Source organism: Xyrauchen texanus, chromosome 30, assembly GCF_025860055.1.
Source record: "Xyrauchen texanus isolate HMW12.3.18 chromosome 30, RBS_HiC_50CHRs, whole genome shotgun sequence".
NCBI classification, from domain to species: Eukaryota; Metazoa; Chordata; class Actinopteri; order Cypriniformes; family Catostomidae; genus Xyrauchen; species Xyrauchen texanus.
Window position 1 is genome coordinate 219,722 of NC_068305.1, and position 72,089 is coordinate 291,810.

Sequence of the window (72,089 nt, forward strand, 5' to 3'; positions counted from 1 at the left end):
TGGGCAACACCTAATACCTTTGCAAGGATCTATAACCTCAGGGTTGAGCCAGTTTCGTCCCGTGTGTTATCAGATGACACAAACAGGTAAGTTTGGGACAGCTGGCTGGGTGTACCGCTTGCGTATAGTGCCTTTATCCTACCTTGAGGTGAAGACGTGCGCTTTCCTCCCAGTTGCGCTCGCAAAAAAGTGAGAACCCTGGATTTTCTTCCTCTTTAGCCCAGCGGCCGACAAGTCTTTGGAGAGGCTCGCTGACACCCCAGTATGTGCGTCACTTAGGCCCCCGTACTATGGGCCGGGTGTGGTCTCCACGGTGTCCTACACTTTGGAGGGACACCCCCCAATGTGGACCTTATGTGGCCCCCAGCTGAACAATTTGCTCCTTTTTCTTGGGGAGAATAATACAGAGACGGCTATGGCTGGGTCAGCAAGTCCTTAAACTTCTGAGCACTCCCCGGGGTGTAGGGGACTGCTTCATGCATACCAGTGTGTTGGGGGGAGTTACGTGACGACTTGCTGCCCTGGCTACGAGGCACACAGAGGTCTGCCCATCTCACACCGCCAGTCTGCATAACCCGGTTCAGCTCTTGTGGCCTTTTCCATTGGATCCTATCTGTCACTCATCGACACAACGTCGAGTGAGTGACAGATAGGGAACGTCTCGGTTACTGATGTAACCTCCATTCCCTGATGGAGGGAACGAGACGTTGTGTCACTCTTGCCACAAGACTGAACCTACTGCTGAAATAGCTGGGTCTTTGGCTCGGCTCCTCAGTGCAAAACCTGAATGTGATTTGCTGCGTCACTCCTTTTATACCTGTATGTCCGGGGGAGTGGCATGCAAATCCCACAAGCCAATTCCCATTGGCCTTTTCTCAAAAGATCAGAGATGTCTGGGCTCCCAAGTGTGACCCCTAGTGTCAACTCATTAACACAACGTCTCGTTCCCTCCATCAGGCAACGGAGGTTACATCAGTAACCGAGAAGATATAATGTATACAATTGTTATATATTTTTTAAAGAAGAAAAAATCCAAATGTTGCACAAGTTTTGAAAAACTATTTTGGTAAATAACACTAAAGCAATAGTCAACTGTAATAAATACAGCTTTTTAATGAAGTATTTACACCATGTAGACTCTGACATTTGATTATATAATTTACACTAGTAGTATAAAACTGTAGGCTTTCAAAAACACACAATTAGAAAAACAATATCTGTGTAGCGCAGTGTGTGTGATGTAATTTCGTCATCAGCAGCGGACAATTCGCGGTCATTTAGCAGCTTTTCGTGCTCACCTCATGTGATATTTTTAATTTTAAGACATCTTAGGTGTCATTTTTATGACTACCTAATGTCACAGCAGCTAGCATTAATCAGAGTGCAGAGAGATGAAACTGGTTTAGCAGCATATAGCACTAAATAAGTGGTATAATGATGCTGAGTTAAAATAAATATGCCTATTTGCTTTCTTGCAAGTTAGATGACAAGATGGATACCACTCTAATGTTTGTGTGTTATGTACAAAGCTGGAGCCAGAACAGGAGTCTGTTATCTTAGGTCAACATAAATTCTGTAAGCAGGGGGAAAGAATACACATGCAATCTAATACAATCCAGTACATAAGCCATGCAATAAATCTGACATTTATTGTATGAAATTCTGTCAGAGAGGTATTGAATACAATGTAGGGTTATTTTTGAGGTTGATGTTTGTGGCACTGCTTTATCAGTTTGCATTATATTGAAAAGCATTGCTAATATTTCACACTCTGTATAGACACAATAATAGCACCATTACATCTGTAATATTTTGTAATTGTAAAAAATATTGTTGTTTTAAATATTTTGTCTTGGGACAAATAAATTGCAAAAGAGTCAAGAATATCAAAGAAGTAATGGTTTCCATTAATAGCGTGTATATTATTTCTTTACTTCACATTGTGTTTGAATCTCTGTTGTGTCCTAACTAAATGCTGTTATCCTCTCTTTCTCCTCTTAGCAATGTCCTCTACTTCAAACTGCGAGTGGTGTTTAAGGATGATGCCATTGAAAGGATGGTGCTCCCAGAGCGGCCAGCTTCTCTCAGCCATCTTAAATCTTTAGTGATGCAACATTTCAGTATTGATTGCAAAATTGAACTCCAGTTTCAAGATTCCCTTTCAGACATTATGAGTAGTCTGACCTGTATATATAACCTTTCAAATAAAGGCACAATCAAGGTTTTGATGGTACAGCAGACCATTCCCACTTCTCAGCCAACAGGGAATCATCAAATGAAAATGTTTGCTTGCCCACCTTTTCTCATGCCATTGACTTAATTCTAAAAAAGTAAATGAAGAGTATTTAAAGAATGAAAGCCAGATGGTTTTAATTAGAGAGCAAAGACAGGAAATTCTTGATCTAGTTGCAAGAGCACTGTATAACAGAAATGTCTGTCCAAGTGAGAGTGACTTTGAGGAAGCTGCAGAGGCCTTGATAAAACAATTCCAATGCATTGCAGAACGTGGGACACAAAAAGGATGGGGTGGATGGAAGATTGGTCTCAAATTCAAATGGGGAAAATACAGAATTACAGAGCAGAAGCGAGGATGTGCAGAAGTTGCTGAGAAGAACTGTAAAGGTATCAGTGACCTTGAGTCATCTCTTAAGCAGCCATGCATGGTTGCTGTCAGTTCTCCACAGTTTACTCAATGTGAGAGTGAACAAGATCTTGAACAGCTGAGAGTCAGGATGGCCATGGAGATGAAGAAAGTGCACAACGATCTTGCTGCAATTAACCACTGCATGGGAAAACTTTTGCATTAAGAAGGCATGAAATTGTGAACAGCAGCCCTGCTTTAACAACTATAGAGAGCAGATGGCAGCCCTGTTTATTCAAGCCCAGGTAAGTGTTATGTTTGAAGTGCAGTGACACCCTAAAATTTAACAATCTGCCCAGTAAATGTATTATGTCTATATCATGGTTGATCACATATCTGTGTCTTTGAGCCTTCTGCTGAAAGGGTGCTCTATGATTCTGAATAAATGGATGATGCTGTATCACAAAAGCTGTTATGTTAACAACTTCATTTTCAGTTGTGTGAAAGTCTCTTATTTCTCTTCCTGACATTTAGATATGTGCTGAATTTCAAAGGATAACTAACCAGAACCTCTTACAGTCATTCTATGGTGCACTTGACCAACACGCAGTGCAGTTGGTCAATCTGTCCCGTGAGAAGCAACTAGGCATGTTTGGACATTGGTTGCGCAATATTGTGAAGATATGATTATGATGCCAATTTGGTATGTATTTTGTATATAACATTGATATTTGACTGTACAAGTGAAGAATCAATTTGTGGTCAGTTAGTTGTAATACTTATGGTTCACAAACTTTTCACAACAGTGTGGTTGTTTTCTTTACACTTTCAGCAAACAAATGGTGTCAGCATGATAAGAACAATTGCCATCCATTGTCTCCTAGCTCTGCTTGGTGAAGTGCTCAAAGTCTGCCAGGTAAGTGTAAAAAGCTCTTAGTTCGGGGCAACGGAGGAGTCAGGAGACAGCGAAGCAGGTTCAAGGTCAGTCTTTAATTTATCCAACACATGGTCAGTCGAAATAAAAAATAAGGGATAAACAAAGGGAAGCACGATCGGCTTGAAGGTCACTTTCTCTGTCTCTGGCATCACTATAACAAGAGACAGGTGTTAGGGTTAATTATGAACCAGGTGAAAACAGGTGCGATGTCACACAGGTCACATAAACTACAACACATAGACATACAATCACCTATATATCTCATAGAGACTGTGTCTGTTCCCTGAACTACCAAACACAATACCTTCACTAAATCATTTAGAAAAAAATTTGATTAAGGTCAAACTTGAACAAAACAAACAAATTAAGAACACACATCATATAAAAATTATACAGCTACTAAACATTAGATCTCTTTCTACCAAAGCACTAATTGTCAATGAAATGATTACAAACCATAGTTTTAATGCGCTCTGTTTGACTGAAACCTGCTTAAACCGGATGAATATATTAGTTTAAATGAATCTACTCCCCCAGGTTATTGTTATAAACATGAGCCTTGTCTGAAGGGTCGAGGAGGAGGTGTTGCTACAATTTACAGTGAAGTTTTTGGTGTTACTCAGAGGACAGGATATAAATGTAAGTCTTTTGAACTAATAATGCTTAATGTGACACCGTCAGATATAAATAAAAAATCTCTGTCATCTATTACCCTTGCCACAGTGTATAGATCACCCGGGCCTTATTCAGATTTCCTTAGTGAATTTGCTAATTTTTTATCAGATCTTGTAGTTACTGTAGATAGAGCTTTAATTGTTGGTGACTTCAACATTCACATAGATAATGAAAATGATACAATGGGATTAGCATTTATTGATATTCTCAACTCTCTTGGAGTTAAAATTAAAATTCTGTTAACTATGTACAAAGCTTTGAAAGGTCTAGCTCCACAGTACTTAAGTGATCTTCTACCATGCTATATTCCAACACGTTCATTAAGATCGCAAAATTCTGGCCTGTTAATAGTTCCTAGAATATCAAAATCCACAAAAGGAGGTAGATCCTTTTCATATTTGGCTCCTTATCTATGGAATAGTCTCCCTAACATTGTTCTAGATGCAGACACACTCTCTCAGTTTAAGTCTAGACTAAAGACTCATCTATTTAGCCAGGCATACACCTAATTTATCCTCCAACCCACAATTAGGCTGCTTTAGTTGGGTCTGCCGGAACCAGAAACCAGAAACTTTGAGCATGATCTCTAACTCTGCAATAAATTGAATGGCATCTATGCTTATATTATTTTATTTGTTTCCATGTCTCAACCTCGGGACTCCTATCCTGAGGTCACCAGAACCGGCTGGATCCAGCACCATTCCTGCTTCACGTTGGACTCCACTGCTACATGTCGCTGAATGATGATGACTAAATGCAGCCGGTGCCAGCCAAACATCACTTCAGTCTATTATGATGGACTTCAGAGGATGAACTGATGCCAACTCCAACCTGCATCACCTCGGTCTATTGATGGACTACGATCATGAAATGGAATCCATAGACTAACTATTGCCAACAAAAGCCTTCTTCAGCTAATTAACAAGGACAATTGCATCTATGTGAACTTCTGCAATTAATTAATAATGGACTTTGTGGATGGAATTACTCTGTGCCTTGAGCGAGACCCTGTCGGGGAGGGCTGAATTGTTTTTTTATACCTCTTTTCCCCAAGGTCTCCAAGATAAGCAGATCCTCCTCCTCTACATTCCTTAGATACAGGGACTAGGCTACTAGCATTAAAATTTCTTCAACAATTCCCCGCTTTTTATTATTCAGATTACTCAATCACAATAATAAACAATAAGACAAATTTTAAGTCACACTTACACTATTCATCTCTGATTTTCGCATAAATGATCACTCTCTTAAACATTTGTGAAATAACATTTGGAAAAAGTAAAAAGCTTAGGCTGTTTTTTTTGTGTGTTTTTTTTTTTGTGGGGATAGTCCCATAAGTATTAGCAAGCAAGTAAAGACTTTATCTGAAGCCGGGCTAAATGAGTAAACACTGTTACTGCACTTCTGACATGGAAATCAGACCCTCAGTCACCTCAGTATAACCAAGAAATTGTGCATAGATTAAGTAGGAAAAACACATCAATTTTACATTTTGGTTATGTCAGCAGGCTATAAAAATTCAAAGAATAAAAGTAGAATAAAATCCCTCATTTCAAACCCTCTCCTTGTACGTCATCTCGTAACACGGATGACCGCTGCTTATAACCCTCTTTACATATCAAAACATTCTCAGAAAGAAAAGACATACCTCATTTTAACACATTTCACAGTAGCTCTCGCTATTTGTATCATCATATTTGTGTTCATCATCCTCTGGATAGACTGTCATTTTTTTTTCAATTGAACAGACATCCCTGCTTTAACCAGTCTCTGTACTGAGCTGGAAACACACGTTATGATGCATGGTAAACATAACAATATCAACAATCCTTTCACCGCAATTGGTAACACAGTTTGAATCAGCCAATACCCCCATCCTCCCCAGAGATTCATATACAAAGTAAACCATGTACTCTCAACATGTTCTGGCTCCTGTACAGCTTTTCTCATGTGTTCAATTACATTCATGATGTTGTCGCTGTAATCTGGAATATTGAAACAACAAGACATTCCCAACATTTTGCAAACTCCCCCTTTCTCTGCAGTTAACATATCAAGAACCAACCTGTTTTGAATGACCGCATCTCTTAACTGTTCCATTTCATCATTTATCATTGTCAAAGCATTTTCTGTGCTATTAGCTATTGCTAATACTGTCCATGCTAGCCCATTTATCTTATTAATTGTTACCGTTGTACCCACCCCTAAGAACAATGACCACCCCACATTTGCTCCAGGCGTCGTCCACGGATCAGATAATGTGTCCCCTGCATAGTGCTTTGGTAAAACCCCAGGCAAAATTTCAACATTTCTTTTTTGTCTTCCCACCCCAGGTGCCTTGTTTGGAAAATACACAGATGTACCCACATTCATCAAAGCTGGATAACAACACCCTGACCATTTCTTTGGCATCCGATGAAATGCCTTGTTGCCACACACCCACACACCCAAGTTTCATGTGGCTTGCTGAATGGGCATGTGAAGTTGACTTCTTTGTCGTTGATGACGGCTGTACAGTTGTCCGCTGTTCTGTCCTTCACGTTGATTCTGACCCTGCAGTCAGACCATCCTGCTTTAAACCGTCTCGCATTGTTCTTGAATTCTTTTCAGTTCGTACCTTTTCACGATGATTACTGCTTGTGACCACACGATGGGGTTCACTCTGCACACAGGCCGTGTTATTCTCTGTGGTTGGTCTTGCTCTTCCACTGATAGTGGTACTTGTTGTTCAAACTTGACCTCTGTGTTTATTGACATTCACTCGGAACAATCTCCTCCTGTTGCTGATTCTCCTGCGATGTGGGCGGAACTTTCCTGCAATGGTTGGCATGAACCCACGTTGCTCTCTCTGCGACCTTCACAGCCGTGTGAGTCGTCAGTAGCACTTGGAATGGTCCCAGCCACCTTTTTGCCTTCCAGCTCTTTCTCCTCAGGTCATGAATCACAACGAAATCGCCAGGCCTGAATTTATGCAGGAAGGTTTCAGCAACCTTCCCCTGAGCGGCTTTCACCTGAACACAAACATTGGACAACAGAGAAGACATTTCTTTGCAATAATTCAACATGTCATTCTCACACAGATCTGTTGATGGCAGCCTTTGTTTCCCCCCCCTCTATTCCCATGAATGGTGGTCTACCAAAGAGTATTTCAAATGGACTTAAATTTATTTTGACTCTTTTTCTCATTCTGGTGTACATCAACACAATTGGGAGTGCTTTAACCCATGTGAGCCCAGTTTCCTCACAGCACTTAGCCAATTTGTTCTTGATCGTTTGATTCTCCCTCTCAATAGCACCTCCATTGGCGGCGTGGTAACTGCAGTGTGTTCTCATGTCAATTCCCAAAAACTAACCCACCTGGTTTATTGCTTTATTGACAAAGTGTGTCCCATTGTCCGAGCTGATTTTTTTTGGAATTCCCCATCTTGGAACAATCTCGGTTAAAAGAGCTTTTGCTACGGCTGCCGAGTCTTGTTTCGAGGTTGGGAAGGCCTCAACCCATATGGACCAAATGTCAACCATCACCAGGCAGTATTTCTGTTTCCCACAAAGGGTTAACTCGATGAAATCCATCATCAGATACTCAAAAGGCCCCCCTGATGGTGGTTGAGATACTATAGGTGTTTTTATCGCTCTTGCCACGTTATGTGTGTTACAAATGACACATCTTTTGCAAAAACTTTCAGCAAATATCGTGAAACCCTTTGTAAACCACAATTCTTTCTTTTGCACAACCATCCCCGCTTTTGATACATGGTCTAACCCGTGTATCAACTTTCCATAATGAGGAAAGAAGTGTTTGAGTAAATAAGGCATGCCATCACAGCTCATCCACCCATTCTCCTTAAAACTACAGCCAGCCGCCTTCCACTTGTTTTTCTCCTCGCCTGTGGAAAAAGTTTGCATGCTCTGTAAAAAAGAAGAAATGTCGAGGTTATTGTCAGATATCAAAGCACAAGTAGTCTCTCTTGTCTCCATCGCTGCCTCGGCCTTCGCTGCCGCGTCTGCTCGTGCATTTCCTGTTGAGACTGAACTGTTATCGTTAGTGTACACTGCACATTTGCAAATCGCAACCTTGTCTGCTAAAAGAATGGCCTCCAAAAGCTCAGACACAAGAGATGCGTTTAATATTGGATGACCATCTGACATAAGAAATGTTAAAAAAAGCACCAAAATCGTGTGTTACCCCAAAGGCATAACGCGAATCTGTGTAAATTGTCACACATTTGTCTGCCACAAGTTTACATGCTTCTGTTAAAGCAACCAGCTCAGCTGCCTGAGCTGAATAAGTTTGCCAGATGTCACAACCTCAAATTCAGTGGTTATCGCGTAACCAACCTTATTCTTTCCTGTTTGTGGATCTTTGGAAGCCAACCCATCCACAAAGGCGATATTGTCTCAATTGCCTAATGGCGTGTCTAATAGATCTGGACGCGGTGTGCACACCTGTTCAAGCGCTGACAGACAACAGTGATGTTCCTCGCCATCCTGCTCTGTGGGGAGGAGGGTGGCAGGATTCAAAGTTGTGCATCTTTTAACAGTTATGTTTGGCATGTCCAATAAAATTGTGTGGTACCTCAGCCATCGGGCTGTAGATAAATGTGACGTTCTCTGTTCTTGCAAAATCATGGAGACTGCGTGTGGAACCATCAAAGTTAAATCAGAATACCCCACAAATTCCCTGGATGCCAGTACTGCCAGTTCATCAGCTGCCACAGACCTCAAACTGTGGTAGACCTGCTGCTACTGCATCAAGTTTGGTTGAAAAATATGCCACAGGTTGCAGTCTGTCTCCATGAGTCTGCAAAAGAACAGAAATCATAAACCCATTTTTCTCATCAACCATCTGAACAAACGGTTTGTTTACATCTGGCAGACCCAAAGTGGGAGCCAGGGCCATTTGTACTTTCATGTTAGCAAATGCCTCCTCGGCTTCGCTTGTCCAAACAAGCTTGTCACATGACCTCAGCCCTTTCCCTGTCATCAGGGCTCGTAAAGGCTGTTCAAGAATGGCATAATTAGGAATAAATGTACAACAATAAGCACACATTCCTAAAAATGACAATAATTGTTTTTTCGTAATTGGTTTTGGCACATCTTTTATGGCCTGTACATGTTTGTCACAGATGGATTTACTGTTTGGTCTGATAACATGTCCCAAAAACCTTATTTCCTGTTTCACAAACTGCTATTTTTTTCACAAACTGTTTCATTTTCTACCCCGTTAAACCACCCCTCCTCATATTGTGGTTCCCGTTCAATTACGACATGTGACGTACAATGCAATTGGTCAGGTGTCATATTTTCTGTGTTAAATGACATTGTTCAATCTTTTGCCAATTTCAAGATCATTTTTGCCCAATCATTATTTTTCACACACCATTCATATGCCCACTGCGGTTCAAATTTAGAACAACATATTTGTGGTTCTTCCTCAATGCTAATTCCAAAGAAACCCCCGTAAGGGTCAAATTCAATTCACACATTAAATCTCTGGCCATTAGATGTACCGGACAAGCTGGTGAACACAGAAACACGTTTAAATGTTCTCCCCTTCTCCGTCTCACACTCCAAGGACACTGTGAATTTTTCAGAAATCAAATGGCCTGAGGCCGAAGTGCTCTCATGCACTGAATCTGTCAATTTTGGGACACCTGGCAAGTCACATGGTCGTATCGTGGAATGGCCAGCCCCAGAATCTACCAAAAAATTTACTAATGTCCCATCGACTAACATTTGATATCTCGGCATTTGTAAAAACCCTGAACTTTTGTACATCCTCAAACATTCATCCGAAACATTATCACATAAAGCTTCATCAGTCACACTCAAAGATTTGCAAGCATTGTCTTCATTGCAGAGAGCAGTATGTAAATCAGTGTATGTGTGCGTGTTGTATATGTGTGTGGTTAAACCATTTTCACTTCCCTTTTCTGTAGCCAGCAGCTGAGCACCCTCAGCTCGACCCCCTCTTCGCTGCTCTCCACTTTGCTTGCTTCAGACTGCCTTTTTTTTCCCCGGACAGTCTGTAGCCCAGTGTCCCTTTTGTTTGCACAGTTTGCATTTCGTGCATTCTCTGAACTCATGGTCGTCAATCTCACACAAGCTGCAATTCCACTTCCGCTGATTTCTGTAGACTCTATTCTTTTTGTTGGCCCATTTCTGCTGCGGTTTCGATGCGCTGACATTAGATTGTAGTCGCACAACTGCGAGCTGAAGATCTTTCTCCCTCTTTGCCGTGACTTTGTCTTTCTTTGTCAGCAGCTGTTGCTCTGCGTGCACAGCATGTGCCAGGGTGGAGGTCAGCCGCCCGCTCTTCCATTCAATGTAACTTGCTTTCACCGCTTGTGCGATCTCAGGTCTCAGAAAAAAGTTCATTCAGGTCTCTTTCACTGTCCGAGTCGGGAGAAGCTGCTTGTTGTGCTTGTCTTCTGGGCGGAGAGCAGTCGAGGTCGGGGTTCAGTTTCAGGGCTTTCAGCTCCGCCACGGGATAGTGATGATTATACGCCGGCGGTGCCGGCACAATCGCCGTTGCATGTGGGGAAACACAAACATACTTTTCATTAGTCGGTTCTGGTAGTGCTGACACACAAACAGATCTTTCACACATTTTATTTTAGTTTTTACCTACACTTTTCAATCCTACATGCTAATTCTTTCTGCATTTGCTTTCGTTCTCTTCTATCTGCTTCCTTAAGCCAACAGCACACTGTCTGTTCAAATTTTTTACACACATGTTGAACGCAGCCACAACAACCTTTTTGTGCCTCGCTGCCCTGTTCCACTGATTCTCGCACCACTCTCAGTGTAGTCATGCTCAGTGTTCCCTCCCTGGGGAAATCATGGTATTTGATCAGTTTCTCTATGTCCTGCACATTGTTTCTACTATAGTTTTTCTCATTTGACAGAAAACCAGTGTATCAAATTTGGCAAGCTTGCTTTGAGACTTTCCCCATACTGGCTGTTTCTGTTTCTCTGTGGATTTACCGATCGACGCACGTCTAATAATCTGTCGGACGTCTCCAACAGATCTGATTTCTTAACCCAAGATCAGATAAGGGTGCACTCCCTAGTGCTTTGTTAATTACAGTTTACTCAAAATCTTTCTCTGGAGTACGTTCCAGCACTCAGTATTTTAGCTAACCTAATTAAACAATTTTTGCGAGAACTCAGTCTGTGTTTAGAAAACCTCTTGACCTGTTCGTAGGTCTAAGTTTCTGCTCGAGAACCTCTTGAACTCGCACCACAGAAAACAGTCTCAGCCACTATGGTTCACTCACTCTTATACCAAAAGAAAATAATTTAGTCGTCTCTTATCAGAGATATTTGGGTTGCCACGGGTTAGTTTTCATTTGATTCCAGTGGAGTTTCTCCTGGCCATGATGCGGTCGGTCCCTCTCTCTTAAGCTTACGAGGTAGAGCTGGAACTTCTCAGTCCAGGTGGCCAAACACCGTCCGCTCTCAGGTCCAGAAGAAACTTCCAAGGAATCCCACTATTCTGACACCAAATTGTTGTGGCAAAAAAATTATTAACCAACCATTATCACTGCATAAGAGACACTCTGAATCAAACAGTCTTTTATAATTATTTATTCTTGCAAGAAGGACCCAGTCATTACAAAGGAATTACTCTGTGCCATGAGAGAGAGACCCTGTCGGGGAGGGCTGAATTGTTTTTTATACCTCTTTTCTCCAAGGTCTCCAAGAGAAGCAGATCCTCCCCCTATACATTCCTTAGATACAGGGACTAGTCTACTAGCATTAAAATTTCTACAACAACTTCAAAGACATTGGTCATTAATCTTACAGTTCAAACACAATCGATGTTTAAACACTGACCCTTAACACTTACTTAATTTAATAATTTTAAACCATGATTTTAACTATACATAAGTAATATTTACATTAGATTCATGATGTTATCCAGAGGAGAACTGGCCCCCACAGTGAGTTTTGTTTCTCCCAAGGTTATTTTTCTCCATTAATCTACATCTTGCGCACTGGGGTTATTAATACAATTATTATTTAATTATTTTTAAACACGATTAAGAATCGTATTTTATCTAAATTACACAATGATGATTCATTGACTTTATAGACATTACAGTTTTATCATGTTAATGCTGATCTTCTGTAAAGCTGCTTTGAAATGATGTGTGTTGTGAAAGGCACTATACAAATAAAATTGACTTGACTTGACAAGCCTTACCGCTCTCTTTTTCCCACAGACCGACACATGACCACGTCCCCAACATCCCCCCCTCTGGAGACAAAGTCAGCCACAACCATCTGCGCACCCGGTCTGTTGACCACCTTGTATTTAAAGGGCTGGAGAGCCAGATAACAACGGGTGAGCCGCGCGTTAGTATCATTCATGCAGTGGAGCCACTGCAGTGGGGCGTAATCGGAACAGAGGGTGAAGGCCCGCCCCAGCAGGTAGTAGCGGAGTGTCAGAACAGCCCACTTAATTAAGTAACAAGGAGCAAGACACTCCTTCTCGATGGTGCTATATTTTGTCTCCCTAAAGGAGTGTTCCGAATGAGGTCGGAGTCAGACAAGGGATGAGGATCCAAATGCGGGTTTATTGATAAAAAGGAAACAAACAGGCATGAACAAACAAAACTACCACGATGGGCAAAATGAAAACAAAACACGAAAACACAGGAACTGGAAACACGGGAACACAGGCATGGGAGCGAGCATAAACTACGCACAACAACATTCAACGAAAGACAAGGACTGAACCAAAAACCAGGATATAAATACACAAGGACAGGATGATTACAAATGATGCACAGGTGAGCACAATGAACAAAATGGCAGTGATGATGACAGGTGGATACTGGGAAGTGTAGTTCTTTTAAACCATAGACTAGTGACAGTGGAGCTAAACAAGGGACAAAAGTGAAAACTACGGAAAACAAAAGCGACAAAAATGGAAACCAAAGGGGCAACGGTAAAACCAGACAAGGTAACCCTAACATAGCCCCCCCTCTAAGGATCGGATCCCAGACGATCCTAAAAGAAAAAACACCAAAAGACAAAAAGGAACCCACAGAAAACAAAATGATGGCACCGGGGGCACAGAGGGCAGACAGGAAGTCCGGGGGGCAACGAGGGGCAGACAGGCAGTCCAGGGGGCAACGAGGGGCAGACAGGCAGTCCAGAGGTCAACGAGGGGCACAAGGGACACAGAGACAGACCAAGAAAGGCGAGAGGGCAGATAAGCAGTCTCTGGGGGTGTGTGCTGGGAACCAGGTTGGGTGGCCTGGGGAGCTTCCACCGGGTAGGGGCGGGTTTAGGTGGACTGGGAGATGGCCGTAGAGCAGGGGCCAGTTCGGAGGGCCTGAGAGGTGGCCACAGGACAGAGGCCGGTTTAGATGGCCCGGCAGCTGGCCACTTGGCAAGGACAGAGACCGGGTCAGGGAGCCTGGGAGGAGACCACTGGACAGGGACTGGGTCAGGGGGCCTGGGAAGAGGCCACAGTACTGGGACTGGGTCAGGAGGCCTGGGAGGCAGCCACAGGATGGGAACAGGGTCAGGAGGCCCAGGAAGAGGCCACAGGACGGGGACAGGTCTAGGAGGCCTGGGAGGCAGCCTCAGGACAGGGACAGGTCCCGGAGGCGGAGCTGAGAGGGGCTCTGGAGACGAAGCTGTGGGAGGTTCTGGAGGCCCAGGAGGCGGAGCCAAGGGAGGCGGACCCATGGAAAGCTCAGGAGGAGCAGGAGACGGAGCTGAGGAAGGCTCGGGGAGAAGAGCCGTTGGAGGCTCGGGAGGTGGAGCCGTAGGAGGCTCTGGAGGCGGAGCCATGGGTGGCTCGAGAGACTTGAGGGGTGGAGCCCTGGGAGGTTCGAGAGGCTTGAGGGGCGGAGCCCTGGGAGGCTCGAGAGGCTTGAGGGGTGGAGCCCTGGGAGGCTCGAGAGGCTTGAGGGGCGGAGCCCTGGGAGGCTCGAGAGGCTTGAGGGGCGGAGCCCTGGAAGGCCCGAGAGGCTTGAGGGGCGGAGCCCTGGAAGGCTCGAGAGGCTTGAGAGGCGGAGCCCTGGAAGGCTCGAGAGGCTTGAGGGGGGAGCCCTGGAAGGCCCGAGAGGCTTGAGGGGCGAAGCCCTGGAAGGCCCAAGAGGCTTGAGGGGCGGAGCCCTGGAAGGCTCGAGAGGCTTAAGGGGCGGAGCCCCGGCAGGCTCGAGAGACTTGAGAGGCGGAGCCCTAGAAGGCTCGAGAGGCTTGAGAGGTGGAGCTCTGGGAAGCTCGGAGGGCGGAGCTCTGGAAGCTCGGAAGGCAGAGCTCTGGAAAGCTCGGGAAACTCGGAAGGCGGAGCTCTGGAAAGCTCGGGAAACTCGGAAGGCGGAGCTCTGGAAAGCTCGGGAAACTCGGAAGGCGGAGCTCTGGAAAGCTCGGGAAACTCGGAAGGCGGAGCTCTGGAACGCTCGGAAAACTCAGAAGGCGGAGCTCTGGAAAGCTCGGGAGGAGGAGCCCTAGAAGACTCGAGAGACTTGAGAGACTTGGGAGGCGGAGCCCTGGAAGGCTCGAGAGGCTTGAGAGGCGGAGCCCTAGGAGGCTCGAGAGACTTGAGAGGCAGAGCCCTGGAAGACTCGGGAGGAGGAGCCCTGGAAGGCATAGCTAAACAGATGTCTGGATTTGAATGTGACTACTGTAGAAGCACATCTGATCTCTTCTGGAAGCTGGTTCCAGCTGCGGCTGGCATAATAGCTAAAAGCAGACTCTCCTTGCTTAGAGTGAACCCTTGGTATTTCTAGCTGATGTGATCCTAATGATCTGAGTGATCTGTTGGGTTTATATTCAGTGAGCATATCTGCAATATATTGAGATCCTAGCCCATTGAGTGATTTATATACCAGTAATAATACTTTAAAATCAATCCTAAATGTAACTGGGAGCCAGTGTAAAGACCTGAGGACTGGTGTGATATGTTCATATTTTCTGGTTCTGCTCAGAATCCTGGCAGCAGCGTTCTGTATGAGCTGCAACTGTCTTATGGTCTTTTTGGGAAGGCCAGTGAGGAGTCCATTACAATAATCCACCCTGCTGGTGATGAAAGCATGCACACGTTTCTCTAGGTCTTGACTGGAAACAAAGCATCTAATTCTTGAAATATTTTTCAGATGATAGTATGCTGAATTAGTTATTGCTTTGACATGACTACTGAAACTAAAGTCTGACTCTAGAGACACACCAAGATTCCTGACTTGATTTTTAGTTGTTTGACCCCTAGCGTCAAGGTATGCATTCACCTTGAGAACTTCATCTTTGTTTCCAAACGCAATGACTTCAGTTTTGTCTTTGTTTAACTGAAGAAAGTTTTGGCACATCCAACTGTTTACTTCATCAATGCATTGGCACAGGGATTCAATGGGGCTGTAACCGTTAGGTGATAGGGCTAAGTAGATCTGTGTGTCGTCTGCATAGCTGTGGTAAGCAATGTGGTTCTTTCTCATTATTTGGCTCATTGGGAGCATATACAGGTTGAACAGGAGTGGCGCAAGAATTGTACCTTGAGGGACTCCACATGTCATGGACGTCCACTCAGACTTATGGTCTCCTATACTAACATAATAACCTCTCCCTTCTAAGTATGACTTGAACCATTTTAGGACCATCGCAGAAAGCCCCACCCAGTTTTCCAGCCTGTCAAGGAGTATGTTGTGATCAACAGTGTCAAATGCAGCACTGAGGTCGAGTAGTACCAGTACTGATAATTTGCCTGTATCAGTATTTAAGCGAATATCGTTTATTATGTTTAGGAGTGCTGTCTCTGTGCTGTGATGCGATCGGAAACCAGATTGAAAATTGTCAAAGTATCCATTTGAGTTCAAGAATTTGTTCAGCTGATTGAAGACAACTTTTTCAATGATCTTGCCTATGAAACGAAGATTTGAGATCGGTCTATAGTTGCTTAATATGGTCTTATCCAGATTGCTCTTTTTCAAGAGGGGCTTGACAACTGCAGTTTTCAGGGAGTTTGGAAAACTCCCAGAGAGAAGTGAAGATTTTATCACTTCTAGGAGATCTGCTTCTAAACAGTTGAACACACTTTTGAAAAAAGATGTGGGAAGTGCATCAAGGGCGCAGGTTGATGTTTTAAGGTGCTGTACGGTTTCTTCCAAAATTTTGCCATCAATTTCTTTGAAATCAGACATAGTAACTACTTTCTCAGGTTGTGGTTTGATTTGTCTGACCCCAGCACAACTCAAGGATGTGCTGATCACCTTTCTGATATTATTGATTTTTTCAGAAAAGAAAGAAGCAAACTCACTGCACTTGCTGTCTGAGAGCATTTCACTGGGAATCTGGCTTGGGGGGTTTGTCAGTCTCTCTACAGTCGCAAAAAGAGTGTGTGTGTTGTTTAAGTTGCTGTTTATAATATTCGAGAAGAAAGTCTGTGTAGCTTTGCCTAGTTCCATATTAAAAGCATGGATGCTGTCTTTGTAGATGTTATAATGGACTACAAGTTTTGTCTTCCACCACATGCGCTCTGCTTTTCTGCATTGTCTTTTCATATTTTGCACTGCTGTTGAGTTTCTCCAAGGTGCTTTTTGTCTGCCACTCTTCTTCCTGACTTTCACAGGAGCAATATCATCAATTACACTTTTATCTTTTGAGATAAAAGAATCAAGGAGAAAAAGCACTGGCTGTTCCTCCCCTCCAACCTCCTGCGAAAGCACTGCGCCCAGCCCCCTGTCAGATGCATCAGTCTGCAAAATAAAGGGGAGAGAGAAATCAGGTGCATGTAAAAGCGGCCCCCAACACAGTGCAGATTTTACCTTAAGGAAGGCCTGTTGGCACGACTCTGTCCACTGGACCGGATCGGGAGCCCCCTTTTTAGTAAGGTCAGTCAGCGGGCTGGTGACATCAGAATAACTAGGCACAAACCTTCGGTAGTAGGCAGCCAGCACCAAAAACTGCCTTACCCCCTTTTTGGTCTTGGGTCATTCAATCAGTCCGTTGGTTTGCGGGTGATAAACACTGGTGCGAATCGACTTAATGCCTAATAATTCATATAGTTCCAGTGTGTACGTGACATGAATCTTGATCAGTGAGGATTTCCTTTGAAATCCCCATTCGGAAGATAATTTTGAAGAGTGCCTCCGCAACACTGTGTAATGAGATGTTGCATAGAGGCACTGCTTCCGGATATCGCGTTGCATAGTCCACCAGAGCTAACACAAAGCGATGCCCGTGTGCAGTCTTCTCTAATGGCCTGACGAGATCCATTCCAATTCTGTCGAAGATGATCTCGATCAATGGCAGTGGGCACAATGCCACTTTTAGGGTGGCTGGTGGGTTCACCAACTGACATTACCAGCACGCCGCACACCACTTGCGAACGTCCCCGTGAATGCCCGGCCAAACAAAATGGGCCATTAGCCATTGGCTAACCAGTAGCCATTTCCGGCAGGCGTCATGGAGCTGCTGCGCAAAAGCAAACGGGCGGCCGTCCTTCCCGAAGCTCAACGAGCGGAATAGCTACCGACTCTGCTCCGAGGTCTGACCGACCCATTGCTGGATGGCCTTTTTGAGGTGATTGTGGTTTTAGGGAGGCCACCTCCATATCTCTGCAGTTTTCTCAAAAAGGTCGAGGAAGGCCTCCGGATCGTCGCTTGGCCCCATTTTCGTGAGGGCCACCGGTGGGACGGGCTCCGAGGAGGTCGCAGCGCCAGCCCCCTCCCTGACGATCAAGCTCTGCAGCGACTAAACATGGTGTTGTGCCTGCTGGGTGCTGGTGAGGGTGTTGAAGACTTCGGCCAGCGGTGAAGACTCCATAGCAGCATTCTCCTCCAAAGCCGGGTTCTCGGCTACACTGTAAAAAGCTCTTAATTCAGGGCAATGGAGGAGTCAGGAGACAGCGAAGCAGGTTCAAAGTCTTTAATTTCTCCAACATACAATCACAATCGACGGTCACCGTCGGAATCGAAAATAAGGGATAAACAAAGGGAAGCACTATCGGTCACCCTCTCTCTCTCTTTGGACACTCGGCGTGCCTTTTATGTCTCCCTCCGCATCACTATAACAAGAGACAGGTGTTAGGGTTAATTATGAACCAGGTGACAACCCTTACCGCTCTCTCTGTCCCACAGACTGACACATGACCACATCCCCACGCCACAGTAAACTTTGCCCAAAGACGAAACTTGTGGTGATACTCAGAATTATTTGGCGTTAAAGCATTGCAGTCTTAACTATAACTAGTAGCTATAAAGCTGCACCCAAGCTATTGACAGAACAATGGCAAAGACTTTACTGTCTTAATTATTCAGATTTTCCCTACCATTATAAGATTTAGGCGCCTGAATGGTGTTATGCAACGGCACTTTTAATATCCTTGTGTCGATATAAAGTAGTCTGTCTCTGGAAAATAACAGTAATTACTTTAACATCTAACTAGAAATGTGTAAATATATGCCCGGAAAGTGACTGTTTGTACCAGAAGAAGTGACTAGTAAATGTATTTTGCTTGTGTAGAGTCGAGAAGTTTGGAAAACCTCACCAGTCCTATCTGCATTGTGTCCATTGTCCCTGATGAAGAAGGTGGTAATGCAGTCTTACCCAAAATCTATGATGAACACCTTTCTTTTCATTCAGCAAGTGCTCTTGCACATTGATGGGGACAAACTGAAACCTAAAATCTTGGCCTTGAACAAGAAACTGTAGCTATTTTGGTGATAGTACTGATGCTTCTTGAACCATGTCGCCAATGCCAGACATCTGTAAGGACTTAGGGTACGACAATGATTTCATGCATTAAAACATGATATGTTCTCTCAAGTTATATTATAGATGCATTACTGCGACAGTGTTTCTGAAACAGAGTTGTGTCCCTTTTTTCTTACAGGCATTCTTATCCACTTTCAGCATTGTGTCAGTCTGAATGACGGCATGTGTGTGTTTATGGTAATGGTATATTATTGATGGCTGCATGTTTAGTATATTCCTTTCTATTGGTACAGTGTTGCTGTATATCACACGTTTCATCTGTGGGCACTCCTTGCATCACCATTAAATGTTATGCTGAGTTCATAATTCAGATTAGTGCAGAGTTAAATATACTTTATAGACCTTAACAATGTATGCTATTTTGACATTATATATTTAAGATGTATTGAAGTGTATAAATAACACTAACCTCTCATTGTATTATTGTTATGTGACGTGAACACAAATGATTCATTTTGAAATGGACACCTTGTCAAATAAACAATCAAGAATTTAATAGACATTTTTACATCAAGTTCTACATTCAATTAATCACAAAAATGTATGGAAAATGGACAACTTATATGTTGTTCATTGAGTTTAAAGTACATGCCATTTTGACATGAACAATTTAAGTTGAATAGACATGAACACTAACACAAAAGGTGTTATTTCTACTCAAATATTTTAAGTTACACAACAGTGAAGTGAATGAAGTATTAATTTTGAGTAACAAAATCACTACATAATTTTTTTTGTGTGTGTTCAGTTGACTGTTAAATGATGTGCTAAGTACATAATGCATGTTGTTAATTGAACTTGAGCACATTAGGCTATATGCGCATTACAAATCTTAGTAACTCAAAAATTAAAAAATATGTGAAACTAACCTAAGTGTTTTTGTGTCAAGTGAACATTTCTGACCATTTGTGTAGACTCTACACTAAAATTTTGTGTCATGGAGGAGTTGAGATTTACAGTGTAGATTTGACCGAATAATGTGAATTGTAAGAATAAATAGAAACTATTTTACATAATTCTGAAGTTTTGCTGTCTCACATTTTAATTGTGTTGCTAAGCTGACTTCATCTCTGAATAAATATTGCTTTCTTTCTAAGCGCTGCTTTGAAGGCTACGTCTTTTTAAATTTGTACGTTTGCTGGGATTTCTTTCTATTGCTACGGTATTTTAGTTTGAGAATGTGGACCATAACTCTTACATTATACATCTTTTTAACATTAAAAGGATGCTTTTATATATGGGTCTTGAGTAAGAGGTAGGTCGGATTTTCAGTACAGTTATGTTGTAGATGATTGCTTTTATTGACAAGCATGTGATTTGACATTTTTAAAACAGTGTTTTATCTGGAAGGTATCAATTACATTCATATTTTTGTATACAAACATGATAAACATCCATACATTTTTTTGCAAATTCCAAGATAGCACACGTACATCACCTAGATGACTACTTGATGTGTTTTTGTCGAAGTTTTTTTAATTGATTGCTCATCTGATATACATGAATGAAGTATATCTCAGATGTATGTTTTTCTCAGATGTCTATCAGACATTAAGCAGATACCTTTCGGATGTTTGCAATTTATTGTTTGTAAATCTGATCTTTTAAATATGTTTAGCAGATGTTAATTAGAACCCAGAGCGCACGTACATCTAGATATCTGTTTTGGATCTTTTCATCTGGAAAGCATCACATTCAAGTTTTCATCTGATAAACATCTTAAAATGACAGATTTACAAACATTCTAAATCATAAACGTCTCAAAAAGCATTTACTGAATGTCTTTTTGACATCAGAGAGAAAACGTCTTAGACATATTGCAGATGACTAAACAACCTAAAAAATGTCTTCCAGATGTAAACAGGGAAAAGATGATTTTTTTCCTGCAGTGTGAATACGGACTTAGAAAACAACTATACTGAAACAACTGTAAATGTCCATTAAGCATTCTAACTGACACCCTACAATTTAAGAAAAAGATCATCAAAAAAGCAGAGACAATCACTCAGTTTACTGTGTAAAGAACTTTAGCTCATGAAGCAGTACAAATTATAACATTACAAATGTTCAGAAAGTACTTCAGCATAATTGAGATGTGTTCTCCATGTCAGAGAACAGCGCTGTGCAGTCAAGAAAACAAAACAATCACATGTCTAACAACATCATAAAGCCAGGCAATCATATTATTGAAACTTTTTTTTTTAGTTATGCAACCACTTTTTAGTAGAACAAGTTCACATTACAGCACTATAATTGTCCTGTTCTCATGAACAACAAAATTTCCTCATCTGTTCATCTCAATAGCAGTTGCTTTGCAGATGCATAAAGAACATGGACACCAGCATCTTTGTTAGTACTTAGAATTTGTGTTGCATAGACAAAAAAAAAACATTTTGTCAGAATACACGGTTACTTTTGAACGGCCATCAATGGAAAAAATATTTTTGGCTATCAAAATGTTTTGATTTTGGTATCTACCAGCAGGGGCAAAGGGCTGACAGTAAGTGTGCTTTCACACTAGCACTTTTGGTGCAGCTCCTGGTTCGTTTGGATAATGTGAACAGTTTTCTGAACTCAGGTGCGCACCCCAGTCTGCTTGAAAAGGTGGTCTAGGGTACGGTTCACTGCTGATATGAACGCAATCATATCTAATTGTGGAAGTGCTTCAGTTGTTATGGTTACAAAACTGTCGCTTGTATGCACGTTGATGACACAATTGGACCGCGGTTCAGACCCAAACAAATATGATGAGAACAGACACCAGTGGAAGCAGAGGGATGGGAGGAAACAAACTCTGGTTTGGTCCTAGCATTTGACCCAAATGTGAAACCCTAAAAAAACTATTCCTGACCCCCTGCATTCAACAGAATTAATCTCTATTCCCAAACCTCTTGGGGAGCTTCATGTCCCCAACTGATGGCTGAGCCGTGAAAACACTATGGCTACGTTCATACCTCAGCTGAATCTGCTCTAATCTCATTTTTCTGTAAGGTTGTTCACATTACAATTTAAATGTAGCCCATATCAGATACTGGTCTGAACAGTCGACGCTTGTTATCTGACCCATATGAGTGTAACACTCCCTGAGAATGATATGTAAATTATTTATATATATATATATATATATATATTAAAATGAATTAAAGGTGGACTGTGTAATTTCTGCCCTACTAGTGGCACCAAACAGAATTGCAAAAATAAAGCATGTTTTCAAACAACCTTTGCCAACACCCCTCAGACTCATCACACCCTTTCATGCAAGCGATTCCTAAGAAAGACTTGATATTTGAACTCTCCAGCCAAACAAACACACCCCTCCCTTCTGTGCTCCTTCAGAAGCTCCGCCCCCCCCACATTCATGTACACGCGTCCCCAATGCTGTGTGATCACAACAGTGTTGTGTGGATCGGTCTGATGCACTTTATTCATTTTAACATTTACAGAGCCAGGGCTGTGTACAAACATCAGATTTTTGTATCAGTGCACACACAGAAAGGACAGCTAGCGGACCACGAAGAGATCATCGTGTAATTCGACAAAAAGTGTATTGAAGTAAAATTTCACACTCCACCTTTAATTTATTAAAATTGTTATTAGCAGTTAATTTTTTTATTTTAACCTGGATAGGGCAATTAATAAATAACTTCAGCAAGTGATTGAAGTCCATCTTGATGGATAAAGTATTTTTAAATAAAATTATTTGCATTCAAAGCTCAAGAATATAATATTATGACAGATACATCATAAAATCGAAGGACAGTAGGAAAAATGCCATCAGCTTTACTGTATGTAAGGTAAGAGTTATCGAATTATTTCAGATTTTCATTGACTTGCTTCCATTCGAGTTTTGATGGTTTGAGAAACATTGCATTTTAAAAAAAAATTATTTTTTTTTTGCATGAGTGACACGAGCACAGCATGGTTACATAAATCTACCTCTGCATCCGTTAATGTGCATATTTTACTATTTGTAATTCAAACGAACCGCTGAACTCAACTGCATATCATTATATTTTATTGTATACCTATAATGATTCTAGGGCGGTTTGATCTTTCGCATGTTTCTTCAGATGAGTCTGATAACGTCCTAAATAAGCGAATCTCTCCCCGCAGGTGGAGCAACCGTAAGGTTTCTCTCCTGTATGAACTCTGTGATGGGTTTTCAGGACATCTGGTCGAGCAAATGTTTTGTCGCATTGAGTGCATGTGTAAGGTCTTTCTCCTGTATGTCTTCTCTGGTGCTTTATTAAGTTTGCGTATTGATTGAAATTCCTCCCACATATGGTACAATGATAAGGTTTTTCTCCAGTGTGCACTCTCTGATGAACATGGAAATGACGTGGATCAGAAAAGCTCTTATTACAGTGAGTGCAGACGTAAGGTTTCTCTCCTGAGTGTGTTCTCTCATGGACAATCAGATGAGATCTCTGTCGGAAACGTTTATCACAGTGTGAGCATTGATGGGGTTTCTCCTCAGAATGTGTATTTTGATGTGCCTTTAAAGAATCCAGCTGTGTAAAGGTTTTGCCACAATTACTGCACTGATATGGCTTGTCCTTGGTGTGCAAATGGACATGTTGCTTCAGACGGGGTCCATGAGTGAATCTCCTCTCACAGTGAGGACACTTGAATGGTTTTTCTCCTGTGTGTGTTCTCTTATGAACAACAAGATTTCCTTTAGTTTTGAAACACTTGTCACACTCACTGCACCGGTAAGGCTTTTCGTTACGGTGTGTCTTCATGTGAGCTTTCAGAAGAGACTCGACAAAGAAAACCTTCCTGCATTGATCACAGTGGAACTCCTTTACTTTGTGCACTTTTGAATGATCTTTCCTCTCTTTTGAGGTAGAAAATAAGCTCCCACATGTCCTGCATTTGAAGAATTTCTGTTCTGTGGGTTTTCTCTCACGTCTCACTAATTGCCGCAGCGAGCTTAATGTCTTCTCACGAGTGATGCAGGGAAGACTCGCTGTACAACGCTCTTTTGATGTAGAAGCCGCTTCCCCATTTGAAGATGATCCAAGGTTTGCTTCTAAATGGAAGAAAACAATAACATCATTGGTTACGCTCAAAATGCTGAAAAATATCAGCTTCAAAATCGGTCCTGTTTGGATTGAGATCGGTTATAATAATAAAATAAGACATTCTAGACAAAGAAAACTACCTGCATTTTTCAGGTACAACCAAATATAAGAGAGTGTGTCAACAGTAGGCTGTTAAATTACAATTTTAAATTAAAATATTCATCAAATTTAAAAGTATTCTTAAACTCTGCGTACACGTCAACATATGTGGTATTATTTGAAAGCTTAGAATCTGAACTTAAAAAAAAAAAAATGCATTACTTGCATTAATATTTCATAAAATAGCAAAAAAAGGCCTGAAACATCCACAGCACAAATTATGTAATGAAACTCCAGTTTATTCTTTTTTAGCAAATGCTTTATCCAAAGCGACTTACAAATTGTTTTGCCTAATAACAGTTTGAAAGATTTGCAAAAGAATCACAAAGTGAAATATGATTTCTGTAAGACATCAAATACAAACGTCTAATTTTTGTGCCGATCACTGCTTCTATAACTATTAATCGTGCCAATAGATCATTTTGGAACTATTGATTATCAGCTAAAATCTATGTTGATATTTTTTCTGTTCCTCTTTGTATATACAGTATAAACAAAGCAGAGGTAGACCAGTATATCAGTTTTACCTATTAAATCGCTGCCGATAGTTGCTTTTTGGAACTATCTGTTAACAGCAAGATCTATTCCGATAGTTTTCATAAAATTCCCTCCATGTTCCTCTTTGTACAGAGCATCCGGAAAGTATTCACAGCGCTTTACTTTTTCCACATTTTGTTATGTTACACCCTTACTCCAAAATGGATTAAATTTAGATGTCGACTGATATTGTTTTTTCAGGCCGATGCAGATCTTTTGAAATCCGGGTCGGCCAATGGCCGATTAATGCTGTCGATTTATTTTGGCCGATATGTGCTTGTTTTTAACCTTTGAACCTTTTATTTGAAAGATAAAATGTAACACAAATAATTACTTAAGATAGACAATTTCTCAACAAATACCTTTATTGAACACTTGACCAATCTGCACTTGTAGACTTAAATTAAAAATGTATAATGTAAAAACATATTGTATAAATAATGTATAACAAATATATTAAATAAACAAAGCAGGTTTTACGAACTGCTCCGAGACACGAAGGTTGAGATCCAAATGCAGCTTTAATTAAGGGGCAATCCAGACACGTAATCCAATATTCAGAGCATCCAAGAGAAGCACAGGCATAACTAGGATGGGTATCGTTAAGGTTTTAATGGTATTACTACTCTTACCGATACTGCTTATCGATCCGGTACTTTAACGGTATTCTTAACGGTTCATATATATATATATATATATAAATATCCCATCTCTGCCCAGACATAACCTCTTACATAGAACGTGTGTTCATCCGTCGTTTGACTCCGACTCGGTTCCTCGAGTCTCGGGAGATGACGGGGGGGGGGGGTTTCCACGTTCTGTCGGTGGGCGGTATGGCTACTGATTCTCAGAGGGCTGGCGGAGAAATCAGCAACGTCAACCTGATTGAAGTGGGAAGGGAATTCCTCTTTCGTCACTTATGCAGGCAAACGGATGAAGATGCGGATTGCTCGGCGGTTTCCTTCGGATCCGTTAAAGTGTTCGGTGGAACACAATGTAATCTCAACTCGTCCAGCGAGATGGCCACAGTTTCAAGTTGCACGTTATTTCCTTTTGTAACGAGGCAACACCTGAGAGCAGCGAGGACTGCATCTACATACGGCATGCAAAGTCACTGGAAGCGAGGTAGAGAACGATTTCCGCAGTATTTCTACTCCTGATGACATCATAGTTGAGGTGCGTTCTGTTGAGTGCCTCATCCAATAGGAGATGAGAGTTTGATCCTTTGGAATTTCACACAGTTGTAAAGTGAGCAAGGCTTCTTGGGATTTGTAGTTTGTTTTGTACTCCTTTTGTTTGATTTTGGCACGGTTTTTATCACTAAGATTTATGACTTTTTTGTGGGCCTCAGTCAGGCTTTACGACTGCCTTTGGCCTGCCTGCCTTTGTCTTGTATCTGAATACATGAGGCCCAACATCATTCTGTTGGGATTTTTTTCAGCGGCAGGAACTGGGAGACTAGTCAGGATCGAGGAAAAGATGAATGCAGCAATGTACAGAGACATCCTTGATGAAAACCTGCTCCAGAGTGCTCTGGACCTCAGACTGGGGCGAAGGTTCATCTTCCAACAGGACAGTTACCCTAAGCACACAGCCAAGATAACAAAGGAGTGGCTACGGTACAACTCTGCGAATGTCCTTGGGTGGCCCAGCCAGAGCCCAGACTTGAACCCGATTGAACATCTCTGGAGTGATCTGAAAATGTCTGTTCCAACCTGATGGAGCTTGAGAGGTCCTGCAAAAAAGAATGGGAGAAACTGCCCAAAAACAGGTGTGCCAAGCTTGTAGCATCATACTCCAAAAGTATTGAGGCTGTAATTGGTGCCAAAGGTGCTTCAACAAAGTATTGAGCAAAGGCTGTGAATATTTATGTACATGTGATTTTTTTTTTTCGATTTCAAACAAACTTCTCTTTCTCTTTGTAATTATGGGGTGTTATTTGTAGAATTTTGAGGCAAATAATGAATTTAATACATTTTGGAACAAGGCTGTATCATAACAAAATGTGGAAAAAGTGAAGCGCTGTGAATACTTTCCGGATGCTCTGTATATACAGCTGAAGTCAGAAGTTTACATACACTTTAGCCAAATACATATAAACTCAGTTTTTCACAATTCCTGACATTAAATCTTAGAAAACTTTCCCTGTCTTAGGTCAGTTAAGGTCACTATTTTAAGAATGTGAAATAATGAGAGAGAATTATTTATTTCAGATTTTATTTCATCACATTCATAGTGGGGCAGAAGTTTACATACACTTTGTTAGTATTTAGTAGCATTGCCTTTAAATAGTTTAACTTGGGTCAAATGTTTTGGGTTTCCTTCCACAAGCGTCTCACAATAAGTTGCTGGAATTTTGTCCCATTCCTCAAGACAGAACTGGTGTAACCGAGTCAGGTTTGTAGGCCTCCTTGCTCAAACGCTTATTCAATTCTGCCCATAAACTTTCTATCAGACTGAGGTCAGGGTTTGTGATGCCCACTCAAATACCTTGACTTTGTTGTCCTTAAGCAATTTTGCCACAACTTATGCTTTGGGTCATTTTTCATTTGGAAGACCCATTTGCAATGAGCTTTAACTTCTTGGCTGATGTGTTGAGATGTTGCTTCAATATATCCAATGTATGTGGAGGTGTAGTGGTCTAAAGCACATAACTGGTAAACTGGTCGCTGGTTCGATCCCCACAGCCACCATCATTGTGTCCTTGAGTAAGGCACTTAACTCCAGGTTGCTCCGGGGGGATTGTCCTTGTAATAAGTGCACTGTAAGTCGCTTTGGATAGAAGCGTCTGCCAAATGCATAAATGTAAACGTATATCCACATACTTTTCGTTCCTCATGATGCCATCTATTTTGTGAAGTGCACCAGTCTCTCCTGCAGCAAAGCACCCCCACAACATGATGCTGCATCCCCATGCTTCACAGATGGGATAGTGTTCTTCGGCTTGCGAGCCTAACCCTTTTTCCTCCAAACATAACGATGGTCATTATGGCCAAACAGTTAAAATTTTGTTTCATCAGACCAGAGGACATTTCTCCTAAAAGTAATACCATTGTCCACATGTGCACTTGCAAACTGTAGTGTGGCTTTTATATGGTGGTTTTGGAGCAGTTGCTTCTTCCATAATGAGCAGCGTTTCAGGTTATGTCGATATAGGACTTGTTTTACTGTGGATCTAGATACATGTCTACCTGTTCCTCCAGCATCTTCACAAGGTCCTTTACTGTTGTTCTGGGATTGATTTGCACTTTTCACACCAAACCACGTTAATCTCTAGGAGACAGAATGTGTCTCCTCCCTGAGCGGTATGATGGCTGCATGGTCACATGGTGTTTATACTTGCATACTATTGTTTGTACAGATGAACATGGTACCTTCAGGCATTTATAAATTGCTCCCAAGGATGACTTGAGGAGGTCCACAATTGTTTTTTCTGAGGTCTTGGCTGATCTCTTTTGATTTTTCCATGTCAAGCAAAGATGCACGAGTTTGTAGGTAGGCCTTAAAATACATCCACAGGTACACCTCAAATTCATTACATCTATCAGAAGCTAACTGTCTAAAGGCTTGACATAATTTTCTGGAATTCTCTAGGCTGCTTAAAGGCACAGTTAACTTAGTGTATGTAAAATTCTGACCCATTGGAATTGTGATTAAAGTGAAACAATCTGTCTGTAAACAATTGTTGGAAAAATTAATTGTGGCATGCACAAAGTACATGTCCTAAACGACTTGCCAAAACTAAAGTTTGCTAATATGTAAACTGTGGAGTCGTTAAAAATTGTTTTTAATGACTTTGACCTTAGTGTATGTACTGTACAGTTGAAAGTTTACAAACAAAGCAGAGCTAGACAAATATATCAGTTTTACCAAGGTGATGATAATCGCTTTTTGGAACAACTGGTTATCTGCTAAATCTATTCCAATTTAATAACCTGTGTTCCTCTTTGTATAAACAAAGTAGAGGTAGACTGATATACAGATTAATTTTACAGATTAATCTGTGCCGACTGGAATCGTTTTTTGGCTAAATCTATACCGAAAGTGCCGATAATTGCTCCTTTTGCCCCTTCTAGTATACATATACAAAATGCTTAATCTAGGAAATATATAGAATATATATAGAGCATTGTAAAAGAGCCAAGTCTCTGTTATTTCAAAATAGTAGTCCCGTTTAGTTAACAGTCCTGCGTCATGCACCAAATCTGACTTTTTTTGCAATAGTACTAAACTGCATCTCAGGTTTTATTTATTTTGGACTCTTATAGCCTCTATGTCTTTGTCCATCATAGTAAAGAAAGATTAAGAATTTTTATTAACACACTATAAATCGATTTTAAAAACTATCTGCAGTTTGCACCACCTTAGTTATTGCTATCGGCAAAATCCAGTATCGATCAACCTCTAATTACTACCATACATACAGGTGTAGTTTATGAAAAACAATGAGGTACTGCCTGTTTTTTGGAGTACTGCATAGTTCAGTAAGTTATCATAGAATTGAAGACAATCGTCTACTGAAGCGTTTCTTTTCTCATTTTCCTTTTTTACTTAAGATTTGACAATGTGAAAAGGATAAAAAAAAACTTTTGATTTCATAATTCTATGTGCTTTAGTTTAAAATGGAATGCAATGTTCTTAGGTATGTTCTTAATAATAAAGAATATAACATGGTGCTGTTTGGTTTATATACATTTGATATGTCATTATCATTTTCTGCAAATAAATACTCTAAATAACAATATTTTTATTTGGAATTTGGGTGAAATGTTAATTTTACTCAAGCACAAACCTATAAATGGTAAATCTAGAGAAACTGATAATTTACAGTGGTCTCTTAATTTTTTCCAGAGCTGTAATTAAAGTTTTGGTAATATTTAAGTGAATATATAAAATGATGTTTTTTCAGCCCTGTTGACCACCCCTGTCCAGAACTAGTGGTCACATTGTCGTTTGTATGACACATGAAGAACTCCTGTCAACCTTCAGATATAAATGCTAATATTATATAACCATTTAAAACTTGGACAATTGTGTGTGCAGGAGAGCAAGATAAAAGTCATGCAAGTCTTTGTGTGCAGGAGAATGGAAAATTAACCTGATTAAATGGAACTAGAAGAGTTTCTGACAAAATATGTAGATGAAAACAGTGGTGGTAGCCCAAAATACTGAACGGTTTTGAATAAGATGAAACCCTTAAAAGACACAATACAAGGTTTTGATGTTTACTAGTTGTCTGCCATTACTCATGGTTATTTTGAGAATAGAATAATTAACTGACATTTGTTTCCCTGTTCGTACAACTGAGTTGGAGTGAAGCCCAAATCCTTCAAGACCCACATTGATACTAATGTTAAATTTTAATTAATAGAAATAGAAATTTGGTAATTTTAGGGTTAGGGGTTTTTCAATATACCACTGAAGAAACAAACATACCTGAAGGAACAAAATCACAAACATCACTGGGTTTCTCTGCTGTGGTTTTTCTTCTCATCTCCATCATCTTCACTGAACGCTTCTTCAATGGTATCCTGAGCATCTGCTGTTCTCCAGCAGCGTTACAGACAGAAGCCAGAGACTCTGTGGAGGTTTGATCACCCTGATTACTGTCACACACACTCTCCTGAGCGGCAGTATAACAGAGTAAAGTGAGGCTGAGCTCGGAGTCCTGTGTGTCTCTGGACCTCTGATCTGAAACCTGACAAACACAATCACACTGATTTATATATTGAACAGCTGTCTGACAAAATGTGTTGTCTGTACAAACCTCTCTTTCCCTCAGCTTTGCCTCCAGTAACGCCACCTCTTTCTTCAGCTGAGAGATTTCTGTCATCAAATCATCAATATCCAGCATGGACAGATCAGTTCCTACTGATTTACAGCACATCCGATCCACCTGCAAACTCATCTTCAACATCTGAACGCTAAACAATGAACTAACACACACTGGCTGAGTGTTCAAACTGTGAGTTTTTCTTTCTTTCTTTTATGAGTTTACCGGTGGACTAAAGAGCTACACAGCGCCTCCTGCTGTACTGGAGAGAAATACAATCAACATCTAGATTCATGAAAAGGATTTCAAACACATACTATGATTTGCAGCTCATCAAATCTACCTGCAAATTCATATTCAACATCTGAACTATAAACACAGAGCTATAAACACACCAGCTGAGTGTTCAAACTGTGAGCCCTTCTTCTTCTTGCTGTTTTACGGCGGTTCGCAAACCCTTTGGTGCATTACCGCCACCTATCGCCCTTTGGACATAAACTGTGAGTTTTCCGGCGGAATAAAGAGCTTCATAGCGCCTCCTGCTGGACTGGAGTGACAACACAATCAACACTAGATTCATGAGGAGGATTTCCAACACATTCTACTGATTTACAGCATATCAAATCTGTAGAATGTAAACCTGTAAACTCATCTTCAACATCTGAATACTAAACACTGAACTAGAAACACTGAACTAAATACACTGTACTAGAAACACTGAACTAGAAACACTGAACTATAAACACTGGCTCAAACTGTGAGTTTTTCTTTCTTTCATTAGTGAGTTTTCCGGCAGAATAAAGAGCTTCATAGCGCATCCTGCTGTACTGGATTGACAACACGATCAACTCTAGATTCAAGAGGAGGAACTCATGAACTGTGATAGTGGTAGGCAATATTTTAACTGTGTCAGGATAAATAAAATAAGTGTGAATAATAAATAAGAACATATTTGGCATTGACAATAAAAAGCACCGGCGAGGTCACGTGACCTGTGAGCACATTGGCAGCTTAGTTTCTCGGCTCCACCCACCCTTCTCTTATTCAACGAATTGTTCATATTGATTAGTTAACTTGTCAGCTATTCTTTAACAGTTAAGTATTTGTAACTACATTATCGCTTCATGTTAGGGAAAATTATCCAGCAAGCAAATGCAACAAAAACAAGCACACAAAGAGAACAAGATGGAGGAGACCCTCACGGCCATGAGTGCATCAGCTATAGAGAAGCAGCAGGTTATCATTGAAGCACAGATCAAAATGCTGCAGGATAGACTAGACAACATTCATACAGAGCTATCTGGCTGTTTAAACGTGATAAGAAAATTGCGTGACAGAAATTCTTGCTTGAACAGCCGAGTCAAAAAGATGGAGAAAAATTGTAAAAAAAATGCTCAGCGAAAATGAGGAGATGCTTGTAGATTTGAAAGATCGGAGTCGTAGGGATAATGTATGCATTGTGAACTTACCAGAGGGTGTGGAAGCTTCCAATCTCCTATCTTATATCTCAAGGTCTTTGAGATTATGAGAGCCCACTGCATTGGACCTCCAAAAAAACGTAGGAAGGCCTCGGACGGTCATCATGAAGATGATGCGCTTTACAGACCATGATCGAATTATTAGGGCAGCCAGAAAATCTTTACCCAAGGTCGATGGGAGAGATATTAGGTTTACAGCGGATTACAGTGCTGTCACCATTAACCGCCGCCATGCCTTCATGGAGATCACCAATAAGGCACAAAAAATGGGCTACCAGTCCTTCTTGACCCACCTGGAACTAGTTAAGATTACCCAAGGTTTTTCACAGCACATCTTTAAGTCCCTGCTGGAGGTTGAGGACTTTCTAAGTGGTTTGGCCACACAGGATGGTGAAGAAAGGGTAATGTGACACGGTTCATAAATCATGATTGATACTTGAACTGAGATGCCTGAATCAGTTAGATTGAAGCATTATATTGACATTTACCCTATATTTATAGCCATCTGGTAAACTTTTTATTTTGTTAATAATAGATGACGTAGTCTTTCACAACACACATCGTTTCAAAGCAGCTTTATAGAAGATCAGGCATTAACAGAAGATAAAACTGTAATGTCTATAATGTCAATGAATCATCATTGTGTAATTAGATAAAATTGTATTAGTTAAAAAATAAGTAATTAAATAATAATTGTATTAATAACCCCAGTGAGCAAGCTGAAGGCGACTGTGGCAAGGAACACAAAACTAAATAAGATGTAGATTAATGGAGAAAAATAACCTTGGGAGAAACCAGACTTACTGTGGGGGCCAGTTCCCCTCTGACTAACATCATGAATATAATGACAATATTACTTATGTATAGTTAAAGTCATGGTTTAAAATTATTAAACTAAGTAAGTGTTAAGGGTCAGTGTTTAAACATTGATTGTGTATGAACTGTAAGATTAATGACCACAGGCTTTGAAGTGCATCCTGGATTAACTGCAGAAGTTCACATAGATGCAATTGTCCTTGTTAATTGGCTGGTGAAGGCTTTTGTTGGCAATTTTTAGTTTATGTATTCCATTTTAAGAGCGTAATCCATCAATAGGCCGAGGTGATGCAGGTAGAGATCAGTGAGGTAGAATGCAGTTCAACCTGGCCTGTAATTTTGGTGAGGATCGGTGTCATCCTAAATCCAAGGTTCAAACAATGGCATATGAAGTATCCCATGTCTTATGGTTGAAGATAGCATCAGTTCATCCTCTGAAGTCAATCATAATAGACTGAAGTGATATTTGGCTGGCACCGGCTGCATTTAGTCATCATCATTCAGCGACATGAAGCAGTGGAGTCCAACATGAATCAGGAATGGTGCTGGATCCAGCCGGTTCTGATGACCTCAGCATAGGAGTCCCGAGGTAGAGACAGGGAAACAAATAAAATAATAGTAGCATAGATGCCATTCAATTTATTGCAGAATTATTGATCATGATCAATGTTTCTGGTTTCTGGTTCCAGCAGACTAAACAAAAGCAGCCTAATTGTGGGTAGCAGGATAAATTAGGTGTATGCCTGGCTAAATAGAGTCAGGCATACACCAGGCCAGAATTTTGCGATCTTAATGAACATGATGGAATATAGCTTGGTAGAAGGTCACTTAAGTACTGCAGAGCTAGACCATTCAAAGCTTTGTATGTAGTTACAGAATTTTAAAATCAATACGGAATTTAACAGGTAGCCAATGTAACGATGATAAAATGGGGCTAATATGATCATATTCCTTGGTTCTCGTTAGCACTCTAGCTCTGCAGTTTGAACCAATTGAAGTTTATTTATTGATCTTGCTGGACATCCTCCCAGTAATGCTTTACAATAATCTAGTCTTGAGGTCATGAATGCATTAATTCTTTTTTTGGCATCAGCAACAGAGAGCATGTGCCATAATTTAGCAATATTTCTTAGGTGGAAGAATGCTGTTTTACAAACATTGGTAATTTGATTTTCAAAGGACAGATTGGTATCAAATATAACACACAAGTTCTTCACTGTAGAAGACAATGTAACAGTACATCAATCGAGAGTCCAATTATATTTTAGTGACACATTTTTTGAGTTTTTTGGTCCAATAATTAGTACCTCTGTTTTGTCAGAATTGAGTAGATGGCCATCCAATCTTTTATTTAATTGATACACTCTGCTAATATGGAGAATTGTAAAATCTCATCAGGTTTTGAAGAAATATAATGTTGTGTATCGTTGGCAATAGCAGTGGAAACTTATTCCACGATTCCTGATAATATCTCCCAGGGGAAGCATATACATGGAGAAAAGCAGAGGCCCTAAAACTGATCCCTGTGGCACTCCATATTTTACTTTTGTTTGGTTGACGATTCCTCATTTACATAGACAAAGTGGTAGCGGTCTGCTAAATATGACCTAAACCATGCTAATGCAACTCCACAAATTCCAACATAATTCTCTAGCCTATTCAAGAGAATGTCGTGATCTATCATGTCGAATGCAGCACTAAGATCTAAAAGCACTAGAAGAGAAATGCAGCCGCGATCAGATGATAAGAGCAAGTCATTTGTAACTCTGATAAGTGCAGTCTCTGTAGTGTGATGAGACCTAAATCCTGATTGAAATTCTTCATATATACTATTTCTCTGTAGAAATGAACATATTTGTGAGGACACTACATTTATAAGTATTTTCGACATAAATGGGAGATTTGAAATCGGTCTATAATTAGCCAGTTCTCAAGGATCAAGTTGTGGCTTCTTAATAAGCTGTTTGATAACTGCCATTTTAAAGTTTCTTGGGACATGTCCTAACCATAGCGAGTTAATAATATTAAGAAGAGGTTCTGGGAAAGGGAAAAAATGGCGATGTGTATGAACGCATGATAAGTAGCTCCCTATAGTCAGTCAGATTTATCCCCTGAAATTTAATTTCTAAACTCGTATAATGATTAAAAATGAGTGGGAGTGCAAGAACAAAAAGTCGGAAAACGTTTAGTAACCAAACAAAAGGCATTGAACAAAGTATACTCGAGAACCCAGATAATTCACCTGAAAGGGATGGCGATGGCGAAGCTAAGCTAACAGATGAAAGTGAACAGGATGTTGTTCACATTGGACTTGAAACTATTAGCAGATAGGAGTCCCGAGGTTGAGACAGGGAAACAAATAAAATAATATAAGCATAGATGCCATTCAATTTATTGCAGGATTATAGATCATGATCAATGTTTCTGGTTCCGGAAGACCCAACTATAGCAGCCTAATTGTGGGTTGCAGGATAAATTAGGTGTATGCCTGGCTAAATAGAGGCTTTAGTCTAGAATAACTAGAGGGAGTGTGTCTGCATCTCGAACAGTGTTAAGGAGACAATTCCATAGTTTAGGAGCCAAACAGTAAAAGGATATTCCTCCTTTTGTGGATTTTGACATTCTAAGAACTATTAACAGGCTGGAATTTTGCGATCTTAATGAACGTGATGGAATATAGCGTGGTAGAAGGTCACTTAAGTACTGCAGCGCTAGACCATTCAAAGCTTTGTATGTAGTTAACAGAATTTAAAAATTAATACGGAATTTAACAGGTAGCCAATGTAACGATGATAAAATGGGGCTAATATGATCATATTTCTTGGTTCTTGTTAGCACTCTGGCTGCTGCAGTTTGAACCAATTGAAGTTTATTTATTGATCTTGCTGGACATCCTCCCAGTAATGCATTACAATAATCTAGTCTTGAGGTCATGAACGCATGAATTAGTTTTTCGGCATCAGCAACAGAGAGCATATGCCTTCATTTAGCAATATTTCTTAGGTGGAAGAATGCTGTTCTACAAACATTGGTAATTTGATTTTCAAAGGACAGATTGGTATCAGATATAACACACAAGTTCTTCACTGTAGAAGACAACGTAACAGTACATCAATCGAGAGTCCAATTATATTTTAGTGGCTTATTTTTAGAGTTTTTTGGTCCAATAATTAGTACCTCTGTTTTGTCAGCATATCAGTGACTGGAGAAAAGAAATGAAGACTGACCTGAGATCATTTAGGGAAGAATTCAAGAATAACATGAAACAGGAATTTGCTCAATTCAAGCAAGAAATAAACGAAAACCTCCTAACGAATACCAACGAGATTCAAAAACAGCAAGGCAGACTCACCGACGCAGAAACACTTATCGAACAGTTGACCAATCTTGAATCAAGATCACGTAGAAACAATATTCAGATCTACAGAATTCTGGAGGGCATGGAGGATGACAGTTCTGTTTCCCAGTTTGTGGAAGCGCTTCTCAAGAAGGAGTTAGGACTTGACATCGATCTCCAAATCCAACGAGCACACAGAGCCTTGTTCCAAAGACCGAACCCAAACTCGCCACCAAGATCGTCATTGTGAATTTCCTTCAATTCGAAAGAGTCTGTCCTGAAACAGGCCTGGCAAAAGCGCGTACAGGTGCAGGGTAATCAGGTATCATTTCACCACGACTACGCGGCAGAAATAATTCAAAAACGAAAAGGTTACAATGGGATAAAGAAAGTGTTGAAAGAAAAGGAGGTATGTTCCAGACGCCCTTTTTGAAAATTCGCATTCATTGGAATAACGGAACATGGACTTATAATACCCCCGAAGAAGCGGAAACAAGATATGATGGGTCACGGGATGATTAGAAGGTCGGCAGTGAATAATGAGAGTGGAAGTGCGATGGATTCGGGAGCTGATCCTTTCGAAGAATGACTACAACATTGCATGACCTGGCAATGTGTTGGCAGCAAAGACTTGGAAAGATACCTGCGAGTTCGTCAAAAACTTAAGAAATTCCAGTGCACGCCACTAAACTGTGCCTCTCAGAGAGGAGTCTAGCCCCTGTGGGACAGAGGAAATGGGGGGGTCAATATGTATGTATATATCCCCTTTAAAGTGACGCAGACTTTAAAACAGCAATTTTGGCTATTAGGGAGGAATGCAGTATTTTATTTTACTCCTTTAATTTCATTTCGTTGGACTCAGATAGTGGTGAGTAGCATTTGGGATACGCTGCTCTACATGTCTAGTGCGGGCCCCTCTTTCAAGGCTAGACCTGCATACCTCCAACGGGACTTGTTGGGTGCATAATACACCCTTATCCTTGTTATTATTTTGACCTATTTCTTTTTTTATTTGATTTGTTTTATCTTCTCAGCCTAGGAAATCTGTTTGAATTTTACTAAAGTTGAAATGTGTTCCTTGTTGTATTTAGTTCATGGTTCTTTGAAGTTAGTGGGGTATACTGTTTATCTGTTCAGTTTAACTGTAGGCTTTAATTCAAATTTATCACAAAATATAAATGGATTATGTAATCCAATTAAAAGGGGAAAAGTCTTAGCTAAAATTAAGAAAGAAAAAGCACAGGTGATATTTTTTATAGGAGACGCATCTCTCACAGCAAGAGCATGAAAAATGTAAGAAATTTGGTTTCAGGAACAGTTCTCATAGCTCCTTTAAAAAGGCTCTTATGAGAGGAGTAGCAATTCTTATTCCTAACTCAGTCTGCTTTGAATACTATAAGGAAATAAGTGACAAGGAAGGAAGATATATTATAGTAAGCTGCAAAGTTGAGAACAAAATGGTCACATTGGTTTATATATGAAAGTGAGAAAGTGGTAAAAGTTTAAGTCACTGTTTGATGTGGTGGCTCAAGACACAGAGGAGTCCTAATTTTAGGATAAGTAAAGAGGACAGACACAAGGTGAAAGAATGTGAAATCAGTGTAGCGGCCTTATCAGATTTTACTGCTATTCAATTAAAAATAGACATGAACACCCGGGAAAAAAACAAACATTATGGAGGCTTAATGTAGTAATACTAAATAATAAATAAATCGTGAAACAAATACAAAACAATATGAAGTTATATATGGAGGAGAATGATACAGGGGAAGTAAACCCCATTATTTTATGGGATGCTGCTAAGGCAGTCATACAGGGGAAGGTAATCGCTATGACTGCTGCTTTAAAAAAAGCTAAATTAGCACAATATGATAACTTAATCAAAGCATTATGAGATTTGGAACACCAGCATAAGAGTAATCAGGACTCGGAGACACTCAAACAAATGAGAGAAATAAGGGGAAAGATAAATGAAAATTTGAAAAGTGAGTTGGAAAAACAATTTAGATTCACCAAGCAAACTTATTATGAATCTGGTCCCAAGAGCACAAAGATTTTAGCTCACCGATTAAAGAAGCAACAGGCATTAAATATGGTATACAAAATACAAAATCCTAAGACAAAAAAAATAGTATATGAGCCAGAAAAAATATAATCTATTTTTGAGGATTATTACAAATCATTATATTCCCAACCACCAGCGGAAAATATAGAAAAGTTGAAAATATTTTTAAAAACCCTGGACCTTCCCTTGATTGGCACAGTACAGAATTAATTTCTCACGTTCGACCGTGTCAGTTGGACCTTTTTATATCAGGTGCTTGAAAGATTTGGTTTTAGTGAAAAGTCAATACAGTGCATTAGAACAATTTATCAAGAACCAACAGCCAGAATCAAAGTTAACGGAAATGTTACTTCCATGTTCAACTTAAGTAGGGGAACAAGACAGGGCTGCTGTTTGAGCCCTACTCTTTTCGCTTTTTATATTGAGCCTTTGGCCCAAGCAGATAGACAACACAAGGACTTGAGTGGAGAAGAATACCATGTAATTGGGTTGTTTGCTGAGGATGTTATTATTTATCTGAAGGAACCCGATACTGCTCTCCCAATACTTATGAACTTGCTGGAAGAATATGGGAAATTATCTGGCTATAGAATGAATGTTGCAAAAACCCAGGTACTGACATTCAATTTCTTTCCATAACAACTAATCAGACAAACATATAATTTAAAATGGGATACAAAGCCAATTAAATACCTGGGTGTAACTCTGACAAGAGAATATTCAGATCTTTACTGTAGTAATTATAATATCATTAATAAGGACATCCAAAGAGACATAGAGCAATGGTCAAATCTACCTATGGAATTTAGCTCTAGAATAGAAGTGGTGAAACTGAATGTTGTTCCGAGATTACTGTATCTGTTCCAAGCTTTGCCAGTAATGATTCCCAAGACTCAATTCAGGGCTTGGTACAGGATGATTTCGAGATTTATCTGGGAGGAGAAAAAAACATGAATAAGATATACAACATTACAGCTAACGAAGGACAAAGGAGGATTAGCCCTACCAAATCTACTTGAATATTTTTACCCTGCACAATTAAGAACTTGTGTATGTTGGTGTAATCCTAGTTACACATCCAAATGGAAAAATATAGAACTCACAAACCAGGATATACCTTTACAGTGTCTTCTAGGTGATAAAGAAAAATCATTGGCCTCCAAAAATAATCTAGACCAAGTATCAGTTCCTACTCTTGAGATATGGTTTAAAATAGTTGAGCTGTATAACCTTAAATATCAGATTACATTGTTGAGATGGGTAGCATTTGACCATAATTTTAAATCAGGGCTCCTTGACATAGGATTTAGGAGATGGGAAACTAAAGGTTTAACTGCATTGTGCACCTTTGTTGCACAAGAAAAATGTAAAAGCTTCACTGAATTAAAAGAAAGCTACAATTGGGAAAATTAGGATTTTTATCGGTACTTACAAATACAGGACTATTTTGAAAGGAAGTTGTGGAGCGGAGGGGGGCGGGGCCGGTCGGAATATCGCGCGCCCGGTCCCCAATCAGCCTGATGAGGCGCGCGAGGGATAAAGGCGGCCGGTGACGATTGTTCGAGAGAGAGAGAATTACGGACATGTCTGTCATGTGTGTTTGTTTATGTTTTTTTCAGTTTCTCATTAAAATATAATTTATGTGGACAAGCCGGTTCTCGCCTCCTCCTTGCCCATCCGTCAACTGTGTTACAGAAGTTTAAAAAAACATGTAGTACTGAATTGAATAGACTAGTTGAGCTGATAATTGACTCATACACTAAGAATATTCCCAGAATAATTTCTTCTCTCTATCGAGCTATGATGGAAAATGGAAAAAACACCTCTATTTATATTAAATCGAAATGGGAAAGAGAGCGAGGGGCAGAAATTCCTAATGAAGAATGGTATTCTGCCTGTAAGATACAACATAAAATTACTTGTTCACGGAGAAGGAGGGAGTTTGCATGGAATAACTTTGTGCGTTTTTTCCTTAACCCCAAAATTAAAAGTAAACACTTATTCACACCACAACCATGCTGGAGGATGTGTGGGCATTTTGATGTTGACCATCTTCACGTATTCTGTAGTTGTTTAAAACAATGACCTTTTTGGAACATGGTTTTGTTAGAGATGAAAAAGATATTAGGATATGAAATACAGAGAGATTTCTCAACATTGTATCTTGGAAACACTGCACACACTGTGTTGAGAAGTGATGTTTATCTTGTTAATATATTCAGTGAAGCATGGAAGAAGAGTATCACTAGACATTGGTATAAGCAGGACATCCTCTTACTTGGAGAATGGCTAGAAATTGTTAAGGAAATATTTAATATGGAAGAACTGACTTTTATTTTGAGATTTAAAAAGGATCTATTTCTAACCCACTGGGAGAAATGGATGGAGTAATGGAATGTAACCCATAATAAGTGACTTTGTATAAGCAAACCTATACATACTTTGAAAACCCCTGTGTTCTATTGTTGTTTTTGTTCCTCTATTATTATAATTTTTTTATCTTTTCCTGTTCCTTTTTTTTTGCGATATATAAAACAGTTTCTTGGAAAAATGTTCAATAAAAATAAAGTAAAAAAAATATATAAAAAAAGAGATTCTGAAATGACAGGAGATACCTCTTTTTAGAGCTTAGTTGGTATTGGATCTAACAAACATGTGGCTTTTGAAGTTTCAATAAGTTTTGTTAGCTTTTCATGACCTATGACAGCGAAGGATTGAAGTTGCATATGAGGAAAATTATTAGACACTGTTTTCTGAGGTGCTATGACAGATGATTACATAATTCCATTGCATAATTTTATCTGTAAAGAAATGTTCATGAAGTCATTACTCTTGTGCTGCGACGGAATATCTGGTTCTGTTGAGGCTTTATTCTTAACCAATTTAGCCACAGTATTGAATAAACACCTATTATCCCTAACCAATTTAGCTACAGTACTGAATAAACACCTGTTGTGGTTATTTTCTATGAGTTTACTAAAATATGCTGACCTGGCAGCTTTTAGTGCCTGGCTGTAGCTACAGACACTATACTTCCATGCACCACGAAATACTTCTAATTTGTATGGGCGGTAGCAGTGTAGTGGTCTAAACCACATAACTGGTAATCAGAAGGTTGTTGGTTCGAACCCCACAGCCACCACCATTGTGTCCTTGAGCAAGGCACTTAACTCCAGGTTGCTCCGGGGGGATTGGCCCTGTAATAAGTGCACTGTAAGTCACTTTGGATAAAAGCGTCTGCCAAATGCATAAATGTAAATGTTGTATTTTTCCACATGCACTCCATTTTCCGAGCTGCTCTCTTGAGAGCATGAGTGTGATCATTGTACCATGGTGCAGGGCTTATTTCTTTAATTTTCTTTAATCAAAGTGGGGCAACAATATCAAGAGTGCTAGAGAAAACTACATTTATATTTTTTGTTCCCCTTCTGTCGCTCTCTCCACGTTGTGTCAGAGAAGCGAAAATAGGGGTCTCTCTTGAGTGCCGATATTCACCTCTGAACTATGAAAAAAGGCCAGTGAGAGTTGGCAACCAGTATTTGCTTGTCCCGCCCCCGGACATACGGGTATTTAAGCAGCGCAAATACGGGAGTTCATTCAGAAAATTTCTTCGGAGCCGATGGTCGTGTCTGCAACTGCTGCGTGTACACACCGAGTTCCTACTATCCCTCTGCTGCATGCTGTTGGATCTTACGGCGCACAACAGCGGCTTTCTCCTGGTTGTGCACTTCCTGCCCCTGAGTGCTTCGACAGTGCAGATATTAAAGATCTCTTTCGAGTTCTTTTTTTCTTATAAAAGAGTGATTTTATTTAAAAGAGTAATTTCCTCTAAAAGAGTAAAAACACAGCGGCGTTGAACGTCCTTTTAAGGACGTGTCTTTTTCAAGATGCCTTTCCGCCCCTGTGTTGTTCCTGGATGCGGTAGAGTACTCTCCGCTTCCGACGGCTACAGGCGTTGTCTCGTGTGTCTGGGCAGCGATCACACCGAGGCTGCGTTTGTGGATGGTTCGTGTGCTCATTGCGAGAACATGACCATGACAACGTTGCGGTCGCGGCTTGCTTACAACCGTAAGCAAGCCACTCCAGCCGCCCCACGTCGCTCCTGCTTCCCACGGGATTGAGGACGATGCGGCTGGCAATGGAGGCGATTTGGGGATGGCAGCGGGTGCAGATCCGCCGGGTACGCCCCCTCGGACCACCCGCACCCCGACACGCTCGTTGACTCCCATCCCCGCTCGAGGTGGTGGCGACTCGCCTCACAGCCAGTCTGCCTACCCTCTTGCGATGGAAGCAGATGAGTTCGCCGCGACATCGGAGGGCGTGGGATCTGATGCTGAGGACTCCTCTGGACTGCCGCCTTCAGGCTTGCACACCCAGGAAGAGGCCGACGCACAGATGTCCGATATGCTTTCCCAGGCAGCCAACAGTGTGGGCTTGGACTGGAACCCTCCATCCTCCCCACAGCCATCATGGCTGGACGACTGGTTCTTGGGTGCTGGGCGCCGCTCACAACCTCGCCCCCCCGTTACCATTCTTCCCGGAAGTGCATGATGAGCTGACGTCTTCGTGGAGAGCACCCCCACCTGCTCATCCGCCCTCGCCACCCTCGACGGTGGACCGCGCCACGGATACACGGTGGATAGGGCTTTTGTGCTCCATCTATGCCCCGGAAGCACTACCACCTGGCAGGGTCGCCCTGTACTCCCTTCCCGGTCCTGTAGAGCAACATCCTCGCTCACGGCGAAGGCCTACAGCGCTACTGGACGCGCCGCTTCTGCCCTGCATGCCATGGCTCTCCTGCAGGTCCACCAAGCCAAGGCACTGCGAAACATGCACGGGGTGGCCCTGATCCCGACACGCTGCAGGAACTGTGCTCAGCGACCGACCTCGCCCTAAGAGCAACGAAGGTCACAGCGCAGGCGCTCGGGCAGGCGATGGCCACACTGGTGGTCCAGGAACGTCAGCAATGGCTGGACTTGGTTGAGATGCGTGAAGCCGACAAGACTCGCTTTTTCAATGCCCCTGTCTCCCAGTTCGGCCTCTTCGGCGACACCGTTGAGGACTTCGCCCAACAGTTCTCCCTGGTGAAGAAGCAGACGGAGGCCATCTCGCACATCATGCCTCGCCGCAAGCCTGCCGCTATGGTCCAGGCTACATCTGCTCGCCGAGGGCGTCCTCCCGTGGTCAGAAGACCTTCCATTCAGCCTCAACCCGGGCCCAGCTCTCAGCCCCGGCGTCGAGCAAACCACGGGAAGCGTACGCCCCCTGTCTCACGGACCCCATGGAGGACCCAGAAGGCTCCCAGGTGCTCCTGAGACATCGGACCCAGAGTGCAAGAAGTTAGCTCTGGAGGTGGTAAGACCGGGAGGAGCTCCGGTGGAGGGCCGGGAGGAGAATCTTTAGTTTTTTCATTTGCCGCACCCCTCAACAGGGGCTGCGATATCCAAATTCTCAATAAAAGAGCTATTTCCTTTACCTCTGGATCACATGGCCCGCAAATGCCGTTCTCACGGCACTCTGCTTTCAGGCCTCAACAGTCCCGGCTCCCTGGATGCGGTGCTCCCACCCTCAGCCCCACGACTGTTCCCCGGCTGGCCGGTTCAGACGAGTCTAGAGGACGCCAGTGTCAGACCTCCTCCTCAGTCATGAACCCGCCCCCCGCCGGGTGCGCGGAGCAAGGCAAGTGCTTTGAGTTTGCTCTCAGCACCAGAGCCTCGGGATGCCACGTTGCCCCCCGACGCCGCGTTACCTGTTCCGCACCGCTGCGAAGCCCTGCCGGGTACGTCCAAAAAACCCGTCCCCTTGGTGCCCCTTGCACGGAGCTTAGAGGCGTTGTTTTCACTGCCCAACCCGTCGTGATAGCTGCACCGGAACATTCGACTCGGTTACGCAATTCAGTTTTCCAGGTCTCCGCCCCCCTTCGTGGCGTTCGTTTCTCCACAGTGCACGACAGACACGTTCAGTCCCTGCGCGAAGAAATCACCTCCCTTTTAATCAAGGATGCGATAGAGCCTGTCCCTCCAACCGAAACGAAGAAGGGTTTCTACAGCCCTTATTTCGTTGTACCCAAGAAAGGCGGCGGCTTACGACCAATCTTGGACTTGCGAGTTTTCAATCGGACCTTGTCCAAACTCCCGTTCAAAATGCTCACCCAGAAACAAATTCTATCTGGCGTCCGGCATCTAGATTGGTTCGCAGCGATAGACCTGAAGGACGCGTACTTCCACGTCTCGATTATCCCTCGACCTATAGAGCCTGTCCCTCCAACCGAAACGAAGAAGGGTTTCTACAGCCCTTATTTCGTTGTACCCAAGACAGGCGGCGGCTTACGACCAATCTTGGACTTGCGAGTTTTCAATCGGACCTTGTCCAAACTCCCGTTCAAAATGCTCACCCAGAAACAAATTCTATCTGGCGTCCGGCATCTAGATTGGTTTGCAGCGATAGACCTGAAGGACGCGTACTTCCACGTCTCGATTATCCCTCGACATCAACCCTTTCTGCGGTTCGCGTTCGACGGCCATGCGTATCAGTACAAAGTACTCCCCTTCGGCCTGTCTCTGTCCCCTCGCGTCTTCACGAAGGTCGCAGAGGCGGCTCTTGCCCCGCTCCGAGGAGCTGGCTTACGCATACTCAATTACCTTGACGATTGGCTCATTCTGGCCACCTCGCGGGAATTACTATGCGCACACAGAGACCAGGTGCTGAAGCACCTCTGCCGTTTAGGGTTTCAGGTCAACTGGGAGAAGAGCAAGCTCACCCCGGTCCAGAGCATCTCTTTTCTTGGTTTGGAGTTAGACTCAGTCTCAATGACAGCATGTCTCTCCAGCGAGCGTGCTCAGTCAGTGCTGAAATGCCTCGCTTCCTTCAAGCCAGGTGCCGTGGTCCCTTTAAAACGTTTCCAACAGCTCCTGGGGCATATGGCATCCTCTGCGGCGGCCGCGCTGCTGGGGTTGATGCATATTAGACCACTTCAGCACTGGCGCCAGACTCGAGTTCCGAGACGAGCATGGCGCCGCGGCACACACAAGGTGAAAGTTACCACTACCTGCCACCAAGCCTTCAAACCCTGGACAGACCTCTGCTTTCTAAGGGCAGGAGTGCCCTTGCAGCAGGTGTTCCTACGTGTTCTGGTTACGACCGACGCTTCCAAACTGGGTTGGGGCGCTGTTTGCAACGGGCGCGCAGCCGCAGGCCGGTGGAACCGAGGCCCGCTGCGCTGGCACATCAACTGCCTAGAGCTGCTGGCTGTTTTTCTTGCCCTAAAGAGGTTTCTTCCGTTAATTCGGGGAAAGCACATCCTAGTCAGGACAGACAGCACCACGGTGGTGGCCTACATAAACCGCCAAGGCGGAGTACGCTCCCTCCACATGTCACAGCTCGCCCGTCGTCTCCTCCTTTGGAGCCAGCAGCGACTCAAGTCACTGCGCGCCACTCACATCCCCGGCAACCTCAATGTGATAGCGGATGTGCTATCAAGACAAAGCTTGCCCGGCAGAGAGTGGAGGCTTCACCCCCAGTCGGTTCAGCTGATTTGGGACAGGTTTGGCAAGGCCCAGGTAGACCTGTTTGCCTCCCAGGAAACTTCCCACTGCCCGCTCTGGTATGCCCTCACAGAGGCTCCCCTTGGGACAGATGCTGTGGCGCACAGCTGGCCCACGGGGCTGCACAAGTACGCTTTTCCCCCAGTGAGCCTTCTTGCACAGGTGCTATGCAAGGTCAGGGAGGACGAGGAGCAAGTCACTCTGGTGGCCCCCTACTTGCCCAACAGGACGTGGTTCTCGGATCTTCTTTCTCAGGGACGGGGCACGCTCTGGCATCCGCACCCAGACCTCTGGAACCTCCACGTCTGGCCCCTGGACGGGACGCGGAAGATCTAGCCGACCTACCACCGGCCGTCATAGACACTATCAACCAAGCCAGAGCCCCTTCGACCAGGCATCTTTACGCCCTAAAGTGGCGTCTGTTCGCAGACTGGTGTTCTTCCCGAGCCGAAGACCTTTTAGGCTCGTGTTTCTACAGGAGAGGCTGGAGAGGAGGCTGTCCCCCTCCACCCTCAAGGTGTATGTCGCCGCTATCGCGGCCCACCATGACACGGTAGATGGCAAGTCTCTTTGTAAGCACGATTTAATTGTCAGGTTCCTAAAAGGTGCCCGGAGGTTGACTCCCTCCCGGCCTAATCTGTTCCCCTCCTGGGATCTCTCGGTTGTCCTCGGGACTCCAGAGACCCCCCTTCGTGCCGCTAAACTCAGTTGGACTCAGGGCCCTCGCTCTCAAGACCGCCCTGCTGATCGCGCTCGCCTCCATCAAGAGGGTTGGGGACCTGCAAGCGTTCTCTGTTAGCGACTCTTGCCTGGAGTTCGGTCCGGCAGACACTTTCGTGATCTTAAGACTGTGACCGGGCTATGTGCCCAAGGTTCCTACCACACCCTTCTGGGATCAGGTAGTGAACCTGCAAGCACTGCCCCGGGAGGAGGCAGACCTAGCCTTTTCACTGCTGTGTCCAGTACGTGCTTTACGTATCTATCTGGACCGCACACAGAGCACGAGACGCTCTGAGCAGCTCTTCGTCTGCTTTGGGGGACAGCAGAAAGGGAACGCTGTCTCCAAGCAGAGACCCCCCCCTTGCGGGTCCGAGCTCACTCCACCAGGAGTGTTGTGTCCTCGTGGGCACTGGCTAGGGGCACCTCCCTAGTAAACATCTGTAGAGCAGCGGGCTGGACAACACCTAACACTTTTGCGAGATTCTATTATCTCCAAGTTGAGTCAGTATCGTCCCATGTTTTCTCAGGTCCGAGCCCGTAGAACTCGGTAGCACGCTGTCGATCTGACCGGGTGAACCGCTTGCGCCTAGCGCCCTTTCCCCTAACCAAGAGAATACAGTGCGCCTCTGTTCCCAGGAGATCCCATTTTTTGGGCCGCTGGTTGACTCCTCCCTAGCCCTCGCGGGTCCGCAGTTCAGCGGAGGAACTCGCTGACCCAAACCACTACGGGTACCACAAGCTACCCTGTACTGGTATAGGTGCTCCACAGGTAAGGCCTCCTGTTCGGATTCCCCCTGTGTGTAATGCCACAGTACTGTCCCCTCACGAGTTGACTCCCGTGTCTCCCTTAGGCAGTTACAGTTGCCTCGGTCACCATGCTGTATGCTTCCCCCCTCTACAAGGCTGGATCTACCACCTCACCAACTTTTCCACATAGGTCCTAAGTTACGCCATCTGATGTATTTGCCACTAAAATTTGTCTCCTCTCCCAGGTAGGTGTGGCCTCCGCAGGGTCTTCTCCGCCCTGAATAAGTAAGGTAATGCAGGTAAGGGCCCCGGCCGTAGTTGCTCTATGCGAGAAACATAGAGAGAAAATTGGCCCAGCCAGGCTGGCCCATTCCCAGGTTGGCGGCCATCACCTTGTTCTCCCCTCCAGGGTAACGATAAGGATTCTGATGGCTTGAATGAGGCATTGGGGAAGGGTACATGCAGCCTGATGCAGTTGGTTGTTCTGCATGTAAGAATACCTGCTCGCTCCTGCATCAGCAGTTCACGTACATGGCTCAGCGCATGGCACTTTTTAAGTGGACCCCTAGTGTCGCTTCTCTGACACAACGTGGCGAGAGCGACAGAAGGGGAACGCCTAGGTTACGTATGTAACCTCCTTTCCCTGATGGAGGGAACGAGACATTGTGTCTCCCCTGCCACGTCGCTGAGCCGAGCCACTGTTGTGGCCGGACCATTTCTGGCTCCTCAGAAAAATCCTGAATGAACTCCCGTATTTGCGCCACTTAAATACCCATATGTCCGGGGGCGGGACATGCAAATACTGGTTGCCAACTCTCATTGGCCTTTTTTCATAGTTCAGAGGTGAATATCAGCGCTCAAGAGAGACCCCTAGTGTCGCTTCTCTGACACAACGTCTCGTTCCCTCCATCAGGGAACGGAGGTTACATACGTAACCTAGACGTTATTTCATCAAGTTTTTCTGGGCTTTGGGGTTTATTGAGTGTATGAGATAGATCTGGAAGAATATTAGTGAAGCTATCTTTAGTGGTCGAAAGAATAGTTCTACCTGAACGATAGCGTGGTGTAGATTGAGTAACATTAGCTGACTGCAGCATACAAGAGACGAGATGTCATCACTCTGCTGCAGAATTTCTATATTATCAACATCAACTCCATATGGGGCTCCCCATAAAAAGAAAGTAAGAAATATGATATAGTGTTTCTTCAAGAAACACACCTTTCCCTGCAGGAAGGTAAAGAATTTGGGAAGATATGGGGTGGACCTGTTTTCTTTAGTGCTGGCTCAAGTAAGAGCAGGGTAGTCATTATATTGATAAGTAAACATCTACAATTAAAATGTCTCAAACAGATTGTTGATAAATTAAGAAGAGTCATTATTGTTTTAGTAAAAATTCAGGGGCAAAGGTTGATTTTGGATAATATTTATGCACCTAACACTGATGATCAGGATTTTTTTATAGATCTTGAAGGGATGTTGCAAGCTGTTGGCACCCCTCATGATATAATATTGGGAGAAGTCTTTAATCTATTGATGGATTCAGTCCTTGATCATAGTGAAGTAAAAGTATGTAAGCCCTGAGTGAATGGCAAATCATGGACAAATGACTAGGTCAATGCATTGTGAGGAGCAGTTCATCCAAACTCAGTGACTGAAGCTGGGGAGAGCAAGGGTTGTGGGCTTAGAAGGATTTTGTTGGCCCTGGGTGAAAGCCAAATCATGGAAAAATACAGTCAGGGCCATAAATATTGGGACATCGACACAATTCTAATCTTTTTGGATTTTTCATCGACACAATTCTAACCACAATGGATTTGAAATGAAATGAACAAGATGTGCTTTAACTGCATACTTTCAGCTTTAATTTGAGGGTATTTACATCCAAATCAGGTGAACGGTGTAGGAATTACAAGTTTGTATATGTGCCTCCCACTTTTTAAGGGACCAAAAGTAATGGGACATTCCACTTCTTTCCCTTAAAAAACTCTTTGGTTGCTTTCGCAGTATGCTTCGGGTCTGTTACGATCCCTGGTTGTCTGCCCCGTGTTTTCCGTGTCACCATCACCATGTTCCAGTCTGTCATTGTTCACACCTGTTTATCGCTTGTAATCATCCTGTCCTTGTGTATTTAAACCCTGCTGTTCCTCCATTCCCTTGTCGTTCGTTGTTCCCACTGTTTTGACCTTTCTGGAAGGTCTACTCTGTCTGAACTGTTGTGATGTCGCTGATGTTTCCCGTGTTCTGATGTTCGCTCCTGTGCCTGTCTTCCCGTGTTATTGTTGCCAATGAAAGGTTTACTTGGACAAAGGTAGTGGATGTCTTTTGTCAGCGTGCACATTCACAGGTTTGAGGCGAGGTACAATTATTTGTTGCTGTCGTGGTACACGACCATCTTGGGAGTGTGTATTTTGACATGGGTGTCCCACATTCACCACGTCTTTTAGTCTATAAATGTTATTCGAGTCTATGATGGGTAAACTGATTAGGAAAGCCAAATCACCCATTTCTGGATCTACGTACAATGGAATAGCACTACCGAGGGAATAGCCAAGGTGGGCCTGAATTGGCCAATAGTGGTCGATGGCAGAATATTTTGTACGAGACTAAGGGGTATTAAATACGATGGGATCCTACCCATGGCTAGGCTATCGATAGAGGAACTAATTTTGCACAGCACATCGGACATTAGGGTGTTTCGAGTTGCATTTGAGCGAGATTACTTTGAACTACCGAAAAGAGCTTATTGATTGATTTGATGGTTTGGTTCAAAAGAGTGCTCTGAGTGTTGATGATTGTAATAGTGCTCAAAGACTTCCCAATTGCCTGTAATCACTGGCTCTTGACTATGAGCTATTCTCTTAATTGGGGAATCTCGGCCTGAATCACACCCACATTTCGCCTTACATTAGCCAGGTTTACAGCATTGGCTGAACTCATGCTGATCTTAAAAAGAGTCCCTACAGCCGCAGCAGTCCCCAACAAGGCACCCAAGAATCGTTTGGGGCACTGGTTGTATCCGCTTAACTCAGCTTGGGTTAGAGTCATCTTTTGCAGCTGGCATGGCATGTGTCACATCTGCCTCAGCATAAGAGAGGGGTTCCTGCGGGTTCCTGTCCAAGTAGTTTGGGGGATGTTGAGTGTGTAGTGTGTCCGAAGAACATCACAAGGCTCTAGTCATACATAGACCCTTTGGGTGTGGATTTTGCAGTTCGTTATTAACAACCCTGGCTGTTCACGGAGTACAATTCCCGACACTGGTCCTATCGACATGACTTCGGGTTGGGACATTACCCCAATTACACAGATAGACAGGATGGCGAGTCTGAACATTGTCCTTGTAAAAGACAGGAAAAAACAGACGGTTAGTGGTGAATCTCTTCATTTGGTCAGACCGTTTGTTTGTTATTTGATCGGTTGCGAGAGTGCCATGACAGGTAGCTCACGGGACTCTGCAGTCCATGTTTTGGGTACAATGTATGTAGTGGGTCAATCCTACTGTTTAGCCCTAAACTCTGTCCTCTGTTGGTTTAATATTTTTTTAATTGAGAGAAATGATAAAGGAAGAAGGAAATAAATGGGTGAGAATTGGTAATGACACTTGTGGGATAAGAATTACTTCTTTTTAGTGGGGACAATCTCAAAAGTGTGGGTGTATCTCAATTGAAATAACTCTGAATAATGTGTTTAGGAGGACAATTAAATGTTTCCCTAGATGTGGTGGAGTGTGTGGTGTCAGCCACTTTTGGTCTCCCCCTTTTCTTGTCTGTTGGAGCCCAAGTGCCTTTTTATGTGGTTTTGGTGAACCCAACGTAGGATTGGCTCTTTGCGCTTTTGGCTCATCTTGATTCAGTATGCGACAGGTGAGAAATTATCCACAATCTCATGGGGTCCTCTCCAGTGAGGCAGAAACTTCTTTGACGGGCGATGGGCAGTTGATTGCCATGGCTGCATAAAACTGTAGTACCACACTTTGTCTCCAATATTGAATTCTTTGTGTTATGCTTTCTGTTTGTAATAGCATTTGTGTCCTTCTGCACTTTTCTGTAGTTGTGTTGTGCAAAGGCAGATGTGGTTCTTAGGTGCCGATATAACTCTTCCAGATATTGATGGGTGGTATATGTTGTGACGAGGCTTAAGGAACCTGGCTGGTAGAGCAGGTGGAGCGGCAGCATAATTAACTGTCCTGTCATCAGCTCAAAGGCAGGCACCCCAGTGGATTTGTGAGGAGTTGCTCTGATAGCCATTAGCACTAGAGAGAGCTTGATGTCCAATCCTTTTGGTTCGCAGACACGTACTTCTTCAGCATGTTGACCACAGTTCAGTTTGTACACTCCACTTGCCCAGTGGAGATGGGATGGTGGCTGATGTGCAACTTGACCTGTGTGCCCAGGAGTTTCTAGATCTCCTGCATGATTTCGGCAGTGAAATGTATTCCCCGTCAGAGTTGACTCTCAGTGGCTGTCCAAATCTTGAGAAGATATGGTTCATTAGGAGGCAGGTTGTGGTTTGAGCTGTATCATTGGGAGCTGGGAGACACTATACCCACTTGGTAAATTCACAGATGACAGTGAGGAAATATTTGTTACCCCTTGTTGACCTTGGAAGAGGTTTTCGTTGTAGTGGTGCTCAGTGGTTTGGGTTTGCCGGTTGGAATTGGCAACACACCAGGCAACCTTATACATTTTCTGTTACATCTTGCTGCATGCCAGGCCAGTATGCCAATTGTCTCAGCATTTAGTGGGTGGCTTTGGCACCGTGGTGTCTGGCACATGGTGCATCGTGGGCATACATGAGCATCACCCCCCTTTGGCATTGAGGGACCACAAGCTTGGGTGTAGGGAATTCTTCAGGGGCATATACAAGGATGCCGTCTTTGAGATGCAGCATGTGCAGAAATGCATTAAGATGCCGGAGATGGGAGGAGGCAGCCAGGTCAGAGGTAGTTATGGGGTTTGATTGTGGGTCAGAAAGGTGGTTTACAATAGTTTGGATCACTGCATCTGAAGTTTGGAGAGTTATGATGTCATCATTGGAAATTAGGGGCGAGATACTGACTAGGGATGAGGCATGATTATGCACGGCTGTGGCGTGCTGGTGACGGGTGATGATGGAAACAGATGGGCTGGGTGGGAGGGGTTCAAAAGTCCAAGGATCACCACGTAGCATGCCAGCTTTGACAAGGGTATCAGTTTGGACATTGTAGTCTTTGTTTTGCCCTGGTTGCCGTGAGTGACAGCTAACCTATTTCCAATAGACGAGCATGTTGTGTTTTGTGATGATGTCTGCGCATGCTTGGAAGGGAACTTGATGCTTGACAGGTTTGTTGTTGGATGTATTGAACCCATTCTGTTTCCATCCAGGTTTGTGGCATGTGAAGCTGATTCGAACATAGTTTGATTCAGTACAGATGAGGAGTTCTTATATGTTGTGAGTCGCAGCAATCTGGAGAGTGACGAGGATGGCTGCTATTTCTGCATATTGTGATGAGTGAGGGCCCAGTTGGAACCATTGTGGTGGGCAGGGGTAGTTGTTGAGAAAGACCACACCTGCTCCTGCTTTTAGGTTGCCCTGATGATAATATAAGCAGCCATCAATGTATGCTGTGGGCATCCCTTGACACATGTTCTCCTCAATGTATCTGTGGTTTGTCTGTACTGGTTGTGGGGGTTCCTTAGGTTCAGGCGATGCATGTGTGAAGACTTCAGAGCAGTTTTGGCTGGCTGCCAGTGATGATCTGTGATTTTGGGCATACCGTCACTAATGCACTGGCTGTTATGAAAGGTTACAGGTTGGTAGCATGTCTCTATTATGACCTTCTGTGTGCCGATGTAGTTAGAGACTCATTGAATGGCCCATACCGTACAGAGCAAGGCCTTTTTGCAGTCTGAGTATTTGCACTCTGGCGGAAGCAGCGTCTTGCTAGCATAGCCGACTACTCGTTTGTCTTGGTCATGGCATTGGTATAGGCCCACACTGAGACATTGGTTGGAGAATCCGGCTTCCAGGTAGAATTCTTTCCCTGGGTCTGGATAGGCCTAGGTGTTGTTTTAGCTCATTCATGGCATGGTTTTGAGCTTCTGACCACACAAACGGTTCTTCTTGAGGAGTGAGGTGAGTGGACATGCAATATCTGAGTAGTTCTCAATGAATTGTCACAAGTAATTGCATACTCCCAAGAAGCTGCACAGTTCTGACACATTAGTGAGCATCTTAATGTTTTGAATTGCCTGCGTGTGGCTTGATTGTGGCTCGATACCTTGAGGTTCGATGCACAAGCACATGTAGTTTACTTTGGTTCTACACCATTGTACTCTGTGGAGGGCGATTTTAGCACCTGCATTTGTCAGTTGGCCCAGGACATGACCTATTTCCTTCAGATGATCAGCGACATTGATACTCTTCATGAATTCATCATCCACGTAGATAAGGTTGCCTCTGGTTCAGGCATCAGGGCATGCTTTGTTGAGGAAGCTGTTGAATATTGCTGGTGAATTGGCATACCAGAAGGGACACCATGTAAAGGTGTACTGTCGGTTCCCACAAGTGAATGGCTGTTTGTGTTGGTCCTCTGGGTGCATAGGAATAGTCCAGAATCCTGACGCTACATCCAGAGTTGAAAGGAATGTTGCGCCTTTGATTTTTGGAAGTTCTTGGTCCAGCTGTGTCATGGGCCATCATGACAGGGGCATTTGTTAGTTCAATAGTCTTGTGATAGTCTATGGTGGGCCTCCATTTGCTGTTTGGTTCAGAACTGGCGATATGGGCGCCGAATAGGTGCTGTTGCAAGGACGAATAACTCTTTTCAACATTGAGTTGATGATTTCCTGCACAGGCTCGTATGGCGCAATCAGGATTTTGTACTGCCTTTCAAAGAGTCTTTGTACTTGTACAGGACTCGGTGAAGTTCCTGCTGGTCAGCATCATTGTGGAGGTTGTCTGCCTTATTCAGAATCTTTTGGAGCTATGCATTGAACCCTGCATATGGCTCTTCCACTGTAGGGTCGTTGGAGAGAACCTCGGTCGTGGTGATCACCTGTTTGTTTGGTTCTATCACCAGTTGTGTTGAGATGGTGTACACAGATAGGTGTGCATCATCCCTTAGTCCTGATCTGCAGACATTCTCTTGGGGCACTGGTAGAATCGAGGTGATGACAATGGTTTTGAGGGGTGCTGTGAACACTCTGTATGGGGCCTATGACAGGTATCGTGAACTCATAGTCATGGAATGTTTGGCTGATGAGCCATCCCATGTGAATCTTGATGTTGTTGGCCATACAGTTGTTGAACACCACATACACAGCATGAGATGACACTTACACGAGAGGTGTGGCTTCCAGAGTCAGTCCCAGTTTTAAGCAGTTCAGGGAATGTTGGAAGAAGCCTAGATTGTGGTTCAGGTTTTGGCCAGGTTGCATGTTGAGGCAGATGCTGACACTCTTGGTGTAGGCTGGTACTGTAGCTTCCTGTTAATTGGTTATGGAACATACTTCTGGTATTGTTTGACCAGATTGGAGATTCTTGAGGTTGAATGAAGTGCTTAGTTGGCGAGACAGAGGAGCCCATACGACTTCGTTCAAAGTGTCCATATATGACAGGAAGGCCTGAAATCAATGGAGCATCTGATGCAGCTTTTGACTGCAATGACACTTTTATTCCTGCAGGGAGCGCTCTGTGGCTCAGAAATCCCACATGAACAAAGGGCTGGTGTATGCATTAGAGGTGCAATCAGACTTTTATTTATTTATTTATTTATTTATGTCGACTTGGACACTAGACACTGACAACTAGGGGCATAGATTTCATTTAATGATGCCTAGAGCTGTCACGATTGTTAAATTTGGCTGATGATTAATTGTAAAACAAATAATTGTGATTATTACGATTAATTGTCACGTTAAGGGCTTTCACATTTAATTGTTATATAAATTGTATTATTTTTTAAAGTGTGTTTTTTCTGCATGTGTGCTTCATATATCTTAATCAAAGAGCATTTAAATAATGTGTGAAAGTGAAGAAATTAGGCAGGAAATGTTTTACTATTGCATAATTTAATACAAATATAATATAAATGTAATAAAATATACATTACAATTATATTTTATTTTTTATTTTAAAAACTATCAAATATATGAGTACAAACAACAAGTGTAAATGTAAAGTTGACCTAAAAGAGAGACACATTTTTTGTTATTTAAAAATGTATATGTTTTTAAAGCCTTAAAAGGAAATAATAATTTAGTCCTATTTTATTATTTGATTTATATATTTTAAGTTAAATATTTTAAAATGACCACAAGCCTTTATTTCTCATGAAGCAAAGCCTTTAAGATTTTGTTTCATAATTGTATCACTCCACAGAAATACAGTAAGCATGTGTGTCCTCCTCTGTGCCACTGCGTGTCATTAACACTGTGTCTCATTAACACTGTGTCATTGCTCCCAATACTTAGTCATTAATCCAGGGCCAATTAAATCGCTTCAAACCCCACCCTCCCCATCTCTCTGTGAACAGCTCGTCTGAACCAGGAACATTTGCCATTACACGATCATTTAAAATGAAACCAGAACGCATTGCGTTCACTATCAAAGGTTCTACTTGTTCATTTATATTTTCGCAGGAGTTTGGCGCAAGCCTCTGCTGACAGTGCACATCAGATCACTTCACGTGCTTCTCCAAACAGGTGAACAGCATCTGCTAAAGCAGTAACTGTAAATATTTTTGTTTATTTGTTGTTTGTTTATAGATTACAGCTCTCTGTAATTCATGGTCAAATATTCATGTATTTGTTTGTATAATGCATGCTAATCTGTATATTATTTAGCATTGTCTGAGGCAAGTGATTTCCTACATAGCTGTGCTACCTTCATGTCTCTTGTGCCTATCAATCACTTTCTGTACTCACTTCACGCATGATCAAAGAATTACAAATAAAATCAATACTTCAGGTCAATTCACGTCTTTCACTTTCCCACCTGTCAAAAAAAAAGCTGAAATAGTATGCATTGTTAGAAATAAAAGGGGAGTCTACTGTACCCAATGATGTGCTGTTTTTAATGACAGATTTGGTATCATAACACCTGCTTAATTGCTCTATTATTGTGGCATCTGTTATATTATGGTATTTATTTATTTATTTGAAAATGTACTTGCATTTTTGCATAAATAACCAATTAATTGGCCCTATTGTAAAAGGCACTATACAAATACAATTTAATTAACAGAAAGATGAACAGAAAATTAAAGGGCCTTCCTCTTTATTAGGTGCTATTTGTTTTTCAGTCGTTTCTATTATTTTGTCCACTCAACGTAACAATTAAAAGAAGAATCCCTGGACATATTACTTACTGTCCAGATGATGTCAGTGTTGTTTACAGTACTAGACTCATCTGAACAACCATTGAATACAATTTATACAACAGACAGACTGACAGCTAAATATATAAAGGCATATCTTCAATATGTTTGCCATGATATGTTCATTAATTAATCATTTTAATTGGGAGTCACGTGATGCCATGCGAGGATTGGAGGTGTGAAAGGTGAGCTCTGTGCACTTTGGTAATTTTAATACTTTTAATGACATAAACTGGTGAGATTCGATACTCTCTGTTCCATAACTGTTCTAGGAGGACAATATGTAAAATAATAAAAAATCCTCGGGCTCTAGACATTAAAAGACACTTACAAGTGCTCAAGCTGACACCCCTGAGCAGGTCACAGGCCTGGGAATTGATTTGGCTGGAGAGATGCGGGAAATGCGGCGGGAGAGGCTGAACATGTCGGCAATGCTGATGAAGGTTGTTACTGACTTGGAGATTCTTACTGTGATACATTGATTGATCACTGCAATGAAGGCGAAGTTTAATGATGTGGTTACAAGAGTGGGGGATGTCGAGAAATGGATTGATTACCTGGAATCATCGCATAGGGAATTATCTGCTAATCCACTAGCAACCAACGTAGATTTGGAGCGTGTCTGGGAGAAGCTGGATGAAATGGAAAACCATAGCCGGCAGAATAACATCCGTATCGTTGGAGTCCATGAGGGAATGGAGGGACAGGGTATGGTGGAAATCCTGGATGGGCTCTTTTCGAGTCTGCGTGACATGCCAGGCCATAAGCTGGAAATCGAGCGAGCTCACAGGGTTCTGGCTTGGCGATCTGCAGAGGAAGACAACCTCTGATCTATTCCGGCCAATTTTCTGAGATCATCCAATAAAGTGTTATGTGAGGCGAGGAGTAAAGGAAGGCTTTCTTGGAAGAACCACAGCATTTTCTTGTTCCCAGACTTTGCAAACTCGCCAAGTGAGAAACGTGATTGATTCAAAGAATGCAAGAAACTCTTACATCAACAGAAGTTCACTTTTGCACTGATATTCCTGGCCAATTTGAGAATAGATGCTAAGGATGACCGCATCAAGTGATGTCCTTCATAAAGTCAATGGAGTGAGTATGTCATGTTGTTGTACTCACACTGCAGCCGAATGTACCGGCTCACTGAACATTCGCTTGACTGTTTGAAGAATCTGTGTGCTCTTTTTGTGCTGGAGTTTAATTTGTAGAGCAACAACTTCGAGAGAGTTTTGTATTAATCTACATGCTCTTTGTGCTTAGTCCGCCTATTGGCTGGAGTTTATTTTGTGGAGTGTTTCTTGCAAAGTTGTTGGAGTAAGTAATTTGCTTGCACTCATGTTGCAGCCGAGTGATCCGGCTCACTGAACATTTGCTTGCCAGTTTCGGAAACCTGCGCAATTTTTTTGTGCTGGTGCCGCCTATCGGCTGGAGTTTATTTAGTAGAATAATACACCTTCAGGACAGTTTTATGGATGAATACACATTCTATGTGTTTATTCTGCCTATTGGCTGGAGTTTGTTTTATAGATTATCTTTTTCTATGTAATTCTGTTTCACAAAAAGTTTATTGAAACACTGGACTTGAGCAATCTGATGGCAAATTTGTCATGAGGGCTCTCATAGGCATGCATGGACTGTTTGAGTTTGGAGGGATGGACACCAGTTGGCACTGTCATGCGCAGGGTTAATGTGCACTTTTTTTCTTTTTTCTGTTTTTTGTTTGTTCTAGGGAATGTTAGGGGTTTGATTGTTGAACTAATGTTGGAATGTGGTCTTTATAAAAAAAAAATTTGGACAGCCTCTGAGGTTTAAAGGTCGACTGCAGAGTATCGTGCTTGATTAGCCCAATACGGACCGGGTGTGTATGATCACGACCCGGCCCCGCCCTCCACCCTGCCACATTAATATGAGTGGATTGTCTCTCTCCACATGGAATGTGAATGGGTTGGGGCACCCCATAAAAATAAGGATGGTTATTTCTCTCCTTGAGCATAAGAAATATGACATAGCGTTTCTTCAACAAACACACCGAACCACAGGAAGCTGAAAAATTTGGAAAGATATGGGATGGGCATTTTTTTATAGTGCTGGTTCGAGTAAAAGCAGGGGAGTCATTACACTGATAAGTAAACATCTACAATTCAAATGTTTTAAACAGAGTAAAGATAAATTAGGAACAGTCATTAATGTTTTAGCAGAAATTCTGGGACAAAGTCTTTAATTTGGCTAATATTTATGCACCTAACGCTGATGATCAGGGCTTTTTTATAGACCTTGAAGGGATATTGAAAGCCGCTGGCACCCATCATGATATAATATTGGGAGGAGACTAATCTATTTATGGACTCATTCCTTGATCATAGTGAAGCAAAAGTGTGCAGGCCCCTAGAGTAACAATTCTTTTTATTAACAATTTTGATTGATTCAATTCACAAAATAAATAAACATAACATAAAATACGGAATCAAATTATATACATTAATCCCCCCATATATGTAAGTCCCTCATTTCATCTGTGGTTGATTGCTCAGTTGGATACATCTTAGTCTCAGATCATGCCCTGTTGTGTTTAGAGGTTTTGCCACATATGTAGAAATATAAATCATATAGTTTAATGTATCCCATTTGCAAAATCCTGATTTCCAACAAATGCTAAAGGCTGAAATCAATGATGCTATAGAGACCAACTGGTCCTCAGCATCCTCTGTAGGTGTGGCTTGGGAGGCACTTAATGTCATATTCCCTGTTGTCTTTTGTTTTTGTGCTTTTATGTGGGAATTCTTGTTTAGTTTCCTGTTTCCTGTGTTAGTTTTGTAGTCCTTGTAGTTTTATTCCTTGATTGATTCTCATTCCCTTATTGTTTCCACATGTTTTCCATTGTGTATTTAAGCCCTTGTTTTCATGTTTCCTTTCTCAGTTTTTGCATGTTTTGTCTATGCTTTGTGCTAGGTTCCCTGTGTAGGGAATAAAGAAAATGCGACATTTAGCAGTGAACTTTAAATTGATTTTCATTCTCACACCCTTATATGAAAGGATATTTGGTATGCGACATTTAGGAGGGAATTTAGGGTCTTGAAATATGTGAGCTATGGACTGAATTAAACTGTCCTTATTGTACCTTATTAGGTAATTAAATGTATACCGTACATTTACAATGCCGCGTTCGACAACCATTATAAATTAGATAAATTACAAATAAATAGATTATTTGTCTTAATAGATTCTCCACCATTGAAATCGCTATACAAAGTCTTGTTGTATCAGCTCACTGTTTCTACTGTAAGGAATTAGCTTTAATAGATGAATTATGATCAATTCACTTATTGGAGTGATATTATTCACATGTCTCATTGAAAACAATATCACACATATTTAGGTACAGCTTTGAAGTCAAGTCAAGTGTTTTTTATTGTCGTTCAACCATATACAGTTAGTACAGTACACAGTGGAACGAGACAACGTTCCTCCAGGATCATGGTGCTACATAAAACAACATAGGACAAACACAGATCCACATGAGACTAAACAGACTAAATAACATATCTATATAAAGTGCAGATGCAAACGTGTGCAAAAAGTATGGGACAGTACAATAAATAAAAAAAAATTAGCAGGACAATAGGCACAGTGAGAGACAGATGACAAATGTTTACATAACATTTATATTTACATTTATGCATTTGGCAGACTCTTTTATCCAAATCGACTTACAGTGAACTTATTACAGGGACATTCCCCCTGGAGCAACCTGGAGTTAAGTATCTTACTCAAGGACACAATGGTGCTGGCTGTGGGGATCGAACCAGCGACCTTCTGATTAACAGTTATGAACTTTAGCCCACTACGCCACCACCACTCCGCATAACATACTATGAGATGAGTGTTCTATGCACATAGCAGTTATTGAGTTAGCAGCCAGGTATAAAGTGACAATAATTAAAGTGCAACTCAGCAGAGACGGAGCCAGAGGGGTGTCCGGGTGCCACCAAAACTTTTTATTTGCTACTGGAAGTTGCTGATGCTGATTGACATCTCATTTAACCTCTTGTCAAAAGAAGAGTTTATTTTTTTTACGTTCGCCGGCAGCGCGCGCAGTTTTCAAATGGACGACGAGCCGAGGACAAGAGAATATAGTTGCAAGATACAGAAGAATAAGAAAACGTCATATTTGAAGTAAGTTAAGGTTTAGCATTATGTTTGTTGAATACATTTTATGAGACGCTGTGTGAGTTAATAAGACTCTAATAGGCTACAAGTTAATCAGATTAGAGAGATTGTTTTGCAATTTAGCATAACAATCCTTACGATTACATCTGCGCTAGTAATACATGCATATATCGTGCAGTATGGAAGTTACAGTATACAAATGTTTAGCTAATGTGGGGAAGTAGGATACAGCTTCAGCGAGTAAACATTTAGCAGTTTGAAATCGATTAGCTAGTTCAGTTCAGAGGAGGGCTAGCAATGATCAAACTGGTAACTTAGACTGGTAGTTGATTTTAATGTACAGTTATGAAAATGAGGATTTGTAATTAAGATAAAAATGTTAGTAATTGGATAATTAGATGTAAAATGTTACCGTTTTCACTGATAATCATCTGTGCAACTGCCTCCGTCTTGCCTTGAATGAACTCACTTCAAACTTCAAGGCCCCTGTCCAACAGAAGACCTGTCATTTTTCCCACTGACGGTGAGTATTATAATTCTACATTATTAACATATATTTTACTTCAAATTGTTTTGCTGTTTAGAATTATATTTTCAGTAGTGATACCGTACAATAGTTAACAGGTATTTAAGGTATTTCAAAATCATTATTCATGATTCTTTTGCTTAAAACTTGTGTGTGGGTGTGTATTTGTTATCGGAAAGACTTGAATCATAAAGCTAAGATAGAGTTCATCTGCACTAAGTATTATTTTCTTTCAAACTCTAATATTAAACAAGCAACAAGGCTTTGTAGATTATCTATGCCTACTATAATTTTATTTAACAAAACCAAAATTAATACTCTTTGTAAACTCTATTTCAAAACTTAAAACAGTTATCTGAAAGTGCTTTAATGCTAATATCTGTTTTTATTTTATTTATGCACTTTCTCAAAGTCTTGATTTAATTTATATAATAAAAAAAAAGAAATGAAAAATAATTGACTGCCCCTGGTTTAGGGGATAGAAAATACAGTTTGTACAGTATAAAAATCCTTATGGAAATTCTCCATAAAACATGGAAAACCAACATTGTGTGCGTGTGTGTGTGTGTGTGCACACGCACGTGTGTCGACCCCCGAAAGTAGCAGTGGCCACCCCCTGGCGACCCCAAATATAAAACTCTAGTTCCGCCACTGCAACTCAGGACACGTTTGTATGTGTGTCAGTCCAGTCTCTGAGTATTGAGGAGTCTGATGGCTTGGTGGAAGAAGCTGTTACACAGTCTGGCCGTGTGGGCCTGAATGCTTCGGTACCTCTTGCCAGATGGCAGGAGGGTGAAGAGTTTGTGTGAGGGGTGTGTGGGGTCATACACAATGCTGGTTGCTTTGTGGATGCAGTGTTTTTTGTAAATGTCTTAGATGGAGGGAAAAGAGACCCTGATGATCTTCTCAGCTGTCCTCACTATCCTCTGCAGGGCTTTGCGGTCCGAAACGGTGCAAGTCCCAAACCAGGCATTGATGCAGCTGCTCAGGATGCTCTCAATAGTCCCTCTATAGAATGTAGTGAGGATGGTGGGGTGGGAGATGTGCTTTCCTCAGCCTTCGAAGAAAGTAGAGACGCTGCTGGGCTTTCTTGGTAATAGAGCTGGTGTTAAGGGACCAGGTGAGGTTCTCTGCCAGGTGAACACCAAGGAATTTGGTGCTCTTGACGATCTCCACAGAGGAGCCGTCGATGTTCAGTTGAGAGCGGCCACTCTGTGCTCTCCTAAAGTCAACAACCATCTCTTTTGTTTTGTCCACATTCAGAGACAGGTTGTTGGCTCTACACCATTCCGTTAGCCGCTGCACCTCCTCTCTGTATGCTGACTCGTTGTTCTTGCTGATGAGACTCACCATGGTCGTGTCATCAGCGAACTTAATGATGTGGTTCGAGCTGTGCATTGCTGCACAGTCGTGAGTCAGCAGAGTGAACAGCAGTGGACTGAGCAAACAGCCCTGGGGGGCCCCAGTGCTCAGTGTGGTGGTGGTGGAGATGCTGTTCCCGATCCGGACTGACTGAGGTCTCCAAGTCAGGAAGTCTAGGATCCAGTTGCAGAGAGAGGTGTCCAGGCCCAGCAGGTTCAGCTTTCCAATCAGGTGCTGAGGAATGATTGTGTTGAATGCTGAGCTGAAGTATTTGAACAGCATTCGAATGTATGAGTCCTTTTTATCTAGGTGGGTGAGGGCCAGATGGAGGGTGGTGGTGATGGCGTCGTCTGTTGAATAGTTTGGATGATACGCGAACTGCAGTGGGTCTTAATGTGCCTCATGACGAGCCTCTCGAAGCACTTCATGATGATGGGTGTGAGTGCGACGGGACGGTACTCGTTGAGGCAGGACACTGAAGAATTCTTTGGCATGGCGACGATGGTGGTGGCCTTGAAGCACGTTGGAGTGACGGCGCTGCTAAGAGAGATGTTGAAGATGTCAGTAAGAACATCTGCCAGCTGGTCTGCACATCCTCGGAGCACTCTGCCAGGAATGTTGTCTGGTCCAGCAGCCTTCCGTGGGTTGACTCTACGTAGAGTTTTCCTCACATCAGCCGTGGTAAGACAGAGTACCTGGTCGTTGGGAGGAGGGGTGGTCTTCCTCGCCACCATGTCATTCTGTGCTTCAAATCTAGAGTATAAGTTGTTCAGCGCATCTGGAAGAGAGGCATCTTTGCCTCTGGAAGTGACTGTTGATTCTCTGGGCGTGTGCACACTTTTCCTCTCTGATGGCCAGGACAGTTTGGCCCTTGCTGTTCTAAGGGCAGCCTTGTTGCCTGCTCTGAAGGCGGAGTCTCGGGTCCTCAGCAGCGCACGCACCTCCGCAGTCATCCACGGCTTCTTGTTGGAGCGTGTGGTAATGGTCTTGGAGAAGGTGACATCATCAATGCACTTGCTGATGTAGCTGGTCACTGATGCTGTGTATTCCTCCAAGATGTTAGAGTCGCCATATGTTGCAGCCTCCCTGAACATGTGCCAGTCAGTACACTCAAAACAGTCCTGAAGAGCAGAGAAGGCTCCTGCTGGCCAGGTTTTCACCTGCTTCTAGAGCGGTTTTGTGCTTCTGACGAGCGGTCTGTATGCTGGAATTAGCATAACAGAGATGTGGTCTGAGTAGCCGAGGTGGGGGTGGGGCTCCGCCTGGTACGTGCCTGGGATGTTTGTGTAAACAAGATCAAGCGTGTTCGCCCCTCTCGTTGCAAAGTCCACATACTGATGGAATTTAGGGAGCCCTGTCTTGAGATTCGCATGGTTGAAATCTCCGGCGACAATAAACAGTCTGTCAGGGTGAGCGTTCTGCAGTTCGCTCATAGCCCCATAAAGTTCACAGTGCGCTTCCTTAACGTTAGCGCTGGGGGTAATGTAAACTCCAGTTATAATAACAGTGGTGAATTCCCATGGTAAATATAAAGGTTTGCAACTAACAGTCACAAGCTCCACCAGCGATGAGCAGTAACTAGAGACTAGCATAGAGTTATTGCACCATTCCATGTTGATGTAAACACACAAGCCACCACAGAGTCTTACCACAGAGAGCTGCGTTTCTGTCGGCACAAAACGAGGCGAGCCCATCTAGCTGAATGCCGGCATCCGGAGCTCTGTCACTGAGCCACGTCTCTGTGAAAACAACGACGCAGCAGTCTCTAAGCTCACGCCGCGTAGTCTGCTGGAGTCGGATGTAGTCCAGTTTATTGTCCAGGGAGCAAATATTTGAGAGCAGGATAGATGGGAGAGCCGGCCGGCTAGGGTTTGTTTTTAGCCTAGCATGGACCTCCGCCCTCTTGACGCTCTTTCGCTTCCTCGCACACCGCTTACAACGTCCCCTCTCCCGGGCACCGGCATCAGGTAACACCGAGGACTTGAGGCCTGGTCTCCGCAGCAAGCGAGTTTGCTTAGCAACTCCTGCAGATCATCATGCAGCTTGGTTGTTGCATGAATCTTATATTTTAACAGTGTCTGGCGATGGTAGATACAAACACCGGTTGCTCCGATGTCCATGTGCCGTAAAAGTCGGGCTAAGTGACAAAAATAGCACCCTTTTGGATCCGGAGTGGCCACTGCGTGCTACCATCATTCTGTTGATTTTACAATAGCTAAATCTATTAGAAACACGGATGAGATTATTTATCAAAATATACCACAGTCAAGTCGTCTTTGAACACAGACAAACTTTATTACTATTCTAAACATGAATCTAATCTAACACATATACAGTATACATGAGACAGGTTGTTGAAAAGTGACAGAATGTGAAATAACTAATCAATACAGTGAAAATGATCTTTATGGAGTCTGTTGACAATACCTTAAGAACCATTTCTACTTTGAGTCTACATCGATTTGCTATCGGATTACCCAAATTATATAATTAATACACCAGCACTTTGAGCACAATATTGGAGATGTACTTGCATGTCTTTGGTGTTTCCTGGCATTCTTTGTGTTGCTTGGTTCTTGGTCAAAATTTCGTTCCATCGATGTTTTGATCTCTGTATGATCGAAGTTATTGTCTGTATGAATGATCATTTTGAAGTAAGGCCATAGAGAGTGATGAGTTTTCTCGGGACTTCGAGTCCCAAGCTCCCTTGGACCTCACATGGGGAAGAGTCAGCCCGAAGTCTGAGCAATCAGCGGAGCAGAAGATGAAGCAGAAGAGAGGAGACAGAGAGCGTGTTCCTCCGGTTTGGAAATATTTGAACTAAAATTGGCCGCATCCCCAAAGGTGTCCTGTGCCAATCTGGAGTGACTTTTCAGAGTCACATTATCGACAGGGCTGTCCTTTCTGATAGCTGATTTATAAGTCTTTGTTAGAGATTCTCACTATTTTCCTGCTCAAAATAGTGCATATTTAATCATGAACTTTATATCTTGCAAATGGTACAAGAGACATGTTATTCATTGTCATCAGCTTTCTCTATGTAACCAAACAAATGCTTGCATACCAAATATGAATTTTGTTTATGGATATTATACATTTAGGTAACAAAACATGAAAATCCCTGGTTACAAAATCATATTGGTTTTACACATCATTGTATTTTATCAAGTTAAGTTACCATTCTTAGTAGAATGAGATGAATCATACAAAATTAAAGATTATATTTATCAATTATAGGTGATTGCACATCGCTACACACATTTTAAAGAGGTCCATCAGTCTATAATCATTAATTTGTCAGGTACAAAGGTTACCACAGTTCAAAGCTATTTTCAGCATTATCTAGCAAGGCTAGATTAAGATGAAATGTCTTAGAATTGTGCAAATCTGATGGTCCTTGTAACCTTACACAAAACAGCCTGGTCTAACTGTGTGGGGGTTCCGGCTGACGGCCTATAATTACGACATGACACATTCCAAACTGAAAGGCAGGGTTTTTCCATAGATTCAAATCATATTGCTGGAATTCTTCTGCATATATAATCTTACATATCCCCCTTTCGATTGAACATGTTTGAAGTGGAAGTAAACCTCTGCAGTTGCTGAACAACAAGCAGAAGAAGACAAACACAAATAACAAGACAACACCTCCATCAAAGCTAAAGCACTGGTGCAGAATATCGAAGCATTCTGTGATGAGGCAGGCAAAGAATGAGGATCTAAGTGCAGCTTTATTAAAATAAACAAGAAAACTCAGAATAAAGAAAAACACATGGAACCTAGCACAGAGCATAACAAAACATGCAGGAACTGACAAACTATCTGGGGAAAACAAGGGCTTAAATATACAAGGGAACAAACAAGGGAACGAGGAACACCTAGGGAAACACCTGGAGTGGTGGTGGCGTAGTGGGCTAAAGCGCATAAATGTTAATCAGAAGGTTGCTGGTTCGATCCCCACAGTCACCACCATTGTGTCCTTGAGTAAGGCACTTAACTCCAGGTTGCTCCGGGGGGATTGTCCCTATAATAAGTGCACTGTAAGTCGCTTTGTATAAAAGCGTCTGCCAAATGCATAAATGTAAATGTAAATGGAAACAATCAGGGAATGAGAAATAATCAGGGAGAACCACTCAAAGAATAAAACTACAAAGGACTACAAAACTAACAGGAACTAAACAAGAATTTCTACATAAAAGTACAAAAACAAAAGACAACAGGGAATATGACACATTCTAACATTGAGGATCCTTGGGATGTTTCGGTACTCTTGGACTCTTCTACGATTGTTCGTGTTTTAGAGTCATCCTTAATTATCTTAAGTGGTTCAGAACCCTGTAAAGGGTAATTTGGTTTTTATTGGGGTGAATCATTGTGAAAACGAGCGATCGTTTGTAAAACGAAACCAATTATAGTCAGTTCCATTAGGTGAATTCCTTCTGCCTTGTTTCTGTCACGATTCAGAACCAAAGGTGAAGGAGCACCCATTTAAAACCAGGAGGATTGAGTTTTGTTTGACACTCTTCACTCGGGAAGTACATAACATTGAAGGCTTGCGTTATTTTGGAAATTGATCTGCATGGTTCAATTGTGTAGTTTAACGCGTTAAGTTCCTTCAATTTAATTGGGACGGTTTCTTTGTCCACAATATCAAGGCATATCACGATAAATGTCTTATTCGCACGAGGCTTTCTGAATGCTCTATGAATTCATGGTGGCTCGTGAACGAAAAGCATATGGAGTCAATCCTGATATAATGCCCTTTACTTTCTTGCTAGCTTCAGCATTTTGCCTATTTGAGTGTGTTTCTTATTGTAATGTGTAAGTTACATAACCAATGTTGAGTGGTTAGGGTGACCTTATATGTACTAGTAGTAGGTAGGGTTTCTGAGTACCTTTAAGTAATGTTGAGTGCCTTGTCTAGGAAAACAGTTGGTTATTTCCCTATATTGTTTGGATGTGTTAAGAGACTGTTATAAACTGAGTCAGACTGTTTCAAACTCCTCCCTTTTCTGGTCTTGGAGCTTGTTTCTGTCGACTTAGTTTCGGTGGACCCATTTGGATATTGCCGCTTTGTGGCTAATCTGGATCCTCTAGATGACTGTGAGTGCTGATGAAGTCTTTTGCACAGTTCTTGAGGTGTATATAACTCATCATGGGATGTTGTATGACTGAGTTGCTGTCATGTCGGATTAATATGTGGTTGAGGCTAATGGCTGAGTTTTCTGTCCATAAGCCGGTGCCGTGTCGGTCACTGCTGTGCCTGCGCCTGTATTCCTGACGTTGAGTGTGACAGGAGGAGTATAAAATGTCTTTATGGTCGGCCTTGTGTGGATTCTGCTTGAAGTATGCTGTGAGTAGCTTCAGCAGTTGTGGGGAGTTTTCTGCAGGTGGCTCATCTGGTTCGTGAGCAGGCTTTGTTCTGTGTTCAAGTGCAGGCTCAGTTCTGTGTCTGTCTGCACGGTGTTGCAATGGCTTTCGTCATCGGTTGCCTTTAAGTGTCCATCTGGGTTCCCATGTCGTCCTTTCTTTTGGACCTTTTGAGGGACGTGGTCTGTTCAACGGTTGCTCCCAGTGGTTGGATGTGCATATGGGACTGGCACAGATGCGGGGGTCACGCTCTTGAATGGCACATGTTTTACTTCGCTCTATGCTGAAGAAACTGGGTTTGCAATGATGCCACTTATTTTCTGAGGCCAGCCCTTGGTCTTGAGAGGAAAGGCTTGAGACTGACGATGCCTTGTGTGCCTTTCTTGAGACCATTCTTTGCTTAACATAAGCCTTGTGTGCTAAGTCATGCAGTTGTTGAACTGTCATCGTGCGAGGTCAGGCTGTGAATCCTAGATGATATCTCACCATGGGATGCAGGTTTCGGAGGAAGATGGTTTTGAAGTCAAGTTCTTCTTCCATCTCAGGTTTGTTCCGAGACTGGAAGTAGACTTGACATAGTCTACGGTAGTAGGCTTGTATGGTTTCTTTTCTTGTTTAAAGGGTGTTTAAACATTTAAAAATGTTTAAAGGGTGGTAAACATTTCTTGTCCAGACTCTGGGTCTGAAAATTCTTTTACCAGGGCCTTTCTCAGATTATCTGTCAAGAAAACATTTTACCTCATGGCAGGATGTTATCCATTGTAGGTATAAAGTGTCTCTGTTAGTCATCTGAGGTCACAGAGGTAAGCATAGATCTTGTGACCCTCAGCAGGATCTGGTGTGAACTTGTCAATGTTCCTTGCCAGCTTGTCGAGGTCCTTAAGATCAATTCCACATGCTGCTTCAGGGTTCGTTTACCCTTTCACTGCAGTTGTAGGATGCTGCGTTGTAGACCAGGGGTGCTGCTGTGGGATGCCTGTCCATCTTAAACTGTTGCCTTTACTCGTAAGAGTGTTTCAACTCATCTCTGACCATGTCGAGCTTATCTTTGGTGAGGTCAAGTTGCTGGGTCATGGTTTTGATTTCCAATCTGAACGTGTCCAGATGGCATTCCAAGGCATTCCAAGGCCATTCGATTTCTCCTTGACACTTGTTCCAGTTGTTTGGACACCTTACATCGTTCTTGGGCTTCAGATTCTAGCTGGTCTATGTTGTACATGACATGTGTTAGCACCTTTTGGGTCTGTTTGGACTACAGCTTTAGGTCGTTTATTTCCTGAGATAGATGGGTGACGTTGATCTGATTCATCTGGCCAATGAGGTTGTGGGCCAGGTAGTTGGTGACTCTTCCCAGCATGTCACTCAAATCGCCTTCAAGTCTTTTCAGTGGGCTGTGGGGTCAGTTTTCAGCCACATGTTGACACACTGTATTGGAAGACTAGGGAGAGAGAGCTGACACAGATATACACTGGGTTAAGGGCCTAAGTGTGGTGTTGCAGCTAGATGTTGGCTTCAATATGTGGGGACACAAATGAAGGGTGGTAACAGCTAAGTGTTGATTTCATTGAATGAGAACAAATAGTGAATTGTAATTAAATGTTTCTTTTCAATCTGGCAGGATTGACTCACCCGTTTATGTGGTACAGTTGAACTGCTTACCACAGATGCCTCAAAGGCAAGCTCGGGGGGTTGGTGACGGCTACCTGGTGCTTCTCTCTGCAATTAATTTCTGGACGTGGCTACATTTGGATATCGGAATTTGGATTGCGTTGATAAACACAAAGAAAGTAGTTGCGTGAGGTTCAGAATAGGGTGAACACACAAAACTTGGTTAATCATTTGACATTTCAAGATGACTCTTTTTGATGACAAATATTTTAACCAGAGTTATTTGTGGTTCGACAGGCTTTGTCTCTAGACTGTCAGCAGTAGGGATAGAAAAGTTAGAGGGAGACAGATGCTGTGTCTGAAATGGCCCACTCGTTCACTCATTCACTATTTCCTATATAGTGAATGGTTGTGAGTGCACTATATTTCAGCAGTGAGTGAACGAAATGAGTGAGTGATTTCAGACGCTGACATAAATTCCATGCGTCAGAGAACACAGGGAGCCGTCGCAGACATTTTTATGTCATGAACATTTCACCTGTGTGGTTTCATGAATTTTATCATCTCGATATTAAATATGGGAATTATGAAGGCAACGTAAGTTTCTTGATTGGCAATATTTTGTTGTTTGCCAAACATTTTATACACATTTTATACACAAATGTGTGTGTATGTATATAGAAACCAAGAAATATGATCATATTAGCCCCATTTTATCATCGTTACATTGGCTACCTGTTAAATTCCGTATCAATTTTAAAATTCTGTTAACTACGTACAAGGCTTTGAATGGTCTAGCTCCGCAGTACTTAAGTGACCTTCTGTCACGCTATATTCCAACACGTTCATTAAGATCGCAAAATTCTGGCCTGTTAATAGTTAATAGGATATCAAAATCCACAAAAGGAGGTAGATCCTTTTCATATTTGACTCCTAAACTATGGAATAATCTCCCTAACATTGTTCTAGATGCAGACACACTCTCTCATGTTAAAGTCTAGACTAAAGACTCCTCTATTTAGCCAGGCATACACCTAATTTATCCTCCAACCCACAATTAGGCTGCTATAGTTGGGTCTGCCGGAACCAGAAACATTGAGCATGATCTCTAACTCTGCAATAAATTGAATGGCATCTATGCTAATATTATTTTATTTGTTTCCATGTCTCAACTTCGGGACTCCTATCCTGAGGTCACCAGAACTGGCTGGATCCAACTCCATTCCAGCTTTGTGTTGGACTCCACTGCTACGTGTCGCTGAATGATGATGACTAAATGCAGCCGGTGCCAGCCAAACATCACTTCAGTCTATTATGATGGACTTCAGAGGATGAACTGGTGCCAACTCCAACCTGAATCACCTTGGTCTATTGATGGACTACGATTTTGAAATGGAATGCATAGACTAACTATTGCCAACAAAAGCCTTCATCAGCCAATTAACAAGGACAATTGCATCTATGTGAACTTCTGCAATTAATCAAGGATGCACTTCAAAGACATTGGTCATTTATCTTAAAGTTCAAACACAATCGATGTTTAAACACTGACCCTTGACACTTACTTAGTTTAGTAACTTTAAACCATGACTATACCTTTAACTATACATAAGTAATATTGTCATTATATTCATGATGTTAGCCAGAGGGGAACTGGCCCCCACAGTGAGTCTGGTTTCTCCCAAGGTTATTTTTCTCCATTAATCTACATCTTATGGAGTTTTGTGTTCCTTGCCACAGTCGCCTTCAGCTTGCTCACTGGGGTTATTAATAAAATTATTATTTAATTACTTATTTTTTAACTAATACAATTTTATCTAATTACACAATGATGATTCATCGACATTATAGACATTACAGTTTTATCTTCTGTTAATGCCTGATCTTCTATAAAGCTGCTTTGAAACGATGTGTGTTGTGAAAGACTACGTCATCTATTATTAACAAAATAAAACGTTTACCTGATGGCTATAAATATAGGGTAAATGTCAATATAATGCTTCAATCTAACTGATTCAGGCATCTCAGTTCAAGTATCAATCATGATTTATGAACCGTGTCACATTACCCTTTCTTCACCGTCCTGTGTGGCCAAACCACTTAGAACGTCCTCAACCTCCAGCGGGGACTTAAAGATGTGCTGTGAAAAACCTTGGGTAATCTTAACTAGTTCCAGGTGGATCAAGAAGGACTGGTAGCCCATTTTTTGTGCCTTATTGGTGATCTCCATGAAGGCGCGGTGGTGGTTAATGGTGACAGCACTGTTGGAAATTAGTGCTGGCTTTGCAAACCTGGCTGGCAGTCCTGTCTTTGGTGCAGTTGCTTGTAGCATTGATAACTGTCACATTAGAATCAAGCCACCATCTGCTGATTCTATGTGCTACTTAAACAGAAAGTTGTTTTATTCCATCCAGCTACAAGCAGTCTGTGACCACCAAGGAAAATACCTGGACATTTTTGTAGGTTATCCCAGATCCGTCCATGACTCCAGAGTGCTCAAGAACAGCCAGATCTACACTAAGGCACTGTACCCACCAGAGGGATACCACATTTTAGGAGATCGAGGTTACCCCTGCC

The 72,089-nt window shown here is 42.3% G+C and overlaps 1 protein-coding gene across 2 annotated transcripts; it reads right to left on the minus strand.

Annotated features, from left to right (window-relative positions):
- Positions 1 to 20,331: 20,331 nt before the first annotated feature.
- Positions 20,332 to 30,578, minus strand: LOC127624115 (zinc finger protein 501-like). Of its 2 annotated transcripts, XM_052098783.1 has the most exons (3): positions 30,411 to 30,578; positions 30,080 to 30,341; positions 20,332 to 23,955 (listed from the first exon to the last, which is right to left on the minus strand). In XM_052098783.1, the coding sequence occupies exons 1-3, from the start codon at positions 30,558 to 30,560 to the stop codon at positions 22,949 to 22,951; spliced, it is 1,419 nt and encodes a 472-aa protein (XP_051954743.1). In that variant the 5' UTR covers positions 30,561 to 30,578; the 3' UTR covers positions 20,332 to 22,948. The 2 variants fall into 2 exon arrangements, with proteins under 2 accessions (XP_051954743.1, XP_051954742.1); XM_052098782.1 differs by having other exon boundaries at positions 30,080 to 30,578.
- Positions 30,579 to 72,089: the final 41,511 nt, after the last annotated feature.

Bases quoted from the DNA above. Each gene is read 5' to 3' on its own strand.
- LOC127624115 (XM_052098782.1), bottom strand. From the start codon at position 30,560: ATGTTGAAGATGAGTTTGCAGGTGGATCGGATGTGCTGTAAATCAGTA. The intron at 23,956-30,079 runs GTATGTTTGTTT...TCTTCCATTTAG, and splicing joins TTGTGATTTTGTTCCTTCAG to AAGCAAACCTTGGATCATCT.